This window comes from Dipteris shenzhenensis, chromosome 5 (genome assembly GCF_047967505.1).
Source record: "Dipteris shenzhenensis isolate YYH24624 ecotype China chromosome 5, Dip_SZ_1.0, whole genome shotgun sequence".
Taxonomy (NCBI): Eukaryota; Viridiplantae; Streptophyta; class Polypodiopsida; order Gleicheniales; family Dipteridaceae; genus Dipteris; species Dipteris shenzhenensis.
Genome location: NC_141600.1, coordinates 34,846,677 through 34,918,765, shown reverse-complemented (window position 1 = coordinate 34,918,765; position 72,089 = coordinate 34,846,677). Strand labels below are relative to the sequence as shown.

At 42.2% G+C, this 72,089-nt stretch overlaps 3 protein-coding genes across 4 annotated transcripts; 1 reads left to right on the top strand and 2 right to left on the bottom strand.

Annotated features, from left to right (window-relative positions):
• Positions 1 to 685: 685 nt before the first annotated feature.
• Positions 686 to 7,314, bottom strand: PEX4 (peroxin4). The gene is made up of 5 exons (XM_087374936.1): positions 7,196 to 7,314; positions 4,279 to 4,398; positions 1,458 to 1,586; positions 1,156 to 1,285; positions 686 to 1,031 (listed from the first exon to the last, which is right to left on the bottom strand). The coding sequence occupies exons 1-5, from the start codon at positions 7,196 to 7,198 to the stop codon at positions 943 to 945; spliced, it is 471 nt and encodes a 156-aa protein (XP_087231062.1). The 5' UTR covers positions 7,199 to 7,314; the 3' UTR covers positions 686 to 942.
• A 35,117-nt stretch (positions 7,315 to 42,431) lies between these two features.
• On the bottom strand, positions 42,432 to 46,501 carry LOC147901938 (protein IQ-DOMAIN 17-like). The gene is made up of 6 exons (XM_087374566.1): positions 46,237 to 46,501; positions 45,484 to 45,582; positions 44,706 to 45,011; positions 44,302 to 44,529; positions 43,929 to 44,060; positions 42,432 to 43,815 (listed from the first exon to the last, which is right to left on the bottom strand). The coding sequence occupies exons 2-6, from the start codon at positions 45,562 to 45,564 to the stop codon at positions 42,901 to 42,903; spliced, it is 1,662 nt and encodes a 553-aa protein (XP_087230692.1). The 5' UTR covers positions 45,565 to 45,582; positions 46,237 to 46,501; the 3' UTR covers positions 42,432 to 42,900.
• A 15,040-nt stretch (positions 46,502 to 61,541) lies between these two features.
• On the top strand, positions 61,542 to 64,159 carry LOC147901937 (pentatricopeptide repeat-containing protein At1g06140, mitochondrial-like). 2 transcript variants are annotated; one of them, XM_087375064.1, is made up of 3 exons: positions 61,542 to 61,650; positions 61,762 to 61,918; positions 61,998 to 64,159. In XM_087375064.1, exons 2-3 carry the CDS (start codon positions 61,766 to 61,768, stop codon positions 64,065 to 64,067), a joined length of 2,223 nt encoding a protein of 740 aa, XP_087231190.1. In that variant the 5' UTR covers positions 61,542 to 61,650; positions 61,762 to 61,765; the 3' UTR covers positions 64,068 to 64,159. The 2 variants fall into 2 exon arrangements, with proteins under 2 accessions (XP_087231190.1, XP_087231189.1); XM_087375063.1 differs by having other exon boundaries at positions 61,542 to 61,918.
• The last annotated feature ends 7,930 nt before the right edge of the window (positions 64,160 to 72,089 follow it).

Genomic DNA, 72,089 nt, shown 5'->3' with positions numbered 1-72,089 from the left:
GCAGTCTGAAATGTCTCAATGACCATTGACATGTCACATTTTAAGACAGCACCAGTCTAGCTGTAAGGTATCCAAACCCTATTTCATTGGCTAAAAGATAACACTTATTACAAAAGCATTTAAGGAAATGCTGGCATGTTTTTCCTCTACGAAGATGCATCCACACACGATGAGACTTGATCAACCAAAGCAGTGATCTGAAGAAAAATTCCTCCTGCAGGAAAAGCCCAATGGTAACAGCTTGCATCCTCACATGTCCAAATCATGTCAGCATGACTCTTATATTGATCTGAAGTTTGAAATAGAGCACTGAGGATTCTTATCAAGACAGTAAACAAATATAATTTTCCCACCGCCATGAACTTCTAAAACACAAATTTATGCCTAGCCTAGGTGTTCTAAGAATGAGACCTCAAGTCGCTAACTTCACCAATAAAACTCCATGCTCTCAAAATGTTGAATGTCTACAGCAAGAATATTTCATGCTGCTTGCAATACAATGAAAGTAGAAATTTCTGAATACTAAGGACAATTTCAGCTACACCTTAATTGTTTAATTATGTGATAATGGACAACCATCATGGAACTCACATTCAAATTGACACATAGGAAATGAAAATTTGAAACTTCCAATCAGTGCAAATCCTCATTCAATCAAGTAGATTGATTAAAGCAGCTCATTAGAGAGTATGTATTAAATTTTAGCTCAATTACGCATTAAACCATCAATCTTATATATCTTACAAACTCAATCTCACCTCAAGTTATAAGCAGGCTCATATAGGATGTAGATAGGCTTTACTCTCAGGCAGTTGGAATCCAACAATCCTGATTCCAGAAGCTTATAGTATGATCCATTCAGATGCAGAACATCAGGCACCACATTTTTCATTCCAAAGTTGGATTCTGTGACATTGCTCTAGTCTTCAAATAGCATCCAAATCAAGGAACATTCGGAATTGCAGCAAGGCGGGTATACATGCGAGCCATTGACTGGTATCCACGATAGTCACCAGACCTCAATAAATTGCCTGCAACACGACCAGTTTGGTTATGCTACGAGTGCAGATTGAGTTTGAGAAGGTAAATGACCATGATACCAAGCGCAGATCCTGCATCTTTTTCACCATAAGAAATTGAAAACCTGCTGCTTACCACAATCACAATTTAAAGGACTATCTGCTTCGGGGTGAGCCATTAGGGCAATAATTGCCCGACAGACTGACTGCAATGTCCATGCTGGAGTCCAAGCTGTCTTCAAGATGTCAAGACAGATTTCTCCTGTCTGATGAACAGAACAATTGCCTGTAAGATTGTCTACAAGATATGAAAGTGGTCATACTGAGCTCACGAACCTATGTATTTCAAATAAAATCAGATTCAAGGAACAAGCAACTCAAAACCATTCCTTCGATTGAAGCGAATGGATCCAGTACTACAAGAATAACACTCCATACCTTGAAATGAACATTTGGATGGAATATTTTTGTACCAAAACGAACTTGAGGTGGCACAAGAGGATACTGTTCAGGTACATTGATAGCCAGGTGGAAAATACCTTCCTGATAGGGAGTTTCTGCAGGGCCCTAGAAAAAAAGACAAATTTACTACAGAAGGTTGAAGCGCAACCAAAAGGTATGTAAAATTTCCTTCCCTGGTCTATCAAAAATATATTATACCTTTTCTGCTAAAGGATACATAAACAGGGAATCCACTATTTAGCTGAGAGAAATGCTTTTCCAACTGTACAATTCTCCACAATCAAACTGTAAGATGGTGTGACACCGCATCGATGTTTGAAACAAAAGAGTTGTTAGGGAAGAAGAGTCCAAGAAGAGAAAGACCAATGAATTTCAACGTTGGCTCATCGCGATAATAATAAAAGTTGCAAAAAGATGAAACGTGCCCTTGATATTACAAAACACAAACTTCCATTTAGCTGTATACGCAGAGTTGATAAGTTTGCCTTATTAACCCATATAGTGCAATTGTTGATCAATGATCCCAGCCCGCACTCTACATAAGGGAGGAGGACAGCAGTCTGCCACTCCACCTTGGCTCAACGTGTCATAGGTCCAATCCTAAAGTTTCCACATTAGTCCTCTAAATTGGCCCGTCATCCCCTGTGGAAGCACTTACAGGATGCAAGTTGCAACACACAGCAACACTTGACTCGCGCTGTGCCTACAAGAGTGAGCTTGGCAGTGCTCCAATACAAAAGCTTCAGGAAAACACTGATAGAACAAGGGACACTTGCTGTCATGCTAAAATGTTGATCCTAATGGCAACCATAAATTTCAGGCTTGACTTCTAGCGATTCATATAGAATCATCGGCCTCTTCCCACATCAAGGAGGAGAGGGCATTTGCGCATCCAAACCTTGAGCATGGCATTCTCCACCTATATGGAGGTCTAAAAGAACTCAAAATAAAGGTAAGTCATCATCGTCAAGACCTCCTACAAGTCCAATGGCAAGCTGAACTCAAATGGTGCCTACAAACTAGGTCTTGCATGTTACAAGATCTTAATTGCTCAAAGGACAAGTTCGACCAGGATGGCTAGGCTATTGCTGGGCATGCTTCCAAGGATCTACAGTAGTTTTGTGACTCCGATGATTGCAGGGTAGAGGGCGGCACCAGTGACGTTCGAGGAGCTGGTTCCATTGCTTCTACAGCAAGAAGCTCGGGAGAAGAAATATGATGGCAACGATGATAAAGCCCTTACAGCCATACTTACTAGGGAACGGGAACGTTCCGGAAATTCGGGTGTCAAAACAGGAACATCCCGGGAAGGGGGAACGGGGCAGCTTCTTCATCTGAAGAGTCTGCTCTATCTTAGGCTTGCCTCTGCTAGGCTTACCCTTACCCTTGCCTTTGCTCTTGTCCTGAGCTGTAAGCTTAGTTACCAGGGAATGGCATTCCGACATCCAGAACGTCTGGAACGCCGTTCCAGGAAGCAAGCTAGAATTGGAACAGCCCTAGAACGTCTGTTTTTTTTTTTTTGTGTGCTCTTTGAAAGTTTCAAAAATAAGAGGAAGAAAGAGAAGAAATGCTTTTGTTGTGATGAGCCAATATATTTTGCTAAGGATTGCAGAAAGAAGGAGGCTGATCAGAAGAAGGGGGCCAGCTCAAAGTCGAAGGAGTCAAAAGTCTGTGTGGTGGTCACAGAGGAACTTTTCTTGGTGACATCTCCCGATGTTGCTGAGGTAAAATATGTAGGCCCCGGTGTTACGGTGAGGATGTCTAACATTGAGAGATGGTAAGAAGGAGTCATAAACTTTTGTGAAGGTGAAGGACAGTAATGAGTGCTTGGAGCCATCTGGGTGCTTGGCTGGTATTGCTAACACAGAGGGGGATTCTTCGATAGGACCTATGGACTTAGAGTTAGATGGATGCTGTGACTTAGAGGGGGATATCGCAGGACTACATAAGGATACTGATGGTCCAAGTAATCTAAATGTATACTTGGGATTTGATTTCTCAAGTATGTTATTTGGTTGCAAACCTTGGCAGTTGGAGGACGAGTTGAAACAGACCCTGAGAGCATGGTGCAAGGAGGACTTCAAGCTATTCACCCATCATGAGGGAGAGAACTGGAGGATGCTGGTGTCTGGAGCACTCAAGTTCAAAGGCGGGTATGTGACTGAAGGAGTGATGCCATTAGGTGCTACCTACCAAGGAGGTGTACTAATGCAGAACCGGACCTTGTGGCAAGAGCCACTGGATGAAAAGCCAAGAAGCAACATCAACACCGCAATGATCCAGAGGGCTACGACATGGGAGGTACTGAAGCATCTTCATTGATGGGTTGGCATCGGGCCAAGACATGTCGGTGGGTGTTGGAATAGGGTTGGTCACCTCCCCATCTGTAAGCCCCCAAATGAGGAGAGCAAAGGGAGGTGGACCGTAGGATGATGTGGCTGCCATATGGGCAGTACCAAGGCTGCCATGCAGGCAGCATGCTCACAAGAAATGACACAGAAATAGGGCAGCACATGGGCTGCCATGTGGGCAGCAAGTCCAACGGAGTACCTAGCAGATGGAGGCTCATCTGCATAGTAGGCCCGAAACGTTACACGGGACATCACTATTTACTCATCAGTGCATAAAATCATCCCTTGTTTCAATATTTTTATGGCACGGGAGCCTGCAAGTTCAGATAGCTTAACGTTCTTTCAATTAACAATTTCACAAACCCAGCAAAACCAATCATTAGTGCAAACGATGACAGCCGTTAAGCACCAACTAGAACCATCAATTGCATGTAGAAGCAAATCACCTTGATATGCGCTGTCCATCTATATATGTTGGTGTCATCACAACTTAGCTGAATATCAGAATCCGGTGCTTTATCCCTTTGAACTTCTTTGAGCTCCTTGAAAAGCCTTGCACGTGATGCCTAACAACCATTGATTGAAACAGTTCATTAGTAAGATCACAAGTAATGCTATCCCCATATCATCCAAGTTTTAAAATCATATATGTGAAACATTAGTGAAGGAACACATGCATGCATACCATAGTGATAATACCATGTGACAATAACCCCTTTCGTTTCCTAGTCATGTGAGGTAAGGCTATTCCAGTAAAAAGCAAGGCCTTTATGGAAGGGCAAGCTATTTAGGGCACAAATATATAAATAGGGTTAGTTGCTAAAGATCGAGGCCAATGTAACATATATTCAAGTACTTGTGCTATCTTGGGATGTATGTCAACTAACTATCTAAGCAGAAGTGTGTTCGTCTCTAAGTGTGGAAGCATAAGCATTACTGAAAGACTGTGTGGAAGAGAAACATACTGAAGGACAATGCAAAAAGAGCCAATGATGCAAGATTAGGCTGAAATCCCTCCCCCCCCCCCCCCCCCCCCGGGAAAAAAGATAGTATTTATTTTACTTCTGGCCCAATGCGACCAGCGGAAGGTGGGTGGCTCCTGCTGGAAGAGCAAGAACACTTGATATGCTGGACAGGTCCTCGTGTATGCAGAAATCTGTTGCTGCATTCTTGCGCTGTGGAACGCCTCTGCTGTTGTGAGCACTGACTGCTGCCCAAGAGGGAGGTAGATCTGCTGAACTGCACATGCCACCTGCTGGTCTAACTCCTGGTCTGTGGAGGGAAGCCTACACCGTGTGAGGACTGCTGCTGAAGTCTGCTGCTAGGAGCTGATCAAGACTGAGGCCTTGCGGTCTCCTTTTATAGGCTGGGAGACCCTGGTCCGGGCCGAGCAGCCTGCTGAGCTGGCCGACCTGGTCAGATTCAGCCTACCTGTAAGGTTCAGCCGATCTCCAAAGCCCCATAAAGAGCCCAGGCTGTTCCCCAGGACCGTGCTGCTGCTTCCAACTGTTCCAGCCCTTCTGCTGCTGCCGACTGCTCCAGGCCAGGCTGATGCTGCTGCCCACCTGTCCATGCACTTTACCCTGCATGCTTTGCCTGACACGTGTCCCTACTCTACTGCCCTCCAAAGACCCACCTCTGTGTCTTTAATGAGGTCTAGCCTAGCCATGCCCTAATGGACAGAAGCTTGCCACACCATCTGTAGGAGATGATGTGACACGATTCTAGAAACTGAGAGGCCAGGTGCCTCTAGATCATCTACTGCTACTCCTCTCCTACATGCCATGCTAGCAAGTTTGGGGTGGAAATGATGAAGGACTAAGAGTCCCAATATAAGCCAAGGGGACAAGCAGTCTGCCCATAAACCCCCCCAAACACTCAGCCAGACTGGAGGCCATACCAGGTCTGTAAAGGGGCCAACCCAGATTGGCCGATCTGGAGTCTTGTCAGCCAAGCCAGGTCAAAGATGGGTCCAAACCAGGCTCCCTATCAATCGCTTTGGCCAGCTCTTCAGTGTCATTTCTACCAAACAGTCCATGCATGACCCTTGCCCTGATGTCCTCCGCATATGGGCTGTTCATAGGTAGAGCATTGGCCAATTCGAACAGTATGAAGGTGTAGTCTATGATGTATTGGCTCTTTCCAATAGTACCATAAGTCATATTCGAACTCCAGCTGACATCGTACAATCATCATCTAGATACCACACAAGGCAATGGAGACAATAGGCTGGCACAGAGAGGGGATGATGTGGATGGAATCATGGGGTATGACAGCCGCCGATATACCCACAGATGCATGTGAAATAAGGGAGAGAGCAATGCAGAAAATGCTACAGAAACTCTGGCATACCCCAGGAACAGTTCTGTAAGCAGGAAATTAACTCAATGGACAGCTATGGAATGCAAAAATATCTTGGAGAAGACAATTCAACATTCAAAAGGCATCTAATCTGCAAAATCAGAACGAGTTCACATGATCTCGAGGTAGAGAGGGGTAGATGGGCAAGACCCAGGATCCCCAGAGATGCAAGAACCTGTAGAATCTGCCCCACAAGGGAGGTAGAAAATGAACAGCATGTGCTCCTGAGATGCAGAGCCTACGCACACATCAGAGAAAGCTATGAAGACAGTAGAGATCTAAAAACTCTGCTGGAGCAGCCAGCCAAAAAGCTAGGTAGCTACTTGAAAGAAATTCTGAAACATCGCAATAAGTTACTGGGTCTAGCACACAAGCTAGCCCAACAAGTACTTAACACACGACTAGTTTGTCTCTCACTGGATGTAAGGGATCACTATTAGCTGATAGTGATCACCAGTCCCATAGATCTTGAAGGGTTTCACGTGGACTGTAATACAATCATATCATCCCTCTCTCTCTCTCTCCACAGCCCAGGGCTGAGAGCAGCTGAGGAAGTTTGAGAGAAAGTAGCTGTGGTTGGAACTTACCACAAAGGAAGGAAGGAAATGTGATAGACAAAGGATGACGCTGGAGGGAAAATTGGAACTATGAAGCGTATTAGAGTTTCTACATTTTACAGTGCATGCGGTCAGCACGCATCTGGATAACGCACACTTGCAGACGTGATTAGATTGGCTAAACATGGTCGTCTGTATCAATCTTCCAATAGAGGTGAGGAAAGTGACTTTTACGTCTTGGCATTGCGACACCAGTCGATAGCTACAATCCAGAAGAACGCTTGAAAAAACGTCGAAGCACTCCTTTTTTCTAAATTATAACAAATAGCACTAATAACATGGAAAAGGAACAATATCTGTAGCGTGCGATGATGAAGTCTGATGCATGAGAGATTTGAAATTTAGCAATCGGATGCAACAAATCAGGGTAGGAATGAGGAAATACCATGGCGAATGGATGAGTCGAGGTCTGTACCCGCTTTGATCTTGGAACTGGGTCTTTTTTTGGGTTTTAACGAGGGAATGAGTTTGGGACACTCAAAGGGTGGGATTCTTGGGTTTTGCGTCGGTTAGTGGTTACGGTTCATTCTTTGCCACGTGTTCGCTACGGGTAGTTAGGTCAGTTTTCACGGTTTCTCTTTGTTATTAGGTTTACACTTTTGTCCTCCCAGAAGGTGTTGCGTCGAGCATGTTGTGGTGGCGCTCCTTTCTGTGGTGGCGCTCGCCTTGTGCTGCGGCAACCATGCTATGGTGGCGCTCCTTTTTATGCTACGTCGCGCATGCTGTCTGTGTTGTGCTCGTCTTGTGCTGCCACATTAGATCTTCTGTGGAGAGGTATGAGTGCAATTCAGTGTACTGGCATATCTATGTTGCTTGGTTAATGACTGCATACATGCTTGAGGCTTTCTCCTTTCTGTAGGTATGGTCTATTGTGTATTTGATGTCTTGTTAGGTGTAGCAGATATACAAGTATGGGGCTTTCCCCTTTCTATGTGTTGTCTAGAGTATGGCGGCCTTCTTCGATTGCATGTGGCGATGTGGCGGATGTACAAGGCATCAGTTTTGAAGACTTCTTCATCTCCACTCTGAAAGCATGGATCACACCTTGCTTTTGCAATGTGTTGGTGAGCTGTCTTGCGGCGTGTCGTCATCATCATCTCTGTTATGCATGTACCCTTCAACCAAGCAGCATGTTTGGTCATCGCATGCTGTTACTTAGGGCTAAAACAAAATGGGGGTTTCTATTACGATTTCTGTTTCGTATGGTATATTGGTATATTGGTTGTGTGTCGGTACATGCAGCATCTGTAGAAGTTTTTGGAAGTTATGGTGGTGTTCATAGCTTCGGGAGGTCTCCAAGCATAGTATATGCTATCAAGATCACTTCTACATGGTTTGTGCTCCTCTAGTGTCCTATATAAGGATGTACGTGATAGTCTGCTGCATACAAAGTCGCTTTATCTTCCTTCATTATTTCGATCGTTCGGTTGCATCTGACGATGAGAGTTGTGGATGTTATGGGGGTTAAAGGCCACTGTATCTTAACCCCGGTTATGTACAATACTCAAACACATATATATATGGATGAAATAGAAGATTAGGGTGTTCTGCACCCACCAAAACTTGTGTCTCTCAAGCTCCCTTTCACCCTCTCAGCTTCCGTTGTGTCCTCACAACTGGTATCACAGCTTGGCAGTAGAGCCTGGCGGTAGCATGAGCAACCCGATGCAGCCTCTAGCCTGGAGAGAGAGAGTGGTGCATCCCAAAGATCCTTGTTCAACAGGAGGAGCTGTAGATTTTGGAGCTGCTATAGCAGTTGGAGAGAAAGGGGCAAAATCCTCTTGGGCGTTTGTTTTACAAGGTTGCAAAGTTGAAGGTGGAGAATATAAGCAAATCTTCTCAGACACACATATGTAGTGGTGCAAATATCCAGAGTTAGACACAGAATTTCAACTTGAAGTCTTCAAGGAAGTTGTAGATCAGATTGAGAGCTACATTTTCACTTTTAGCATCTCTGTCATCTGAATTTTCAGTGAAAAGTTATAGCTCCTATAAAAAGTGACGAAATTCATTTCCTGCGAGGATTTCGTGTGCTGGATCTCCATATCCAGGCCACCATTTGCAATCTGACACTCCCAGTGGATCCAAAGTGGTCCAAAACTTCTACTTGAGAAGCTGCTTCCGGTTCCGTGAACTTTTGAAGCTGTGGTGAATCTCTGTCTACTCCGACGTCTTCATTTTGCCATTTCCTGTGTGAGTGGGATCTCAACATCTAGGCCTCCATTTGCAGAGATGTCTATCCTATTGGATCCGGGATTGCCTGAAACATATGTCTACAAACCTGCTTACCATTCCGTGAAGAATCGAGGGAGTTGTGATTCTCTGTGTTTTTCCGTCATCTCTTTGAAGGAAATTTCTCAAAGTTTCCAAGACCTTCTCATTGATTGCCATGTGGCATTTTGGCTAAGGTTAAGTTTCCTAAGATTCATTTTTGCAAGTAAATACAAGGGTTGACTGGCTCTTACTCCATCCTTGGATGAGATTTTGGAGTTGTGGTAGAAGAGAGATATTTGCAGATTGTCTTGCTGAGTTCGATTATGCAGTGACACCCATGTTTTGAGACATCCCAGGTTCTACTTTCACTAGCAGTTATTGCCGTAAGGCCGTGATTTCTTGGATATACCTTATGCAGATCACTCTGGTTGCAGTCTGAGCCGTGTGTGCTCATTTGTGGTTTGCATTGGGTTGTACTGGATGCTTTAAAGGCCATTTGGATGCATTGTGATCCTTGTTGGATGCGCTGATAGGCCCAGATTGCCTTGTGGGATGCTTTATTGATGGATGTTTAGCACACAGATGCTATTTTATGCTGAGGGACAGCTTTGGCATATTGCAGTGGATGCATAGGTTGTGCTATGATCTTTTGGATGAGACATTATTGATGCTTATGCCCATGGACAGTGTTTACGCTTGAGGCAGTTGGCTCTTATTGGCATTATATTTGCCATTGTTTTGTCATTGTGGAATGACATTTTCTTTTAGGCCAGATTTGCTCATATGGATGCATAGTATATGCACATGAGTCAGATGCATTTTGATGCTTTGAGCCTTGAGTTTTGGTGACACTATCCTTCATTAAAGCAAAATATTCGATGCACCTAGTATTTGGTGTGATTTCTCTTTTGCAAGTACTAGCATTTTGTTTCATTTGCATCATGGCATCCTGTTCCATGTCTGACAAGGAGTTTTTCAGCATTAAAAGGTTTGATGGGACAAACTTTTCTTTGTGGAAAGAATAGATAAAGGATGTGCTTATTCAAAAGAAGCAGATTAAACCCTTGGCAAGGATTGAAGCTAAGCCTGCAAATATGTCTGAGGATGATTGGAATGAGTTGGATGCATTAGCAAAGTCTACTATTAGACTTCATCTTGCAGAGTCAATTTATTTCACAGTAGTAAATGAGCGTGAGAAGGAAATTGCCTCTAATAAAGTTGACCTCATGAAGAGGTTGTTTGAGCTACAAATGAAAGAAGGGGTCTCCATTGCTTCTCGCTTGAATGAATTCAATATTATTTTTAGCCAGCTTCAGGCTCAGAAGATGAATTTTGATGCGGAGACTAAGGCAATATTTCTCTTATGTTCATTGCCATCCCCATGGGATACGTTCTGTACAGCTATCAGTAACTCTGCAGCTGGTGGAGTACTGAAGTTTGATGATGTTGTGGGTAGCTTGTTGGCCAAGGAGATTGGACGAAGCCTTAAATGTGCAAAGGGGCATATCACAGTGCAAGGGGAAGTCCCAAGAAAGAGGGAAGTCTTGTAACAAATCTAGGGCACAAAACATTGAGTGTTACCACTGTGGCAAGAAGGGCCATATGAAAAAAGATTGCTACAAACTGAAAAGAGAGCAAAAGGATAAGAAAAAAATGCAAATTGGGGTGCAAATAAGAAGGATAGAGTCCAAGGGAGGACAAAGGAAAGATGAAGATCGAGGAGCTTAATGCAGTCACTGATGATAGTGACTGACATTCTCTTCATGTCTAGTCTACCTATAGATTGCTAACCACTTCAGATGATGCATATTCCCAGGATTGGATTTTGGGTTATGGTGCTTCATTCCATGTTACTCCCCATATGGAATGGTTCTTCACTTATGACAATGGAAAGACAGGTTGTGTGCATCTTGGAAATAACTATGCATGTGACATAGTGGGAGCAAGTGACATAAAGTTTTCTTTTGCAAATGGGTCTGCATTTATTTTGAAAAATGTGAGACATGTGCATAAGTTGACCAAGAGTCTTATTTCAGCGAGTTAGCTAGATGATGCTAGTTTTCAGACCACTTTTGGCTTTTAGAGTTGGAAAATTCAGAAGGGCTCTATGGTTTTGGCTAGGGGTGCGAAATGTGGGACTTTGTATCCCTTACATGTATCAGGGGTGTCTGATGATGTTGTTGCAAATAACCAAGCAACCAACTACTTCTTTGTGGCATTGCAGGTTGGGGTACATGAGCCAGAATGGAATGAAACTCTTATGCCATTTGGGTTTTGTACCGCATTCGAGTTTTTCTGATTTTGAATTTTGTGAGCACTATCTCTATGGGAAGCAAACTAAATCAGCCCATAAAAGAAGGGGAAAGAAAGAGCTTGAAAGGCATTCCGACGTATGTGGTCCCATCCCTACACGGTCATTAGGCGGGGCTGAATACTATGTGACATTCATTGATGATGCAACTAGGAAAGTGTGGCCTTATACTGCATGTGATCAATAGATCACGTAGCAGGAGTTTGGATGGTGGTATTCTTGAAGAGGCATGGAGTGGCAAGAGGCCCTCTTACTCTCATTTGCATATATTTGGGTGTGAGGCATATGCACATGTGCCAAAAGAGCTCTTCCCTCTTGCCCAATCTATCCTTCCCCACTCTTCCTCCCCATGTCTGCTCCTAATGTTGCCTCTCTGTACACTCCTCCCTCTCTACCCATTCAAGGATGTTGCTACTACAGCAATCCACTCTGCCTCCTATGCCCCCCTTCTTCCTTGTTGTCTTCTCTATTTTGGTGTGTTACGTTTAGGAAGAATCGGTAAAAAAAAGAAGCATTATATTTTAAATATCGTGTTGACGAACACATGACACAAGACAGTGTAATGTCTCAGTTTGAAGTATAATGAAGAGTGGAATAAAGTGTTTGTGTGCTAACCCAGTAGTTACATAACCTTGTAGGAGTTCAAAGACTTTCTGATGTGTGTGTTAGTGCTGTAATTCTTTGCCATAATACTGATTGCCTTGCCTTCATTGGGTAACTCTCTCGTATAATGTCGATGTGCATGCTGGGTACTGTATACTAGCGATGTATGAACATGGATAGATGTTATCTAGATGTGTACATTGCCTTTATAACAATGTATGGTAGTTTCAATTATTCTTGAAGATTGAAATAAGTTTAGTTCATGATGAGGTGGTTAAGTACATGATGATGTCTAACGATAACAATGACATATCTTAGAATAGGTTCATGATAACACACTGTAGAATGTGATTGTGATGGGGTAGTTATTTGAAATCATTGTGCAGATTTGCATAATGTATTTGCATATTTTCATTGCATTTGCTTTTATGAAATTGTGGGGCTCGCCTGTGGTGTAGACCTCATTTTCAATAATGTAATTTTCTTTTTAAGTTATCCAATTTGTGACAAGAATAGAATGACATACATAACAATAGGTTTATCATACCATATTGTACAACATGATGGTGATGTGGGTGTTAAGTGATTTCTACTTGCGTGAAGGCTAGCCTAAAGATGTAATTAGTTTTTACATCTCCACGTATTCTAGCATGTCTTTTTGTCTTATGTGTTTAAATTTGTTTTCTTCTTTTCTGTCGGGTTGGCTGCTAGCAACTAAGCATTGGTGCACTTTTACATATTCATACTTTGAGTGTAGTTCCGCAATGGTTGCCTTACATGGTAAATGGAAATTATTAGCTGGCCATTGCTATGATTAGGACATATAAGAAAATAGCATTAGTGTCTTGCCCCCTATTCATGTAGTCTCCATCGATAGCTTGTACATATTGCACGAGGATTTTGAAATGCTTTTTAGAGTTTCGATGCAATTTGAAGTATGAGACGTGCTTAACTACAACATGATTTCTGGAGAAGATTATGACGTACTGTAGAGCATAATGGAATGCATGACAAATTTGAAATGACTTTTAGAGTTTCGATGTAGTTTGAAGTGAATTTCATTAGAGTTTACATTTTCTTAGTATTTTTGCAAATTCTTTATACAATGTAAGGCCATGCGTTCAATTTAATTTAACTACACCAATTACAGATACTATGTAAGAAGTGAATGTCATGATTTTTTACATTACGTATGCATGACATGGAAAATGTAGTACAAGTAAATGAATTATGTGAATAAGATTTATTGGATTTGTGTTATCTCTTAGCATTGACTGATTAAATGGTTATCAAGATAGTGAGAGCATGTATAAAATAATAGTTGCATATTGTCATGCAGTTATATGTGCTCAGATTTTTGAGAGTGTTGTGACAACGCCTTTACTAGTGTTTGTGCATGACATTAGTCGCTTAAGGGGTTTATATAGAACCTTGCAAGTACATTATAGGATTTTTACATTCTTCATGAGAATGCCTATAAAAATGGCCCTTTTTTAAGAATCTTCAAACTCAAATTATGCTAAAGTGAGAGAAAAGAATATGATGAAGTGCAAGAAGAGGAGAAGCAATCCTTGGTACCATGAGGCTGCTAGGGAATTAGGATTTTTTGAGTGCATATCTATTTCAGAAGGCTTATAATATGAACATAGGTTCTTTGAGTTGTATGAGCAAATAGTTTATGATTTTAAAACACTTTGTATCACCTTCATACTTTTACGATATAGTGAGACTTTCTACTATCTTCATGGACATAAGCTCATATTTGTATATAGATGGATTGTCTTATAGCATGTATCATTAGACATAATGTAATTGAAGTTAATCTTCACATTATGTAACATTGTTGTTTCATAGTATATGCATCTTTTCACTATGTTTTGGATGTGATTTTTAACCAATTAAGAACATGATAGTGTGAAATACATTAATTGAATTTTCAAACTGAGTAAATGTAATTTGGAATAATTGCAGAAGAGTATGATATTTGTAATTTCATAAGCAATGTGGTATACTGAAATTGTAGTGACGACGATGAATATGGTTGTTCTAGATTCAAAGACTTACTAAACAAGGATAGGAACGATGGATGCTTTAGATTCAAGCACTACAACAAGGACAAAGCAATCGTTCCTGATGATAATGATGCACTATCATCAAATTGTGTTCTAGTAACTATAGATAAGTTGTCCGTAAAGAGATACTTTCATGATGTTGATAATAGAGATAAGAAAAGAATGAAAGTAGAACCATCGAAGGAAGAGAATTCTCCCAATGCTTTGACTATAGAGTCCTCTGACCAATTAAGCAAAGAGACTAAGTCCTGGAGGCCAAGGTATGGTGTAGGAATGTATTAAAGTAGCCACCCAAGGATGTGGACTACATGATGTGAAGATGTGGAGCAAGGACATCCACTAGGAGAGATGTGGATCAGAGGACCCCACAATTGTTGACTATTCTAAAGGCTCTCTCTATATAAGAAGCCTATCTTGTATTGATGAATATAAGTATACATTTGCTATCTCCCTCTCATGTCTTATGTAGTGTGCTTTGAGCCTCCTTAGTTCTTCTACTGATCTTGTGTGCACTAGGCTTAATGGCGATCACATATTGTATCTTTCACATGTTATCATTGCGTAGGTTGCCCACAAAGCCCAGGTAGATTAGTATTGTATAATTAAGGGGAGATTTCTTTGTGATTGTGAGAGATTCTTCTACTCTACTTTCTATGAGAGTCATGAGAGAGATCTTTATCTTTTGAAAGATTTCTTGAGAGAGTTATACTCTTTGATTTCTTTAGTGAAATAGAGAGAGATTAGGGAGAGCTGTGTGTTGACTGAGCTGAATACTCTAGCTAGCTAAATGTTCACCTTTGGTCATTTGATGCGCTGAAGGGCAGCGAGAAGGCAACAATTGCAACAGTGACCCTCAGCCACATAAGCGACACAAGAAAAGGTAGCTAAACAACAAGCATCGACTTGGATGCAACCGGCTCCAACATGAGCACCTTGAATAGCTCATGCCTCTACTTTATAACAGACAAATGAGATGCAAGTGGTGACCTTGCAGCAAGCTAAGTGTGACAAACTCTGCAAAACGAGTGGTTCAACAGCTTGCAAGCTACTCTTCTACAATGGCTCTCAACCGCCACCGCCAAGCTCTCGGCCATGGATGATTTTTTCAAGTTAGTTTTGTTATGAACCTAAATTTTATATTGGAGTCAAAAGTTTGTATGCTTTATAAAAATAAATGTTTGAAACATTCGCCAGGGTTTGAAACTTTTATGCAAAAAAATTTAAAGTTTCGCCAGGATTTACATTTTTTCCTTCAAAATTCAAAAGAAAATATATTAAAAAGTACTACATTCTACCAATATTGTGAAACTAAAAAAATGATCTTGAAAAATTTTGCCAAGATTTTATATTAAGATATAAGCACAGCTTTAATAAAAGCATCCCCGCTCTCGGCCGACATCCATCAACATTCTAGCGAGGCTCCAACATCACAGGCAACGTAGCCAAGGCCTTCCCAAAATCAATGGATAAGCATGTGCCTCTAGCTTGGTAGGGATCACCTAAAAAGTAGTCGGCACAGCAATTCCACATACATCCACTTCTAGATTCTTCAATTCCACATACATCCACTTCTAGATTCTTCACAACTCCCAAGGTCTTTACCCTAGTGTTGTCAGCCAATTTGATGGGATAAGGAGAGAAAGTACTAGAGTATTTTAAATCAGCATCTATCATGGTCTTCTCACTCATGATATTAATCGATGCACCTCCATCAATGTATAGATTAGAAATCACTTGACCATCAATGATCACATCAACCACAGGTACATCATCACCAACATCTATATCTACCTTTTGAACAACAGGAATGGCACTTTTCTTCTTTTTCTTCTTTGACACTCTTGTGCTTGCTAGCTTTTCCCATTCCTTCCGTAGTTTTGGAGACAAAGCAAGTAATTGACCAAAGGTGATATGAGCTTCCTTTTCTTTAAGGTCAGACAACAAGTCATAGCTTCCAATGCCTTGTCCTAAATTAAAGTATGATTGGCCAATTCTCCTTCTAGATGCCTTCTTTTTCTTTCTACAGTGTTCCTCTTCCTGATGTTCCTCATCTACTTCTTCCTTAATTTCTTCTTCTTCTTTTTCTTTACCAAGCCCTCGTTTATCCATCATTACCTCTCTTTTCTCATCCCCTGAAGAAGCTTCTATCAAGGATACTTGTTTTTCTTCTTTCTTCTCAATCTAGGACACTTAGGGCAATAGTGACCTTTTTCATTACATTCATAGCAAGTGACCCCACTCTTATCTTGAGGCCTATCCTCACTCTTGGGTGTCTAGGTTGTTGTGCATTATTCAAATCAGCAAACTTTGCCATCAATTGGGAGATATTATGATCTAACTCAAAGGACTTTGGTACTTGAGGTGTTCCCATTACTTCCACCCTAGAAGTTGAAGGTGGTGAAGACACAAAGGAGGATTTGATTTGTAGAGAAGCTTCTTTCTTGATCACAATGCGGAGTGCCTCCATGTATGTTGTTGCATCTTTACTCATCACTTTTGAGCAAAGATGAGGCTCCAAAGCCATCACAAATTTTCTCATCTTTAAGTGCTCCATCCCTAAGAGACTTTGAGGGGCCGATGATGCAGATGCCATAGCTTGCAAAGTTACCTTCTCATATTTTGTCCATAAAGCTTCATATCAGATTGCCAATGTAGAGACCATCTCACCCTCACTTTGATTGAACCCGTCCAACTACAACATCAAAGCATTTGGCAATTCCACTACCCCAAATCTCTGCTTCATTGCAGCCACAACTTGGTCCCATTCCTCCCTCATTCCTCCTTGGTAGAGTCCGGCAAGGCCTCATGCCAACTTAAGGCTACCCCTTCAAGAAAATCTTCCTTCATGGACCATCTAGAAAGCTGGCATCCTCAAACAAAATCCCAAAGATAAGACTCCAGGTCTTCCCCTTGGGTCCCTCGAAACACTAGAATCTTCACCATGATAAAACACAAAAAGGAAACACCAAGATCCAAACAATATCCCAAGCAAGATCCAAACAAGCTCCCACAGAGCCTTAGTATACCAAGACTTATTATGCATAACCACTTGTTGTAAACCCTCCACAATGTGATCCTCAAACAAATCTTCAAAAATAAGTGGCCAACTAGCACTGTGAAAACATTGTGTATACATGCATTCAAGAATCACCCTTCTCACAATTGGAAGTGCACATAATAGTTTCAATATATTATACTCTTCATCATTTTCATAGCAAAAGAAGTTGAAAGCATTGAGAATCACCACTCCACTGTTATAGTCAAAAACCACCCAAAGACTCAACTCTTCTTCACACTAGGCTGCCAATGCATGATTCAAACCCCAATCTATCATTGTGCGTGATGGTGCTGTCGATTCACCAACATATTCAAGAGTGCAAACATAAAGGATATGATCATGTTGACCGTGCAAATAACTTGAGCATCACCTTAAAAATCATCTAGTTCTCTTAAACGAGTTGCAATCTCTTTTAACGGAGTTCTTCCAGGCATCCTCTTTATCACATCAAAAACACATGCCTATACTAGAGGCATAACATGCAATCCACTACACCTAAGACCATTTAGTAAGGTGGAATGAATCCACCAATACCAAACATACCTAGCATCTCCACCAAAAGACATGACATAAAGTTGGGGGTAATAAACTTCACGTACCTCTTTGCTTCCTACTGCTTTCAAACTGACTAACAGAGATCTTTATCACTGGAAAAGGAGAAATAAAGCAAATCTTTCATGCCAAGAGACCACACCATACTTTTCTCCCTTATATGAGAATGAAGATGGTACCTCCCAATCGATGTTGTACTCCAAGATAGGGAGAAGGAAAGGATCAACGAAGGGGTCTGCACCAAAGAGAAGAATGATACGTTGTTGAAAGAAAATCTTGTAGCTTAACATGACATGAGCAGATATATATCGGGGAGTTTAAAGGGGCTGATTGGGTCGGATGGGTAGGTTCCAGGGAAACATTGCACCTCCTTCATAGATATCTCTATAAGCAGCTCAAAACACTCAACAAACTATTATAAAACACAAATGGCTATAACTTTTAGTAGAAACATGATATAAAATATTCAAACACATGTGGATATGAATTGTAAAATGGGCTTTGCACTGATATAAATTTCATAAGAAACAAAGAAGCGGTCAGAAAGATATGGGCAGTTTACAGGATGGGGGTAAACATTGCCATAAACACAGATTGTCCACCAACATAGGGACTCATAACTTTTTGGTTCTATATCAGATATTACATCTAATTACACAATGAGATGTTCTTAAAGAAATATTTGTGTTGATATAAGTTTCATCAAAATCGGACCAATGAGCAAAATGTTATGAGCAAAACACTGACAAGGGGTCAAACAATCTCATGAAAAACACACACTCCTTCTACTGGTGCTGACTTGGGAGAATACTCCCTCCATGCTTAGATTTTATCAACAATACAAAACCCATAGAGTTCTCCTAGTAGAGATAAAAGGATGCCCTTTGTGGCTCGTGAAATGGGAGGACCATGTGTGCACAATGAGTGGCCGAGTAAGAAGCACTTTGAAGACTTTAAAAGTAAGAAGAGAACAATGGAAGGAGAGACGACTCAAGGGAGGTAATCTGAAGTGACCTTCATTTCCAATAGAGTGAGACTCCATTCAAATGCAACTCAAAATACTACAAAGGCAAGGGAGAAGAAGAGGTTTCTTACATACAAGAGGGGACGGGAGCTCCAAGACTACTCATAGAAAGAGAATGAACTAGAGAGATATGGACTCAAGAGTCTACATAAGAGGATATCTACAAGAGGGAGAGAGAAGGCTCCTAGAAGAGGCTTGAGAGGACTAGAGCTACAGCATAATGAGGCTCAATGGGGGAAGAGATGTTGAATAAGGGAGAGGAGGGCTCCTTTTATAGAGATTGTGTCACCCTCCTTCATCCATGTATGATTGTTGCCTGTAGATTCCTTTCCGCATCAATCACATAAGCCCATATGTCACCATGCAAGTCCGTTTTGGCTACTCTTGACATGTGTCCCATCAGAAGATTCTCAAGACATATAAAGTATTCAAAAAGTCAAGAGTCTCCTTATATGGAGCCCATAGGGACCCTTTCTTTTCCAAATGTCCACATCCTCCTTATTCCACATAGGAATTCATGAAGGATTTCTCTTGAATCCACACTCTTACACACTCCTTCACATGCCTTCCACACGCTTGGCATGTGATCTCTCTTACATTATTGGAACACATGGACATGAGACCCACATCTTTATATGACTCTCTTCCTATTTTCTAAAAACCCCACAATATCCCATACACAAATAACTCTCACCCCATACCAAGATATTTATCATTCATACACATGGTATTTACAATCATCCATTCCACTCATCCTCTCAATCCTATAGAATATCTTAGAAAATAGAAATAAGTGAGAGCTGCTAGGCTATCACTTGATACTCACACTCTTATCAAACATGGAGAAAAACAAAACTAATGCCGAATAAAAGATATGAATTTTTGGTGTCATAGTGCCAACTAGAATTGCAATATTAGTGAAATCATGTTGGGTGTTTCACAAACATATCCAACAAATTGGATATGGAAACTAGGTAATATTTAGTGTTAACATGATGCTTTACTTAATTTGTATACACAACATACTTTATCAATAGTTGATACTCACTTCATTTTGCTTAGAGATAAGTGGTGTCCTGACTGTGACGGAAATTAACTCGACACTATATGAGCTTGTACGTTATTTTTACAAGGAGGCTAAGATATCAAGGGAAAATACTGTAGCTCATTACTTCACTATCTTAGAAAATATTCCTAAACTTAAAGGCCTTCTCACAACTTTTGATGTCACAAGCATAGAAATCATACTAAAGTAGACAAAGCCTTAAATTTACCTCGCCCATTGAAAGGCTTGAAGATGACACGCACTTCCTGAGATCAGAACTTTTGAAGATGATATGCAATTCCTGAAATCTGAATTTTTCGACCAGAATATCAAAGGGAGATTTATGACGAACATGCATGGAGTGAGATCTAGGGTCCATTCCTTTGAGTAATGACACTACTTAAGCAGTTGATTGATGAGATGTCAATAGTATAATGAGGTAATTGGTAGTGGTTCATCACTTTTCCCTTGGTTTTTTCAATGCATAGCACAAAGTCAGTATGCACATTGTTAATAACCACACAGGGTTAATAGTTCAGGCAAATGCTAGGTGTTTGAAAGATTAGGTGGAGAAGTAGAAGAGGGTGTGAGATAGGCAATATGTTATCCTCCTTGGACTTTTATGGACCCAAGTGCTTGTAAAAAGAGTGTGTCACGAGCCACCTCTTTGGAAAACCTCTCTTTTGGCACTTTCAAGTTGTTGTTTTTTTAAAAAAAAAATTTTGAGTAGGTAGATTAGGTAGGAGATCACCCCCTAGTGCTTGCAAACCTTGCACAAAAACTAATAATGAAAACCTTCAATGGCTGTGCTCCAAAATAGTATTTGACCAACACCTAGCCCCAATTTTCCCAAGTAATATGCCTATAGTTCCATGTTTTGATGTCTCTAATCTTTATTATTGGCTTAAAAACTGATCTTCCAATGGGAAGTGCCTTTGGAAGCAACAAAGTCATCTCATCCGTATCAATGTCAACTTTGATGGTCCATTTTGAATCAATGTTATTTGTACTTCCACTATGTTCCATAATTTTTGAATTTGCAATGAACCTTCATCAAAAGGAGCAGGAACATTATGAATTTGTTGAAGCTGTTGCACCTTAAGACTTGGATCCTTTGCATTTTTCTTTGGTTCCTTGGTGCCTTTCTTTTCCACCCTTATCTTTTGGATCCTAGTGGAAGCATCCTCCAATGTGGGCTTTCCAAAGACATGGATTTCTCCAAAAGTTTGTTTGTTCGACATGATACCTACAAAAGACATAAACAATGTCAAAATATTATGATATCATGGAGAGAATATCTCAAGTTGAAAAAAACAAAAACTAGTACAACAAGCTTGATGGTTTCTAAAAAGACTTTGAGCTTCTAACATAGACATTCTTCGTGGAAGAGGATCTCGACATGCTTATTATTGAAACATGATTTTGGACTAGAGAATAAAAAACAAAAAAGCATGAAAAGTAACAACACTACAATTCAAAAACAACAAAATTATGGCCAAAATGCCTCTCTCTCTCTCTCTCTCTCTCTCTCTCAAATTTAATTTAAAAACACTAAAAAACTTCTTCATAATTTGAAGATAAAACTCTGCTTTTTAATAAAAATCGTTCAAAAAATAACAAAAAATCACCAAAAAACCCTCTCCCTAACACCCTCTCCTCTATCCAAATTGCCATTATGTTCTTATCTTGGTAGGAGATGCAGAGTACTTTGGTGTCATCACTCTTGAAGTACTGGACCAGCTAGTTAATTGGTACGTTATGGAGGTTTTGATCCTTGATGGGGGATTTCATTACCTTGGGGTTCACATTTCCTTGGGTCACCACTTGCCCGTTCACCTAGTTGGAGAGATCTCTCCAAATGGTTGGGTTTCCTAGTAAAAGTGTTGCAATGGGCATTTTGACCTCAATGGATAGGAATGCAGCTATTACAGCCACATCCCCAGGTTGTGTGATTGGTTCCCCACCAATACACCGTGGCTCTTCAAACCCTTAGAGTTATGGAGGAGAAGTTCTCTTTGAAAGGTGTTACTCTGCCCGCTGTAGTGGAACAATTAAAACAAATCAAAGAGGAAGGGAAGGTTAGTTACTATCCATAAATAATTTCTAATTTTCTTTTGAATACTATGAGAGATTAAATTTTTTTTTGTGTGTCTAGGATCTTATTTATCAATTGACAAATCAAATTGTGGAGGTTGATGAAATAATTGAGGAGATGGAGGTATCAACTTCCAATAGTGATTCTGAGGAGCATACAGAGGAGGGTTATGAAGAAGATACCGCAACATCACCAATCAAACCAATAGGTTTTTCAAAGTCAAAAGGAAAGGGATCTTCCCGTGTTGAGCATGAAAATTACACAAGGATTAAGAACTCCCATGGGTTCACTTGGATTGAGAGCACCTTCTCTTTTAGGCCATCATGGATTGAGTGCACCCCCAAGTGGGCATGGTTTGAGTGCACCGCTCCCTAGAAAATGACCTCTATTGGTTGCAAGTGCGTTTCCTCTAGAGTCTTATGAGGATGTTGTTGAGGAGACTCCATCTATTGCATAAGGGAAAAAATGGAGTAAACCGAGATCAAAGGCTCCAAGGAGAGTATAGCCATTGGATATCATTAAAATCCCAACCAGTGGTGAGCTACAAGTACCAAAAGCTGACATTGGATATGGCACCTCAGATACACATCAAAATAGAGTCCGTGCAAAGGTGCAATGAGGTAACCTTGTGGATTGACATACTTTCTTCTTGCACATTGATCATGTTATCAGACCTCCTACTGATCCTGGCACTGGCCTTCGAGCGTGCAATACATCCTTTCCATATTGAGAATTTGAAGACATGAATGAAGGACAATCCGCATGCACAAGTTGTGAAGTACATTGTGCTCATGGATCCAAAAGATTGTCCTGACAAGGCATCTTTTGATCGCCGGAAAGCAAATGATTATAACTACTTTGTTCTTGGAGGCTCCCATTCAACAGAGGCAAAAAGGCAGTTGAATATTGAGTTTCCACACAACTCGCATTACAATACATTTAATTGTACAGTTTATGCTGGTTTGACTGATGTGGAGGCAAACTTACTGGCTTTTGATCACAATAACGACAATGACTATAGGAAGTCCATGTCTTGGATAGAACGGGTTTGCTTACAAAACTCAAAGAGGATCGTTCTTTGATCACTCCAGAGTTACGCTTGTCTTTGTTGAATGAGATTGGGATTTCCGCAACAATTAAAGATTTTTCAAGGCCAAATGATAGTTTCAGATCATGGGACAGGATGTTTCAAATTGCATTTTGTAGTGGAGAAGTTTGGGATAAATGCAAATTTTTCAATGTGGGAGAATTTTGAAATCAAAGGGCAGAAAAAACTCATACCTAAAGGAGTCAAGAAAGGAACCCAGACCTTGAAGGCATTACCTGAAGAGATTCAAGCCACAGCATGGAAGAGCATGCACGGAATTAAAGATGAGATTCTAATTAAGTCTGTGCTTGGCAGAGTGGTGTCTGGGGATCTCTCTTTGGATGAAATGGGCAATGAATTTGATGAGTAGGTAAACTTCTCTCCTTTGCATCAACATTAATCTCTTTACAAATAATGTTTCAATAGACTTTGTTTCAATTGTAAAAGTGAGATGAATTATACATGCGTTTTCAATGCAGGCATAAAATATACATGAGAATGTAGGAAGCAATGATCTAGCAATTGAACATGCTAGATTGGGATGCTATTTGGGAAGAGTATCCAAAGAGCAGCAAGATGGAGAGCTTGGCTCCATAATTCAATGTATTCAAAACCATGGTATGCCAAATTTGGTATACATATGTTAATGGAATTTTTCTTTTGAATTCTAGATTTGCAATGTTCAAAATATTGAACTGTTATTTTGATGACAACCTTCAAAAACAAAGCAAGAAGGGATCTAAGAGTAGTATGATGCTTGCAAGCTTTAAGCAATTGATTGACCAGATTGCAAAAGAAAAAGAGCGTCGAACTTGACAACAATCTATCACTGTTAGTGATTGTTGAGTTCACGCTCAACATCATGTGATCATGTGTGCATAGCACCATCACATGATCATATGTGCATAGCACTAACCTTATAGAGTGCTATAAAGGAAAGGGTTAGATCCCCTAGCCCTAACCCTAAAAGGGTTTGTATATATTCTATTTTTTCAACTAAATCTAGTGTACAGTTAGTCATTTGTGGTGTGCTCTCTAGCTGTGCCCTCTCTCCTCATCTCCACTCTTCTCCTCTCCCCTCTTCATATTTTGTCATGGTATCAGAGCTCCCTTGCCTTCCGCTGAGGCATTGCGATTCTTGAGAGTGATTGAGAGATTGTGAGATCGAGAGTTCCTCTTGAGTGTTCTTCGAGCAAGTTCACTTCCATTGAGAGAGACATTTATGTTCATTGAGTTTTCTATTCCATTCATTCTTCCATGAGAGTGAGTGGTTCTTCATTCCTGTCTGAGAGAGTTAGTCTTCACAGAGATAGCTTCAAAGTCCTATGGTAAAAGAGTGTGTGAGAAGGCCTAAAGCTCTTGTCTTCCAAGACCTCAACTCAGAGATCAAGGCGGCTGCTATGCAGACTCGGTGCATAAGCTACCTCCCAAGGTGACCAGCAAGCAAAGCTCCCAGATTAGCACAGCTACAAACAAAAGAGGTCCAGCTCCATCAACTAGCCATCCATGGGAAAGACAGTTTTTGCAAGCCTCTTCATCTTCAAATGTACGTGACTCATAGTGTGCTTGCTCCAATGCTCACGGGCTTCTCCATACACAAAGCACAGACAGCTAAGATGCAATCTACGAACAAGGCTACCTTACAATGTAAGGAGACCTCCAACAATGCCCTTATACTAAGTCTTCTGAGCGCCTACGATGTCCACACCTACTGCCTCCAAATTGACGCCAGCCCATAGCGCCTCCAACACGAGACTTCTGCTCACTACCAGCCTCTCCATGTCGATTTGGCCAGCTCCTTGCAATCATTTCCAAAGTTTCAGCCAGCAACGAGCCTTCGGGCAACTATTCTTCAACGGTTAGAAGCGCCCCTAGCTTCAACAAAGTGCTCCACGAAAAGTCTCCAACGACCATCACGGCCGCCTCTCCACAGGCGGCTCCTTTAGCTGCTCTCACCTATGCCCATAGCCTCTTCAATGAGCAGACACTCTAGCACACATAACCATACAGACGGTTGAGCATACATCAACGCCCATGAAGGCTCTTGATGACATCAAGGCGCTCCTAGCCGGTAGATGGCCACTGGCGACCCAGAGCATAGGGAAGAGCGTTGCAAGCAAAGCTGTGATCAGCATCTCGCCATCTACCTCCAACGACTACAATGGCTGAGATAATGCTCTCCGACAGTGCCACGCATGAGTAGCCAAGCTGCGTCTGCCTGCAGCAATGCCAGTTCGCAGCCCCTGCGACGCAACATCTCCGAACACCGACGAAATCCCAAGAGGACAGAATCGGCATTGGAATCTTAAAGATTTTGGCTCTCCATTGAGCAACACGTGGCACCTTCTTAGGCTCTTATCCTCCACATGGCATCTTATCACGCCACGTCAACACCTGGCAGCCCACGTGCCACATCTCCTCTGTCGTTGTGCCATGTCATCCAACTGACACGTGGCAATCGACTACCACATCATTAGTGCCACGTAGGTAGGCCATGTTTTCAAGCCACATCATTTGGCCACATCATCACTACCACGTCACCTCTGCCACCTCAGTAGTGCCACCTCAGTAGTGCCACATCAGCAGTGCCACCTCAACTATCCAATCAGCATTAACTCTTGCTAGGCACACATAGTGCTCCACAGGTAGTTCATGTGACCATTCCTGCCACCTCGGCATAGGCTTCACTACTACACCTCTTGCTAGGCACAGTGCCACATCATCACTGCATGTGACTCACAGTGACACATCATCATTGAGCACATTTGCACTCCTTTTTCCCCTCCACCTAGATCAAGTCATATCTCTTGATCCAGGAAGAATTTGAGGGCGCTCCAAAAAGGAAAGTCGCTCATTTTTTTGTGCTCTACGTGCTCGTCACATCACATGCACATTTTGGTGCAAGCTACACTCACATTTGAGCCTCGTCGACAAAACCACTTCTTTCATGCACATTTGCCTCTACATCGACGCATCTGACCCATCACTTAAAAAGAACAAAAGAAAAGGAATTATTTGCTGTTCTTTCATCGATCGATAGTTGGTTTAGATCTAGATCAGAGTAGACTAGATCACCATAGAGGGGACGCTTTGAATTTCCCCAAGTTGCCAATCTAAGCCATGCTCGAAATTCCCGACTAGTACCTACTCTGAGTCAGTCCATACGCTCACATACGGTTTCACATCATTACATTACCTGAAACCTTACGTTCATCAGTTCAGTGAGCAGACCTCAGAGTACAGAGGCATTGCAGATTGATTCAGTGGGTAGATAACATTTGATTTCACACACACATGCCACCATTGTAAAGCCTATTCAGCTATCTCACGGCATCGTGTACATCATTTTCAGCCTTATAAAGCCTCTTGGCTATTCTCAGCATCATTGCCACAAGCCTTGTAATACAGATTAGATTTTATATATTGCAGTTCTATCTTCACAGATGGTACAAAGATTTCACTTGGCATATTCAGTGTATTTGCAGTTGATTCATACAGAGATCTTCACGACACTTTTGAGTACATTTCTTACACCATGTCGACTAGCAACCTCAATTTGGGGTCTGCTAAGTTAGACAACTCTAATTATGGTACATGGAAATACTGAATGGAGACCATTCTTGTGCTTCAGGACAAATGGGAGTATGTCGATGGGCCTACTGTTGAGAGTTGTGGTGCCATGAGCACATGTAGAGCAAAGGTATGAGCAAAGGGTAAGCTGCCACATGGCATGGAGGAGATATCCCACATGTGAGCAAGCAAATGGATGTAAGTACCCTCACCTATAAAAGGGAGGTTCATTTGAAGGAATATCAATCAAGCACTTTGCACTATCTCAAGATTCTCTTTATGAGTCCAAGCTAATCTATCTTGGAACCTAATTGACTTGAGATACATGTCATGAGCACTCTCTTCATCATGTTTCCACACAGGTTCCATCCACCTTAGAGCGCTTCATAGATCCTGAGACACACATGTTTTGTCATGGTATCAGAGCATAGGTTTAGCTCTCCTAGTTTAGCTCATTAGTAGTTCACTAGGATTGCTTCCATTCCTAGATTAGTTGTAGGCATGTCTTAGGAGCTCATGTTTTTCTCCTAGGTTAGTTTTAGTTTTTAGATTGAAAGAATTCCGTCCATGAGAGTTGAAAATTTCCGTTCGTATTTCTTGAAAGGTTCATGAGTGTTTTCATTAAGAAAAAGAGAGTGAGAAGTTCCCTTCAGTCTTCAAGCTTCCTTCTACTGAAAACTCTAGGAGCTTAGACGTAGTGGCTCTCCTAATCAGGCTGCTCCCCACACTTGGGGACTCCAAAGCTGGAACAAAGGCACACTGTGCCTATCTACAAGCTCCTATGTGCAGCCACCAGTCTTCATAGATGGTCTGCTCTAGCAAAGTCGTAGCTCCCAGCCTTCTCTCGGCCAACCTCCAACGTCCACTCTTCAACACAAGCGCACAGCCGACAGACTCCTCTCCCTTGCACGACAGCACTTTGGTTGGACTCCGCATCATAGACTGCTCAGCATCGGCTCTATCAGTCTGCTCATAGTTACTCTGAGCCCGTTGCTATTGAGGAGAGCAGCAGAGATTACTACCACTACCAGACAGTTGCCCATCTCTATAACGTCCACAATGGCCTGTGCGGCTCTCTACACCTGCAGCTGCTTCCATATGATCGCTGCTCCACCAATGACAATGCTACAAAGCTCTCTCGCCAGCTCAAGCGAGGCCCAAGCTCTAGTCCGACTCCCGCTTCAGAAGGCTCATCACGGCTCTTCAGAAGACTCCCGCCAAGCCTTGCAACAACACCACAGAGCTCGCAAAAATCCATAGGCAGGTGCAGTCGGCGAAGGCTCGGCTTATCACACAGACGGTCGACTCCTATCCTGCTACGTCTCTTTAGCAGCCGAAGCTCCTCACGGCCGATTCTATAGACCAACGCCTTGCCTCTAGAGCAGCTCCCTCCATTGACTGCTGCAGGCAAGCATCCAACGCCAACAACGGACTGGTAGCCTCCACAGCGCTCAGCCTCCGAAAAGCCCTTCAACAATCAACAATCAGCCTTCATCGACGAGAAGCCTTCATCAACATTCGGAGAAGAGATGCGGCGGAAATTCGAAGAAGAGACCTTACCTCAGAAATTCTAAGGTTCTCACTGTGTGACACGTGGCAGATTGGAGGTAACCAAGGTTTTGTTCTGGTAATAACTAAGGGTTAGTCATTGAGGTTTGCAAAGTGACACGTGGCACATAGGACCCCAGTTGGTAAGACCTTTGCAACCATTGGAAAAAGCAAAGCATGAATGCAAACATCGATGTAAAAAGCATGCCAAAAGCAAAAGTGTATGAGATGACCATAGCCCGAAGCATGGCATCCACACACAAAGCATCAAGGCACATGGAAGAACAAAGCATCATGCATGAAGCTACACCAAACAAAGAAGCAAAAGAGTCGTCATCAAGCCATGAGCCAAAAGGTGACATCAATCTTATGTATTGAAAAGCAAAAACCTTGCCAACCTTGCCTATGTTTTTTGTAATCAAACCTGACCACCTGAGAGTAGCTATGAAAGCACCCAGGGGAGGTATTGACATGTAAAAGCCACACTTGACCACCTTAAGTAGCAATGCATGCACTAAGGGGAGGTGATGGATTTGTAACTCACATCTGACCACCTTGCAGTAGCCAAAGGATTATGGCACCAAGGGGAGGTGTTGAGAGTTGTGGTGCCATGAGCACATGTAGAGCAAAGGTATGAGCAAAGGGTAAGCTGCCACATGGCATGGAGGAGATATCCCACATGTGAGCAAGCAAATGGATGTAAGTACCCTCACCTATAAAAGGGAGGTTCATTTGAAGGAATATCAATCAAGCACTTTGCACTATCTCAAGATTCTCTTTATGAGTCCAAGCTAATCTATCTTGGAACCTAATTGACTTGAGATACATGTCATGAGCACTCTCTTCATCATGTTTCCACACAGGTTCCATCCACCTTAGAGCGCTTCATAGATTCTGAGACACACATGTTTTGTCACCTACACCTAGACCATTGGCTGATCCAACCACCAGTAGCTCTACTCCATCTGTTGTCATAGCACCAGCAATGGAATCTACATCGGGATATACATCTACACAAACAGTTTCCGCACCAGTAGCAGATCCTGCCATTGCCCGAGCTCAAGATAAATGGGATAAGAAAGACAAGTATGCCTATCACCTGATCAAGCAGAATGTGCAAGATGTCATGCTAGGACAGCTCAACATAGTTAAGACATCAAAAGAAGCATGGGATATGTTTGCAGCTCTCTACGAGTCCAAGAACACATCCAAGATTCTCACCTTGAGAAACCAGATCAACCAGAGTTTCTGCAACATCAGTGAAACCGGTCATGCTTACGTACTTCACGTTAAAGACTACAACAATCAACTTGCAGCAGCAGGAGAGGCTATGAACCCCACAAAAATGGTTCAAGTCATTCTGAATGGACTAGGAGAAGGATACGAGATTCTAGTCTAGAGTATTGCCATCTAACGGCAAATTCCAACACTGGAAGAACTTCAGTCAGTTCTACTTGCTGAAGAACTCAGGACTCAGGCCATTCAAGCATGTAAAGGTCATTCTAATGATCAGGCATTCACAGCTTTAGACAAAAGCAGAGGCAAAGGCAAAGGAAGAGGTAGATCATATCAGAAAAGTGGTCATCATCAACAAAATCAAAGTTAGAATCAGCATCAGCATCAGCATCATCCTCAGCAACATCAGAATGAGCAAAGAGGAAATCATTCCAATCGAGGAAGATTCCAAGGACGTGGGAATGCATCCACCAATGTGTCAAACATTCAGTGCAACTACTGTCACAAGTTTAGACACTATGAAAGAGATTGCCACAAGAAGCAGTACGACCAAGGCGGTCAATCCAGCAGTAATCGAGGGAATTCTCGAGGAATAGGAAATCATCATGGTGGACATTCTAGTCACAATCATTTTGCAAATGAACATGGAAAAATGTTTCTTGCAAGCGAGAAATTGCATCAGACTGACACAGTGTACTCAGACACTGATTTCAATCCCAAAGGGGATTACAGTTATCAAGCTGACCAAGTGGAACAAGATCCTTGGTACATTGACAGCGACGCATCATCTCATATGACAAATCATCAGGAATGGTTCATAGAGATGAAACCATTAGAAGGTCATAAGAATGTCATCTACACAGCAGACAATACACCGAATCCAGTTCAAGGGACAGGTGTTATCCCTATGAACAATTTCACTGGTACAAAAGGATTAGTCAAAGATGTGCTCTATGTTCTGAAGCTCAGTAAGAACCTTTTGTCGGTAGGTCAAATGACGGAACACAATTACAAAGTCATCTTCGATGGTGATGAATACATTATCAAAGACAAATCTAAAAGATGTCAGCTAGTAGCAAAAGGTGTCAAGGAAGGATGCTTATACAGAATGCTAGCTACAATACTAGATAAGCATGCCATGTCAGCTCAAATGCAACAGATGCCACTATGTGCAAAATGGCACAAGAGATATGGTCATGTCAACTTCAAATATTTGTTAGATCTCAGGAATCAGAATATGGCAATTGGGATTCCGAAGCTATAGTTTCTTGGAAAGGGTTGTGAAGCATGCTGCTTCGGCAAACAAAAGTGAACCAACTTTGTTAGAAGTACCTCTCGTGCATGAGGTATTCTTGATTTGATTCATACAGATGTATGGGGTTATGCCCAGACCTGCAGCATCAATGGTTCACTTTACTACTTGACCTTCATCGACGACTACAGTAGACATTGTTGGGTCTATTTTTTGAAAGAGAAATCTGAAGTGTTTTCCAGATTTCAAGAATTCAAAGCCATGGTAGAAAACCAAATAGGCAGAAAGATCAAGGTCATGAGATCAGACAGAGGAGGTGAATACATATCTTCAGCATTCATGAACTTTTGCATAAATCACGGCATTCGAAGACAATTCACATGTGCAGATACTCCTCAGCAGAATGCAATAGCTGAAAGGAAGAATGGGACGTTAGCAGACAGTGCTAGAGCAATGCTTAGTGAAAAGCATCTTCCGAATCAGTATTGGGCAGAAGCAATAGCTACAGCTAAATATTTGCTTAATCGGCTTCCTACTGAACCGATACAAGGTATGACTCCTTATGAAGCATCACTGGACACAAGCCACACATTGGGCATCTCCGCATATTTGGCTACATAGCATATGCCCACATACATGATGATCATCGCAGAAAATTGGATGCGAAGTCATGCAAATGCATCATGGTTGGCTATAGTGAAGAAAGCAAAGCATACAAATTGTATGATCCCATCAACCGCAAAGTCATTATCTCCAGAGATGTAATCTTTGATGAGAAATCAGAATGGAAAACCTCACCTATACAGGTGATAGAAGCATCAACTTCACAGTCATCTATAGAACAGGTTAATGAAGAAGAGCAAGAATTGCCAGCAACACCCCAAGCAGAGCCACAGCAGCTTAGGCGGTCTACTAGGGAAAGTAGACCTCCAACCGGATTGACATATTCTCAAAAAGGCAAAGCAATTTAGGTGGAAACCACCAACTATGCTCTTATGACTACCATCATGGCTACAGAAGAGCCAGTGTACTTCGAAGATGCAGTAGACAAGCCAGAATGGCAAACTGCTATGAATGAAGAAATGGATGCTTTGTATAAGAATAATACTTGGGAATTATGTGACCTTCCACCAGGAAAGAAGGCCATAGCCAACAAATGGGTATACAAAGTGAACTACAATCCAGATGGTAGTATTCAAAGATATAAAGCCAGATTAGTTGCAAAAGGATTTCACAACAATATGGTCAAGACTATGATGAAACTTATGCTCCAGTAGCGAAGATGGATTCCATACAGTTCTTGATATCACTAGCAACACTCAGCAAATGGAATGTGTATCAGCTCGATGTCAAGAATGCATTTCTTAATGGTTATCTAGACGAGGAAGTCTACATGCAACAACCAGCAGGTTATGTTGAACCAAGAAAGGAGAATAAGGTTTGCCATCTCAAGAAAAGTCTCTACGGCTTAAAGCAAGCACCTAGAAGTTGGTATAGCAGAATCGACAAGTATTTTTCTGATTTGAGATACATGAAATCCAATGTAGATCATACTCTCTACTACAAAGTTCAAGGGGAAGACATTACTATTGCACTTTTGTACGTAGATGATCTGATTATGATAGGAAGCAAGGATAGCTTCATCAAAAAATTGAAACAAGACTTATCTGTAGAGTTTGACATGAAAGATCTTGGACTTATGCACTATTGTCTTGGAATTGAGTTTTGGAGAGATTCAGATAGCACATTCATGAGTCAGCTCAAGTATGTTGATAGTCTCTTGAAGAAGTTTCATATGGTAGATTACAAGATTGCAACCACTCCCATGGAACAGAGTTTGAAACTTACTAAAGATTCAAAAAAGCCTATAGTCAATGACAGATACTCTAGGCAGCTCATCGGATCTCTTATATATCTGACAATCACATGGCCAGATATTTGTTATGCAGTAAGCTCACTAGCACAGTTTATGGCAAATCCAAAATAGTCTCATTGGAATGTAGCCAAAAGAGTCTTGAGATACATTAGAGGTACAAGACAATTTGGGATAGAATACAGAGGAAGTCATCCACGGTTGCATGGATACTGTGACAGTGACTATGCCGGAGATCATGAGACCAGGAGATCGACATAGGGATATGCATTTTTCCTTGGTCAAGGTGCTATATCATGGTTGTCAAACAAACAAGCAATTGTTTCTTTGTCTTCGACTGAAGCAGAATATAGATCACTCACTACAGGTGCATGTGAGGTTATATGGCTCAGAAGACTATTGTCAGAAATAGATTACTTTGATGAGTCAAAGCCAACAACAATATACTGTGATAATCAATCGGCTCAAGCATTGGCCAAAAATCTAGTATATCACTCCAAGACAGCACATTGATGTCAGAGAGGACTTCATCAGAGAAAGAGTATTACTTGGTGACATCACACTGCAGCATTGTGATAGCAAAGAAAATGTTGCAGACATCTTTACCAAACCACTCGGTAAAGAGCTATTCGAGAAACACCGACTAGCTCTTGGTTTGACGCAGAGGGAGGACATTCCCATTAAAGGGGTGTGATGAAATGTAATGCTCAGTCCTTCTTCGATTCCCCAGAATCATCATCTTGAGTGAAAACCTACTTCATGATGTTGATCTTGAGGGACGGTGTTGAGAGTTCACGCTCAACATCATGTGATCATATGTGCATAGCACCATCACATGATCATATGTGCATAGCACTAACCTTATAGAGTGCTATAAAGGAAAGGGTTAGATCCCCTAACCCTAACCCTAAAAGGGTTTGTATATATTCTATTTTTTCAACTAAATCTAGTGTACAGTTAGTCATTTGTGGTGTGCTCTCTAGCTGTGCCCTCTCTCCTCATCTCCACTCTTCTCCTCTCCCCTCTTCATATTTTGTCAGTGATGACATGTTAGAGTTTGACAGGGGGAAAACCATCCACCAAACTTTTATCGTGTGCTCAACGGAGATTGCAATGAATTATCAAAGATAGTTCCAAAGAATGAGACGTTGGTCATTGCAGACATACCATACAGATTTAATGTTCTCAAATCCACCTTTGATGAGGTCCCTTACAAAGAGAAAGAACTAATGAGTCTTCTTGACCAGTTCATGTCAATTACATGGCAACGCCTTGGCGTGTTGTAATTTTTTATTTAGACTTGCAGTCGGGAGCAGTGATGAGTGTCATCAATGATAAATGTGTTGGACGTGACCACCTCTATTGGTGAGTGCAGCAATGAAATGCAAAGATTTTTTTGGGTCAATTATTATTGTTATAATTGTGTTTTCTTTTGATAAATTTAAAACTCATTTTTGTTGTATGTCGTAGGATGAAACCCAATGTGAGACAAATGAAAGGACATCGATTCACGTCTGCTATAGAAAACATTTCAGTTGGGTATTTTTTTGTCGATGGAAAAAAAGTATTGGTCATGTCAATTTTCCTTCATTACCTCCATTTACTCCTGATCATTTCATTATTCCAGCTGTGACGAAGAAGCTCAGGCATATGACCATGGATAAGAATGGGGAGATAGTAAATCCTTATCCAAAACCACAACTCGTAATTAATCAGCTCATAAATCTGTTTTCAAACGAACATGAGTGGATACTTGATTTATTTACTGGTTTAGGCGGCACAGTCATAGAATGTGCCTTAAAAAAGGGTTGAAATGTAATTGTAGTTGAAAAAGATCATATTCAATGTGATTACATAAAGAACAGAGTGACTGCTATTCATCACTTGCCTGATGAGCATCAGGAGCTTGGTTTGAAAGGTGGGAAGTTCGATGCAGATTCGGTGGTAGCCTCTTCACGGGAACCCCAACCTCCTGAGATATTGAAACCCGGTTTTACGAAGGTAGGCAAGCTAGCTGATACATGGGAGAAGGAGGTTGTGAAAGAGAAAATGATTGAGAAACCCATACAGGAAACCCAGACTCGGGAGGGTGATGAAGATGAGGTAGATGACACATATGGGAGAATTGAGTAGACTCTAGTTATGGAATTATATTGACAGTTTTTTGAATTTGAATGGTTTCAATAGACAAGTGTTCTTAAGACATTTTAGAATCCATATGCTTTGAATGTTTTGAACATGTAGTTTTTCCCATTAATTTGTTGTTGGGGATAGTTATTCAGATGATGTAGATGACACATATGGGAGTATTGAGTAGACTCCAATTATAGAATTATATTAACCAATTTGTGATTTTGAATTGTTTCAATAGACACGTGTTCTCAAGACATTTGAGAATCCATATGCGTTGAATGTTTTGAAGAAGGAGGCATGCACTTTTTCCCATTAATTTGATGATATTTTTTTATTCTTTCAGTACTTTATGTGATATTCTTTCAGTACTTTATGTGATACTACAAAGTTTAACTTAAGAATTTTGATAAGGTTATGTTACTACATGCAGGAATGAAAGTTGTATCATGTAGTTTTTCTATTGAAAATAAAAGGTTAAAGGGAAAAAATCACAGACTTCTTGATTTTTCTAAATACATTGATATTGTGTTCTGTAGTCAAGGTCCTTATTAATTTCCGGACATTATGTACCAAAATTGATAGGATTTTAAAAGTTTTGAAAATTTCACTATGCAAAATATGACCTTTTTTAAAAAAAGTTATAATTTTAATGAATTTCTGAGGGAATTTTAAAACGGGTACCAATGTTACACACCTGGATTAGATGTTACACTATTACTTAATAAATAAAAGGCGAGAGAGGAGAAGTACAACTAATAAATAAAAGGTTAAAACTAATTAAATGTTAGTGGAATATAAGAGGGGGGAGGGAGGAAGGGTATATAAGTTTTTGAACTAATAAAAAGGTTAGAGAAAACTAAAAAGTTAGTGGGATATGAAAAGGGGGGTTGGGGGGGAGGGAGGGGGGAGAGAGAAAGGGGGGTATATAGTAGATGTATGGTCAAAAAAGAAATGAACAGATAAAGCGGGGGTTTTTTAGTAAGATCAAGAGCTCAAAAAGAACTTAAGAATAAAAGGTCAGAAGTATTAAATAAAACGTTAGTGAAAGATGAGAGGGGGGTTAGTGGAAGAAGAGAGGGGGGTTAACAGTTATATTTGAAGAAATAAATAAATGGGCTAGATAAATAAGTGAAAAAAAGGGGGGTGGGGGGGGATGATTAAATGTAAGGGAAATTCATAAAATCAAAGAAGGGGGGCAAGTGACAAGTAGAGTGTAGCTATACATGTGAGAAACAAACTATACATGTGTTTAAATGATGAAAGCAAGGAATGACTACTGCCTCGGAGTCCATTGCATGCACATGGCATGTGGAGGTAAATGAGCGGCATGGGATGGGTTGAGGTGACCATGAGATAGAGGACAGAGAGGACAATCAGGTCGGCAAGGTCACGGCTAGAGACATACTGTGGTAGCAACGGTGGAGGCGACAGTGGAAACTGAGCAAGTTTGAGGTGAAGTGGTGATGCTAGTCATTAGCAGCACGCAGGTAGAGAGATGGAGCAAATGAGTGTTGGAGCAATCATGGATGGGACGGAAGGCTTGAGTATGCATAAGGGAGGCAGGAGGGGATGGAAGATGAAAGAGCAGCAGACTAGACCTGCAAGGGAAGAAAGTGAGACGATAGAGACGCAGAGGCTGCGTAGGAGAGGTGGAAGTTTAAGTAGTAAGGATAAGAAGGGGGAAGCTTCGACGAGACTATAAGGGCAGGGGGTAGTCGAGGCTTAGTGCAGAGGAAGTAGTGCAGGAAGGGGGGGGGGTTAGACAAACTAATTGGGTTCATTTAGGGAGGTATAGTTAGGAAGGGGGGTAAGTCGAGGTGCAATTGAGGAAGAGGAGGTGTAATTGAGGTGTAATTCGGAAGAGGAGTGATAATTTTGTGTGTTTGTGTGTGTGTGTGTGTGTGTGTGCGCGTGCGCGTGCGTGCTAGTGTGTGCGTGTGCATATGCATGTGTGTTCATGTGTGCGTGCGTGTGTGTGCGTGTGCGTGTGCGTGTGTGTGTCAGAGGGGAGAGAGAGAGAGAGAGAGAGAGAGAGAGAGAGAGAGAGATGCGAGATGGTTGTATTAAAGTCTGCTTAGATCTACCGTAATGGTCAACTCAATTAAGTAATAGTGGTCCTTTTACCTCCAAAATTTTAAAAGGGAATGTTTACTACAAAAGTTGTATTTGCTTAGCTAACCAAGGACTTTGTTGCATGCGAAAGAATGTGCAGAAGCCTGGGATAAATGATATATTGTTCATTCCTGTGGAATGAGACATACACAACAAAGTGGGGAAAAGAGACATCATTGTAGGAAAGTATTCAATCTGAGTATGAAATGTTGTGATTGTACAATGACACATTTGCCCAATGAGAAAGGCCAGTACAATCAATCGGATCAACAAAGAGAAGAAAAGATTACGAGGGGCGAAGGGATTGGGTGTCGGCCCTGTGATTGGGGAGACAAGCGGTGGGGTTGGAGACTTGAGAAGGAAGGATATATATCACTGGGAAGCATAGTAGAAGTCACCGTTCATGGAAGAAAGGAGGAGGAGGAGGAGGAGGGAGGAGAGGACAAAAATGTCACTTGAAAGCATGGCAGAAGTCGCCGTTGATGGAGGAGGTATTGTTGTTGCGCAAGGAGAGGGAGGACGGTTTAGGTGGATGGGGCCGATGGCCAACCCGTCAAGGACGAAGCAGAATTGAGAGGAGAAGCACTGCATGCTGAAGGACAAATTGATGTAATGGGGTGTACCAAGAGGTACAAGGTTTGTGTGTCACCACATGGTGGTTAGTGTGACCAGGTTAGGTGGTAGAAGGTTCTATTAGGTTTGATTGAGAGATTCATGGGCTTGATTGAGAGATCAATGGAGTAATTTGTGGATCTGGAGATGCTCTCCTTTGGGGCACATGCATTGTATCAATTGCCCTTATAAGGGCCTCTCCTCTCTTGAATAAACTACTCTCTGTGCTTCATTTATTGATCCCTTGCTATTGTTCCATCATGTGGTATCAGAGCTTAGTTCACCCTCCTTGAGTGCCATGTGGTATCAGAGCTTGGTTCACTCTCCTTGAGCCCTCCTTGAGTGCCATGTCATCATCTTCCCCAAATGAAGCTTTTCTTCATTCTCTTGTCACAGATTTTGCTTAGGCTTGTTCTCCTCCATCTTTGAGCTATTTCCCGCACCCTCTGAGCCCAAGCTTCCTTGTGTTGGGGCAAATCCCTCCCTAGGAGAAATTTGCAAATGCTTGCGTTGTTTGCCCGTGCCGACACACTTTCTAGTCGTCAAAATTTTGCACAATTCTCCATGTAGGAGCTACCATTCACAAAATGGCTCTAGCTGCAGTTGGGCATCACTACAAGAAGCTTGCTGATGAAGTCTGAGCAACAATGGTCCAGTAGATGAGGAGAAAAGGTAGAAAAACCAGTCGGAATTGGCAACACTCCCACAGACAATGTCGTGTGAAAATACGCCTCTGCTTCATACTGGACACTCTCCATAGTAAGGGCTTCCATTCCACTAGAAAGCCCTTTGTTTGCTACTCTTGAAGTCTTCAATTGAGGCCTCCAACTTCAAAGGGGTAACAGTGATCTTTGCTTCTACTGTGAACCATTGAACATGGTTAAGTGCTAGAAAGTTTCATTCTTATGTCAGTAATCTTTGGGCTTTTGTATGCTTGTCATTTGAAGTGATCTAAAGCATTTTTCAGCTTCACCTTTGGAGCATTGTCTTGATTTTGACAGTTTTTGGAAAGCTCATGATGCATTTATGGTATATTTTGAATTGAATGCTATCTTTGTAAGGGACTAGACACTGCCACATCAGTGGTAAGACCTTCCCTATGGCCTCCAAAACCAAGATAAATAAGTTTGAGGGAGAGGGTTTTCATACTTGGCAGACCAAACTGAAATTTATTCTCATGAAAAAGGGGATCTGGAATGTGGCTAATGGAAAAGAAAAGAAACCAACCACTAGGGAAGGAGAAGCTTTATGGCTCTCTAAGGATGAAAAGACACTAGCCATAATTGCTCTTGGATTGAGTTATTCTTTTATCCACCACATTGATGGCTGTGAGACTGCTCATGCTGCATGGAGTCATCTTGAGCTTGTCTTTGGAGCACAAGGGAAGTGTTCCAAGTTTAGCTTGCTCATCAAATTCTTTGATCTGAAATTGGATAGAGGAGAATCCATGTCTTCACATTTAAAGTCCATGAAGAGCATACTGACTCAGTTAGCTAGCATCAAGTTTAATCTTAATGATGAAATTGTAATTGCTATCTTACTCAAAAGCCTAAGTGAGGAATATGGCAATATTGTCACTACTCTCACCAATATACCAGAGATTAGTTTGGTAGAAATTGAGGCATCCCTCTTGGAAGAGGAAAGGAAAATCAAATAGAGAAATGACCACAAAACATGGAGCATATTTGGCCAAAAGCAACTTCAAGGGATCCACGAGCAAGAGCAAGATGAAGTGCAACTTTTGTGGAAAACCTTGACATTTTGAGAAAGAGTGCTATGCAAAGAAGAAATGTTCAGCAAACCTTGTGGAAGAAGCAGAGACAGAAGAAGAAGAAGAACCAGAGGCTCTCACTGCTTTCACCACTCAAGTCAATCTTGACAAGGTTGATGACCCATATGTTTTCTAAGAATTAGGTGTGATTGAGAGATTCATGGGCTTGATTGAGAGATCAGTGGAGTAATTTGTGGATCTAGAGATGCTCTCCTTTGGGGCACATGCATTGGGAAAAGGGAAGCACGGCCACCTTTGTGGAGCGAGAGCCTCTCCTTGGACCTGCCACCGACAGGGCCAACAGCAATGATGCTGAAAGGCCCTCCTTTCTCAGTCGGGTCGGGGCACGGACCTTGGCAACGTGGTGGCCATGTTGTTTGGAAACCCACTGACATTCTCTTAGAAGTTGTCGTGAAAGTGGTCAGTGATGTAGGGGTGCCCAAGGTGCTACGCTTGTTGGGGCGTAACGGAGCAATCGAAACCACGCTCTCCTCATTGGCATGTCGAAGGACGATGTCATACTCTATCGCCTGTTGCACAGTGGCCATCGTTGCCCCATCCAACGTCAGACTCAGAATCGTCATCCCTCTCGCAGGGCGAGCTCAGCCCTCTAATCTTCGAGCTTAGGGTTTCAAGTTTCAAGTTCTAGCTCTATACGCTCCCTAATGTAAAGATACCACGTGGGCATGGATTTTATGGGACCGTGTGAATGAGAATCAGTGTCAAGTTTCAATGGTGATATTCTTTTCCAACCTTTTGTTTTAGTGCATTTCTTGGCAAGTTCTTTATGTGTAAACAAGATGGGCATTTTACCTGAAATTCCCCTCACAAGACTCAAAAAGGTTTAAAAGAGCATGATGTTGAGTATCGTCATAGAGGAGCAAAGCATGGAGTTGGTGGGGGTGGATGAGGTGGAACTAAACCTCATGGGAATCCCTCTTTGAGGCTGGTAAGAAGGTGTTGGTCAATCAAGACAATGATGGAGAAGGGTAGAGAGTGTTGGGGAAGAAAGGGCAATCAACTACTCTCTCATCTAAATCATATGAGAAGATTGCTACAAAGGAGCCCAAGGAGACAAGAAATAGAGGGGGGTATAAAAGTCTGAGAAGGCAAGGGGATGGATGTCAACTCAAAAAACGACATGAGCAATCCTACGCTACACAATGTTGAGGTGCATATCAAGAATGAGGTGAAGGAGAGATGGGCAAGGGTGATAAGAAAGGAGTCAATTATGTCTTTAAAAACGAAAAAGTTGTAAGGAATGGTCAGACTTTGGAAGAAGAGGAGAATTGGATGCCTTATTGCCCATGAATTTAGTGATAGAAGAGGTGGAGGAGTGTACTGATGAAGAACTTTGAGAGACAAGTCATTTATTAAAAAAATTATAAGGTCTTGGGACAAGGAGGATAGGGTGACAAATAAGTGTGCGTGAATTGTTGGGACTCATGGCTTCCAACTTTGGGGTGAATACACAATGCTCCTTGGGTTCTTTAAGCATTTGCATGAAGAAACCTCAATTAAGTGTCAATATGAAAGAGGAGCTACTAAGTTGTTTATCTTGAAAGCCAAGGAGGTGGCTAGAGGTGGTGTGCCAAGGAAGGAGAATAGGTTCAATCTCTTCATGGTGCCAACTAATCCTGATGGAGTTAGATGGTATAGAACATAGTATTGTGCAATACAAGCAATTGGTGCAACAATGATAAGCAAGCAAGTGAAGTCACATGCATGCATTCTAGCAAATATCAAAAAAATGGGGTTTGCTAAATCAATGAGAGGGTCTAGACGGGAGCTACTATAGTGAAGGACCATCTACAACTTTATGAGCTATGGAGATGTAGTAGCATGAATAGGCATTGGGTATGAGCATGAGGAGGCATCTATAACTTCATGAGCTATGGAGATGTCGTAGCATGAGGAGGCATCTACAACTTCATGAGCTGTGGAGATGTAGTAGCATGAGTAGGCATTGGGTGTAGAAGTGACATTTAAAAAAGTTGTGTATAAGGTTGTGTTAGTATGGCTCAATTCTCTTTGCGAAAGGGATTAAAATGCTTTAGAGATGGATGCTTGGGCTAAGGTGGAGGAGAGGTTTGAGTTAGTGGAGCATGTGGAAATCAATCATACTTGTTCACTTGGAATAATAATCAAAAGGGAGAGCACTTCAGAGCAACTCGCACTGATAGGTTTTATATGCTTATGGGAAGGGAGAATGAAGCTTTTGTGAAGGCGGAAGTGATATGTGGCATCTCAATTTCAGATCATGTACCCATGATATGTTCCTTTGCACTGGCCATTTCCACAGAGAGGCCCAAAGGCATTCTGATAGTCTACATTTGAAGATCCACGCCATTAGATAGAGGTTATATGGAAGAAGGTGATGGAGAATGACCATGAACCTCTAAAGAGGTTGGATAGTGCTATTCAAGAAGTGGTAATATTTGATTCTACTTAGGTTCATTACTAGGAGATTAGGAAAGGGATCCAATTTGAGAAAGTTGACTCCGATAGAGGCATAGAGCACCTCCCCATGCAAATGCTAGTGGGGATGGCTATGCAATGGCATCACTAGCCCAACCACGACGGTTTTGCATCCCTATGCTAGAATGTGAGGGCCTAGGCAACAAACGAAGAGCTTGAAGTAAATGTAAAGCATTTATTAACACCCTTAGCTCCATTTTGATTGGTCAAAACTCCGACAGAGCGTTCCAGTAGCTCAATGTTGAGCTAGAAATTTTGGAAAGCCGGCCTATTGCAAATTGATGTTGAACTAGCAGGGCCAAGGTAATCTCTAATAGCTCCCACTATTGGGGATGTGTAGGACATTGGGCGAATCTTTCCCCTATATAGTTATGGAATTGTAAGTCATTGGGCGAACCTTTCCCAAGATACAAATATTAGCCCATGCTATTTTCCTTTGGAAGATGATCCACCGACAAATGGTCCAATGTTACCCAAGATGTGTGTTATATAAAGCTACTTGTGACGACAAAAGTCAACTATTCTAGTGTGTCTAAGGTAAAGAATTGAATTCCTTGTTGGGATTGATGCATAAAATAGAAAGTGAAAGAGGGAAATGCTTTGATGAGAGCCTATGGTATGTTGCATTATGGAGGGAAGCACTTTCATCATGATATGATGCAATTAAGAGTTTTGACAAACCTATAAGGGAGGCTATTGATTGTGTGATATTGCAACGGAAGATACTATGGATATTCTCTCTTAGGATGAAGAAATGTTTCCATTAGAGGGAGAGGGATATGCCAATGGTTGTCTACTATAATGGTATGTTGCATTATGAAGGGAAGCACTTTCATGATATGACACAATCAAGAGTTTTGACAAATCTACAAGGGGGCTATTGATTGTGAGATATTGCAACGGAAGATACTATGAGGACATTAGTGCTTGCAAATACTAGAGGGAGAGGGATATGCCAATGATATAATGGTCACCTCAATTACGCAATAGTGGTTCTTTTACATCCAAAATTTGAAAAGAGATCTTTACAAAAGTTGTATTTGCTTAGCTAACCGGTCAGGACTGATGCTATGCAAAAGAATGCGTGGGATAAACTATATAACCGTTCATTCGGTCCGGAACGAGACGCACGGAACAAAGTGGGAAAACAGACATCGTTGTAGGGAAAGTATTCAATGTGTGTGTGAGAAATGTTGTGATGGTACAAAGACACATGGGACCAGCGACGAAGGTCGGTTGTTTTTTGTACGATCAATCGGGAAAAGGAAAAGAGTAAGGGAGGCAGAGGGGATTCAGGGTCGGTCCTGCGATGGGGAGATGAGAGGTGGTCGGAGACCAGAGACGGAAAGATATACATCAATCACTGGGAGAGCGCAGCAGCACCGGAAGTCGCCGTTGGCGGAAGAAAGTAACACCGCAGGAGCCGGGAGGAGGAGGAGAACGTTTACTTGAAAGCGCGGCGGAAGTCGCCGGTGACGGACGAGGTATCGCTGTCACGCAAGGAGAGGGAGGAGCGGTCGAGGCGGATGGGGCCCGGGGCGAAGGCTTTGGCGACGGAGCGGACCTGGGAGGAGGAGCGCTGCATGCGGGCGGCGGCGAGGGCGGCGCGGCCACCTTCGTGGAGGGAGAGGCGTTTCTTGGAGGCGGAGGCGGCGGCGGCGAAAGGACCCCCTTTTTCGGCGGCGGCGGCGGCGTCGGGGCGCTGCTTGGGGGCGCTCTGGGAGCGGGCCTTGGCCTTGGAGGACTGCGTGGTGGCCATGTAGCTGGGGAAACCGCCGAAATCCTCCGAGAAATTGTCGTGAAAATGGTGGTCGGCGGCGCGCGGGGTGCCGAAGGCGCTGCGTTTGCCGGAGGCGTAACGGGGGCTGCTCTGCGCCGTCGAAACCAGGCTCTCCTCGTCGGCCTGCCGGAGGCCGTGGACGTACTCCGTCGCCGCGGCGCCGAACTCCTGCACGGTGCCCGCCGCCCCCTCCGACGCCGGACTCGGAATCGATAGCCTCCCACTCGGCGAGCTCGGCCCGAACATCGCCGCCCCCCCTCCCCTCGTAAACGGACTCGCCGCTTGCACCGCCCCCGACGGCGTCGACGCCATGCTTGGCTCCGCTTCCGACATCGACCCGTTCCGTCGCTTCGCCGTCGTCCCTCCCGGCCTCGGCCTCCCCGTGTCCATCTCCACTATCTTCGCTTGTGACTCCTCCAGATTTCCGTTCATTAGCTCGTCGAAGAACGGACTCTCCCACGGCCTCGCTGCCATCCACCGATCCAGCCATGTCCACCCCCAGTGCGCCTTGTCCGGCTCGCAGTCGATCACCATTGAGTTGTTGCTGTTGCTCTGCTTGCTCGCCGCCCTCACCCGTGGCTGCCTCAACATCACCACAACCAAAATCAGTTCACCGATTAGTCCCACCGACCTCCCTCCTTCCTCAATCTCTCTCTCTTTCTCTGCTTTTTCCAACCATCTTGCTCACTCACTTGATCACGAGCTTGATCAGAAATTCCGTTAGCCGTTCCCCTCTCACGCTTCGCGCCGTTCGCTACCGCTTGCTTGCTGCCCCCTTTCGCCTCCATCTCCTGTCCCGTTCCAGAGCTTCCGTTCCAGCGATCCTGCAGAGATCGTCCCATAGCACCAAAAAAGAAAAAATAGGCGTCGGTGAGCGTTACGAAAAGAAGTCTAGTCTGGATTTGTTCAATTTCGTTGGACGTTTTAGATCGCACACGAATCTCTATACAGCCAAACATAAGGACTGCTTGGACAATCTGCACATCCCCCACACAGATATGGCAGACCTATCAATCCTGTCGCTACACGGTCCCTTGTCAAATGATTCCTTCCGTTTCTACCCACCATTGATCTTCTCGGTCGACTATCTTGTTGCCGCCTCTGAAACAGTTGCCGTTGCACTGCCTGCCCCTCGTCGGACATCCTCACACGCCTAGCCCGCACCCTGGCCTGGACTCGCACCAAGGCTTGCATGCAACGCAACGTTACTGCTGCCTGCTTCCGGACTATGTGCCCACGTACCAAGGCTTGCAGTTTCACAAGACCTTTCAGAGCTCGAAGAGCTCGCCGAGCCTGGAAAACAAGCGGATTGTTAATAACAAGATCTACATTTCATGCACAAGATTTCCGAGGAAAAACTGACTGAAAATTAACGGCAAATGCCTTCAGACCTGTTGAGCTGTTCGGGAATGACAAGCTTAACTTATCAGCGCAAATGAAAATATCGAACCAGTTTCACTTCCACTTACCAAGTAGCCCCTGAAGGCAGTTTGGATTCTGACAGCGGCCCACTCTTCTCTACTTACGCCTCCTATAAACAACGAGCGTCCATTGCTTGTTAGACGAACAACGGCCGCAGCTGCCTGTGCTGCTGCAACAGCAGCCTCGGCTGCAGCTGCGGTAGCTGCTGCGACAGCCATTGCATGCTTGTTCTGCTCTTCTTCACGCTCTCCACCATCTCGACGTGAATGCGGTGCATTTTCTGTGGATACTTCGCTTTGTCGCGGCTTGGATCTTCCAAAACTCCACCTCCGTCTGTCCTTCGAAGGTTTCTTCTGTAGTAACGGGCCAAAGTCGTCGTTATGGAATTATTAATGTAGGTATGTAGAGAAAACTCGTCCAAAGAGCATGTTAAACACACCCTTCGAAATCGACAGCGGTACAGTTGTACCAGCTTTATGAGGACTGCAATACGTAACCATCTATCTTCGCACAACTGCTTCAGTAAGTTGTGACTCATAAGCTTGGCTTGAATGCCGTCATGGACATTCTCGATTGAACTACTCTACTGCACACCTCAACGTAATTTGACTACAAAGGGAGGGAGCGGAGTGGTTCCACACACACGGCGCAGAGGATTGGTTTCAGTGTTTCCAGGAACCACATGTCTCCACAAGGATGCGCGAATGTAGCTGTCCGCATATAATTACAGCTAGCTAAATCGCATTTGGAAGGATCTACAGCGTATAACGATGAACTGTGCAACAGAGTATTCGGCTTCCGAAAAATTTGTGACGTGCTACTTACTTGCTCAGTTGATTTATCTTTGGTTGTATTATCCTTTCTCCCACCAAGTAAATTCCGCAACCATCTGCCTGCCTTTACCATGTTTCGAACGGTCGTTCACTGTAACTCCAGGAAATGCAGACCGATTAGTTTCCTACATCGACAAAAGCAACTGTAGACGAGCTTAACAACGTACACTCAAAGCTAGATCTACAAAATTCGCAGAATTCACTTTCTAGATTTCAGAGGTTACAACAAGATCATGTCTATGAATCTTACTACGGGAACGAAATCTCAATTTTCCCGACAGAGAAGCGTTACGAAAGAAAACCGTATGCAGCAGCTCGATTACGGTTGAGAAAGTATGCAATTCTCCGAACCTTCAGCAGCTATGAAGGTGTTATAAGACACTCTAAAGCGGCGTAAATGTTCTCACATCTTCCAGCCTATTGGAAGTTAAATTGGGAACCTAGCGCTGCAGACTGGCTAACTAACGGCTCAAATGCAAACACATGCAGCGCAAGTTCGGAAGCTGCAGACCAGAGCACAAACAGTAAGAGTCTCTCATGTTCCCCCACTGATGTAGGAATATACACTGATCGCATGACACGCAAAGCTTTGGCGAAGCCTCCTGAATTTTCAGGTCGCGCAGTGGAATAAGCCCTCAAGGTATCACAGCAAGGCAGCATGCAACGAAGCTATTCTGCAGATCTCGTGTGCGAGAGGCAGAGGTGAGAGCAAAGGCGGAAAAAGAAGAGGCAAGAAACGCGTTACCTGAAGCTTGGGGAGGTATAATGCTGAAAACGGAGATGGTGCCGAGAGGAACGAAGCGCGAGGGTAGGAGGGAAGGAGGGAGGAAGATGATGGGAGGAGAAGGAGGAGGCGAAGGGGTTATGGGAAGATGGAAGGGGAGGTAGAGAGGAGGAGGAAGAAGAGGAAGGGAGGAAGAAGATGGGAAGCCATGGCGGGTGAAGGATTTTGCTGCAAATGCAGAAGAAAAGAAGAACAGAGAGAAAACAGAGCTCAGAGAAAACTGAACAGCAAGGTAGGGTGCAGGGACGACGAGACAGGATGGGGTTCCTTTAACTCGCTTTGTTACACCACCCTCCATACAAACATGTTAACCCCGGTTAACTTCCCCCTCCACGTCATCTCCCCGTTGTCCACTTGTCATCCCCCATTTCTCTGTCACGGGGTCGGTGTAACCCACGTGCCACCGGCCCCCCCCACCCCCCCTTTTAAACCCCTTGCCCGTTTTTTGAACGCCTTCAATTCACGTCCACCTCATCCCGCCGCCCTTCCCGGTCCTCTCCACGTGGCTCCCTTCCGCCCTCGTGCTATCCCGCTGGCAATCCACATGCTCCAGCGTGGCCCCCACCGCCCTCCTCACATTGGCCTTTTTACAGCCTTGCACACTTAAACAATTCATTGCCCCCAAAGTACGTATAATAATTAAGCAACAAAAAGAGAGTGTATTTGTTCCTGATTTTTGCTTTGCTGCCTATCTCGTCCACCTTCGTGGCGCCTTTTTGCATGCCCCTTTGTGCCCTTCTCCTTTCTCTAACTCCCATAACTCATCCCAGAGATAGCCCATGTCACTCGCCGAAAACCATCGTGTCTCTTAAACCTCTCAAGGATCTAGCTTTTCAAACTGCCCAATTGCATATTCAGCCCCCAAAAACCCATTGCTTGCAAAGGTCACACAGGTATATTTTTTCTCAAGCTGGCAAAAAGGTTTGCACCTACAAGGGAAAGCAAAGCATCATGCTCCCATGTGCTCCTCCACCCTCCCCAAGAATTCCTTGAAACACTACAACTTGCCTCTCACCTACTTCCCAGCCTCCATCCCACAGTCATTCTCCACCTCCTCCAACCGTTTTCCTAAATTTGTCCATATATAAGTTCTTAATGAATGTCTGTGATTGCTCTTCAGAACTCATCATTGTAAACCCTGCCATCTCTATCACGTGTATGTCCTCTCTCGTGAATTTCTTCCCATGAATGTGCCTTTGTAGTTCTCGTTGCTTTTTCTTTAGGGTCCCAATTCCCATACACCCATTGTATATTACAAGAAATTATCCTTCCTATGTCACTTCTCAAGGTGTTAACCACCCTTTTAGTTTACCCGCGTTGGCTCAAACTAATGAACCAATCGAACATTTGGAAAAGAGATAAGCTTTATATAGACGATAAAATGTTCAAAAATTTGATCTTCATAGGGTCTCTTATTAAATTTTATACCATAAGATAACACACCCCTTTTTTATATAAATAAAATTGAAGCCCACACAAGAGCCTTAAGAATTCATAAGAGTCATCTCAATGTACTATAGCACTTTACATTTGTGTCTACACCCACATGCTTCAACAAACCTTTACAAAAATAATTTGTCATTTTTAAAGGCAAGCTATATACTACACCCATAACCACAAAGCTTACTGGGATAGAAAGCATATTTTGTAGATCCTATTCTAAAGATTCCAAGCATGTCTTAGAATCTTAAAAGAACCAATTTTAAAGTATATTATAAACAATCCAATATATTTGCTTTATTGTTGCTGAGCTCCTTTACAAAACCCCCCGAGAGAGAGAGAGAGAGAGAGAGCTCCTAGGAAATTTGTGTTTCCTATTGACTGTTATGGTTTTTGATTGCTAAGTTATTTGACTTCTTCACCACTACTATGAAGTCTTTCAACAAAGCAAGTGCCATTTTTCTAGCCAAGCTAGCTCCCCCCTCCCTCTCTCTCTGAGAGCTCCTAGGAAATTTGTGTTTCCTATTGACTGTTATGGTTTTTGATTGCTAAGTTATTTGACTTCTTCACCACTACTATGAAGTCTTTCAACAAAGCAAGTGCCATTTTTCTAGCCAAGCTAGCTCCCCCCTCCCTCTCTCTCTCTCTCTCTCTCTCTCTCTCTCTCTCTCAATGGTTTTTGATTGCTAAGTTATTTGACTGTTTCATCACTATTATGAAGTCTTTCAACAAAGCAAGTGCCATTTTTCTAGCCAAGCTCTCTCTCTCTCTCTCTCTCTCTCACACACACACACACACACACACACACACACACACACACACACATGCGCGCGCACACACACACATGTGTGCATAGTTAGATGCCATCTACATACATGCGGGGATTTTTCCAAGCATGCGTGAGCTAAATGCCATGTACATACATGCATGGATTTTAAAAATAATTACTCAATAGAATTAACTTTTTGAATTCAATCCTAATTGGGCCATTGGGTGAAAACCCATACAACATATGCAAGGAAGGATGTATTTAAAAATACATCTATTATTAAAATACTTTCACTTTTTAATAATTTTTGTTTTACCCCCTTCCATTTATAAACACATGTTTGGATGTTGAATTTAAGCATCCCCTTATTACAAAATTAATCACATTTAATAAGTATTTTTGAAATATGAAAAGCTATGTTACATGTGAATATTTTGAAATATAAACCTCACCCATCTTGGTATTCACCACACTAATTACTTGAAAATGATTTTCCCATTCATACAACCATATCGTAGAGCAATACAGCAAAGTTTTCACTATATAATTTGAAAGCCATTCATTACTTTTGAAAGCATAATAATAGAAACATCCTCTCTCTCTCTCTCTCTACACACACACACACACACACACACACACACACATAAACACAAGAGTGTGCATAAACACGTGTGCAAATCCTTTACAATGTGTTGTACAAGGAATGCATGCATGCTGACATCTGTTTAAGTGTTGCCTATAATGAAACTAGACTATCCGCTCATCTTGATAGTAGTAAATCTAAAGCATTGCATTCCATTCAAACTATCATACATAGGCAATCCTTAAGCTAGTTCATCCTAGTAAGTCAAAAAAGAATGAATCTCCTCCATTTACTACAATATTAGTTGTAAAGTGCATAATTTATTACCAATACGTGATCCAAAGTAACATAATCTTGTCCCCACCAACCCTTAGTAAATACAATGAAAATCCAGTTCTCATATCAGATTTTACAAAGATTACCATTGTAATACAATGGTTGACCCTTTGGGCTGAAATGAGTGAGCTTCAAACTTTGGACTCAAGAACCATGACACATGAAGCTAGGATATGTGGACCAAGGATGTAGAACTCAGAACATGTAATCTTCAAACATAGGATGCAATGCCCCAAACACATGGACCCCAAAGAAGTGGACTAATTCAAACCCAAAAACATGGACCTGTTTCAGGATCCATGAAGATTTCTAGAAAAGTGAATCCTTGCTCCAAACTTGAAATGAAACAATATAGAGTCAAGGGTAAGGGCACCAGCAACATCTCATAAATTCATCCTTATCCATCATTGTCCGGATGTTGAAGGTAGACCAACTCACCTTCCACATCCCACCATGTAAAAAGTTAGAACGTATAATGATATTCTATGGAAGATAGCATTAAATGCTAGTCTAAATTTTCTATCCTTTTCACCCACATTGAGAGATTTCATAAGTGTAACGATGATCTACTAGAAAAAAGAACTATGCTTGATTCATAAAGGTTTAAAATCTAACATAGTCAAGAGAGATGTATACAAAGAAAGCTTTAAAATATGGAGTCAGTTTGAGCAATCCCTTACTATCAAACACTTTTTTATTCTCCTCTAGATTGACCAGTTATAGCATCAATTGACTACACCTTCTTAGGCTTTCTAGTATAAGGAATATTGTATAAAATTCAATTGATCAAAGTACTTCAAAGGATCCTACTGTATGTACTTCTAACAATCACAAAAGATTTCATCTTCAACCAAGTCCATCATGCCAAATGAGTTTATCTCTAGCTCTATCCCAAAACACCTATTTCTTTGGGACCTATACTAGCTCAATGTTGATCTTGTGATGGTGATGATGATCTAGAAGACATGGTTTCCTTGAAAGACATTGAATGGAGATCTCCATCTTCTTCTCTGGCATGTTAGAGATCAACTTGAAACTCTGGCATCTCTATATCCACATCTCTATCTTCAAAAATTGCTCTACTTTGCATAGTAGTGTGGACCAGATACCACTTTGGAGCAAAATGATATGGTCCCTAGATGCAAAACCGTCTATAATTAGCAAAAGATGACAAATTTGTCAGATATGATACATCCTGGGGCTACACAAAGTTGGGGACAAAGGTGCAAGTATGATACTCTGCTCTGTTAAAGAAGAGGCCCAAAACACTGACAAGGTACAACAACTTGTCAAACCTGTATGGTCGACTGTCATGAGCTAAAGGTCGTCTGATGTGTGCATGGCTAAACATCCGTCAACGTAGGATGTAGCATATGTCATAGGCTCAAGGTGGAGCTGACAGTATCAAGGTCTACATGCCTAAAATATCACTGAAAATGCATAAGATGTCCCTGAGGTGAATGATGTGCCGAATGTTGATGTAGGGATTGCTCGGAAGTCTTGGATCCAACATTGCGTATGAGTAAACCTATCGAGAGTGAGCAAACTAGAGCGTCAACATTTGGCCATCCTGCTAGGGAAGGGTCATTTGAATTGCGAGTTGACATATTGTTAGTAGGGGAATTTAGAGGACTGGGTTAGCAAGCCTAGAATCGAGTGGTCATTGAGAGGTCCATGTTGACCAGTGATGACGAGGTGAAACAATTGTTGGGTATCGTGAACTCCACTAATCGGCTAATTTCTGACTGGCTGTTACACGTAAAGAAGACAAAGATGCGTGGCCAAGCGTGAAGAGATCTTGAGCCAAAGGAATTGGCTACATCCTACCATGAGAACTGGAACCAAAGTTCAATGCCCAAAGGAGACTGGCAAAAGCATTGACTGTCCAACAAGAGCATCGAGCGCGAGGAGAGAGACTTGGCCATGCTACCCAAGGGGTGGAAGTTGATTACTATGCAGAGTCAGCACTAGTATTGGGCTCAGGTATCCCAAAAGGCTAATAGATGAAGGCCCGCGGAGTTCGAGCATTCTTCTATAGAAAGCTTGGATTTCAAACAGTTGTCCATTTTCTCTTTGGATCATCAAAATGAGCATGAGGACCACGCCAATCAACGAATATTCGTCCAGTATTCCAAAAGAATCTCATCAAGAAAGGTATGAACAAAGAAGACCAGCCATTGCAAATGGTCAAAGAATCAATAGACAAGAAGAACGGCGTGCTTTTGATGGGAGAAAGATGTCATCAGGTATCTGAAGGAGTGAATGTGGAATAGCTAAGGCAATTTGCTCAAGTTCCTATCACCGTGGAGGCCTATTGGCGTAAGTAGACCTACACCTCTAAGGAGTGAAAATGTTCCTATGGACCAATTGTGTGTTGGTCCACTAGTTGACGGCGACCTCATACACATGAAGGTGCATCTGACAAATGGAGATTTGGTGATCCTGTTCTTCTGAGTGGACGACCTGTTCACTCAGGGTATGGAATAAACTAAGAGGAAGCACCTGTGGAACGAACAAAAAGGTCCAAGGCCAGCTCCAATATCAAGGTAAAATTTCAAAATTTGAAAGGCACTGATGACTAAGACCTATATAGTCATCGTTAAAGTTTCTTACGGGTTTGCCATTTTAAAAGTGCTACAATAGATGAAGAATATATGGATTATTTCCCATATGCCTTAATAAAAAATACATAGAGGTGGTTCAACCAATTCCCAATTGGGTATTTCCTGATTGGTATGCTATTTTTAGAAGCATTCCTATGGAGGTTCAGATAGGAAATCAATGACAAAGATGTTTGCACAAAGCTAAACAAGCTAAAACTAAACAAAGGAGAGTCCATCCAAGACTTCATACCTAGGATGCGAGCTCTTATTAGTTAGTTGACTACTATGCTAGATGACAAGTCTATGCAAGCCTAGTTGATTACAGGATGCACCCAGGTGCCGAATATAGTCAACCCAACTTAAGACCTATGAAGAGTTCTTGGCCGAGTTGCTATTCGTGAGAAAAGTGAAGGCTTGAAAGGCAAGACAAAGAAGAAATATGCTGACAGTGATACCCCAGTAATGGAAAATGGTGTAATAAGTGTTCTAGGAATGGATGCTTAGAGGAAGAATGTAAAACAAAGTACTGTAGCACTTGCACGAAGTTTGGGCGCCATGACTTAGAACGTTGGTTCAATGGTAAAAGTTGCCAAGTATCAACGAGCCAGGTGTACTTGGTCCACCAGTGGCAAACCACCATGCCCGAAGCAAAAAGATAAGAGTAAGAATGGCAAGGAGAAGACAAATCCATCCAAGATCAAATGTTTTTCTCATGGCAAAAACCATCTCCATTCCAAATTTCCAATTTGGGCTGAACTTTTGAAGTTTCTCACAACTTATATGGAACGAAAATAAGTGGATCCAGAATGCCAAATAGTTGTAGCCAAGCTACCAGATGTAGTTGATGCCCATGTGGCTACTAGCACAAAGGGTCCAATTGCAACCTCTGCAACTAGGGATTTGAAGGGCAAAGCACCAGCAGTGGAGATGCTTGTCAAGCCATCTCAACTATCCATCATGGAGCTAGCAGAATCTTCAAAGTCTAAGGAAAGTGCAGAGGAACTGAATACTTCATCAAGTTCTAGCACAGAGCTAGCCCGAGCATGGGAAATATTTAAGATTATGAAAATTAGACTTTTGAAATTTGCTGAATTGGTACGAATAGCTCCGTATTGCTATGATTTCTTCACTCAACAGATTAAAGAATCTGAAGAACAACCGAAGGAGGTTGACTCTTTAGTCACTATACTAGTCATTGACACCCCAATGGTCAATGAAGAAGTTCTAGTGATTACCATCAAATTCAAAAAGCAAACCATACTAGGTGTGATAGTAGATGGTGGTTCAGGACTAAACAGTATTTTCGACAAAATTACTAAGAGGTTGAAGTTCAAGGCATTCAAGCCATCTCCTTTCTGAGTGCGGCGGGTGGCAGAGCAACAACAAGTTGACCCAAAAGTAATGCGGCATTATGTTATCATTTCTATAGGTGGAATTTATTACATATTTAGTTTTATTGTAATCGCCATGGAGCAACAGGCCTACCCTATTTTTTTGGGATGAACTGGGCTTAAAATCGCAAAGATACTATATGATTGTGGTACAAAAGAAATGATCAACACTGATAATCAAGATGTTTGCATTCTTACAAATCCTTCAAAGATTCTAAGTAGTTATCAGCCTAAGGATTTAGAAGTTATAGACCCATTTCCTCAAGATGTGGAGTCACGATTGATGGAACTGCAAATACTTCTTGTTGATGAGATAGATATTTTCCAAGTGGATTCTGAGGTAAAAGATGAGTTAGATCAACTTCTCTGTGCTAGATTCATTTATGCTATTGACTACAATGATAAGTTATTCCCATTGTGGTGGTACCAAAGAAAAATGATAAACTCCGAGTATGTAGGGATAACCGAAAGTTGAATGCTCAAACTATTCTTGACCCATTTCCAATACCTTTCACTGATGGGATCTTGGATCACGTTGTAGGCCATGAGATGTACTGATTATGAATGGTTACAGTGGCTACAACTAGATTACTATTGCGCTAGAGGATCCATCTAAAACATTGAGAAATGCACCATCAACTTTCCAGACATTTATGGTACAAACTTTCCGAGGCTACCTAACTGAATTCATTGCCATTTATTTGGATGATTTCTGCATCTATTCTTCTGATAAAGATCATCTCCAGTACTTGGAAAAGGTATTTTAGAGGCATAGAAAAGGTGGTATAACACTCAATCTGGCTATGAGTGTGTTTTGTGTCTGAGTTGATATTTTTCTCAGGCATGTCATTTCACAAGATGGTATGTGCACTAAGCTAAGAAAAATTGAGGCTATTCAACAAATGCCAAAGCCTGAGAATCTAACTCATTCAATTCTTTTATGGGCTTCATCAGTTTTAACAAGCATTTTATTAAAGATTTGGCTAAGATTGTAGCTCAATTGTATGAATTAACTAAAGAGGATGCCAAATTTGAATGGACAAATTAACCATCACCTTCATGCACGGATCTGACTCCATCTTTTGCCATAGATGATATAGATAAACAGTAGGAGTTCAGTGATCATGTAGTTATGCAGCATGTAAGTCCTTAGTACGAGGCACTCACATCTCCAACAGCATATGGAGATATATGCCATAGTGCATTTAGCTTCTTAGGTGATTCCATTCCAGCATCGATCACCGATGCTTTCACCTCTTACATAGAGCATACCTTGGACATGGTTTTGATGAGTAGTTCAGATCAGCAGATTAGTCTTTAGGACATTCTAGCATTGACTCAGTCATGCTGTTATGCATCATGCTTGGGTCCGATGATTACCACCTCTTTCAATCAGTAGATCATTCCTCAATATGACATCAGTGCAGCCCTACCCCAACATAGTGGACATCATTAGGTTCAACCATAGTGCAACCTAGGGAGCCTCAGTGTTTCAGCATGCACTTATGGCTATCATATATAGTCCATACTTGATGTAGATTAGTGGATGCTCATAAATAGCCCAACCTTGTGTAGTGCGTGGGTGAAGATACTTGCTAATCGCAATCTGTTAAGTGTAGAATTTGCACGCTCAGGGTGACGGAACAGTGTCAACAAGAAAACTCGAAGGTTGGGGTTGATGTTGAAGGGGAAACCGTATAATGATGGGAGAACTGAGTTACTACAGTTAGGATCTTAACACCACACAGAGTATACACATCATAGACAAATAGTAGAGAAAACCACACTTGTATATTAAAAGTTGATACAACCAAGCCGCCTCAACTTGCAAGGCACACTCAATAACAAGCTTCCTAGCTTGGAAAGACAGGTGAGAGGGAGAGCATGAATACACAATATCACTCTCTCTTCCCTTCTCCTTAGTTGGCACGCTCGGCCCCTCCTCATCATTGGTCGATTGCCTTTAGTTATCTGCTTTGACAAAATCATCGCTTTTTGCTATCGATACTCTCCATTCAAATGTTAACTAATGTCACACTACTCGCGACCTCATTGTTACAAGAGTTAGCCAATGAGATGCTTTTGACACCATCTACATGTACTGGCCTCACTCCTATATTGGTAAGTTCCGTTGTTGGCCTTAACCCGAGGGCCAACATGTGCATCTATATAAGCACATGGTAGCATCTTTTAAAATATGGATGAAAACTAATCGACTAATAGTTATGCCTTGGCTTGAGCTTCATCTTCATCTTATCTCTTGATTTGTGTGGTGTTAAGAATAGATAGGGTTGGGTAGCTTTCAGATATGGATTCTATCCTTACTTCGGCTTTATCTCCTTTCGCTCGAGTGTCCGTCCAAGGTATTGCCTCTGTCAAGTCCATAGCTCCCTCTCACACACACATAGCTTCCTCAAGCTTCCATTGCAGCACTCCAATTTTTCCAATACGTTTAATGTTGTATTCGTGAATATTTGTAAACTACTAAGGAAAAAAATGGCTATAGTATCTAGGATAGTATTTCGATAGGAAACACACACACACACATGCACACACGCACGCACAGGTGCACACACACACACACACACACACACAGAGGCCTCCGAGGAGGGAAGGGACTGGATCCCAACCAAGATCCCATGAATGGAACAACTCGCTTCCATGTGAAGGATCAACTACTACCCATAGTTAAAAGGGACATTCAATCGAAAAAGGAGGGCATCTACAGACCCCCATGATGAACCCCCTTAAGAAGCCGGAATAGCACCAACAAAACCTCGGAGTCCAACTAGCTCTTTAAGCCTAGAAAAATAATGCACACTAAGTGCCCTATGGTTATGGTTTCGAAAAAATAATGCACACTAGGTGCCCTATGCTTATGGTTAGAAAAAAATAATGCACACTAGGTGCCCTATGCTTATGGTTAGGAAAAATACTTGATTAAGGTAAGGGGGTGAGACCAAAGGTGGGGAAGAGCCCTTGACACCAACCCTCCACCACCTCCATACACCTCGTGGGCAATTAAGCCAAAACCCCCCCAAGATCGGTAGCATAAAGTAGAGTTCATGGCGCATGCATATAGTACTTGGGCGCAGTGGCACATGCATGTCTCCCTTCTTGCCTTCAAACCTTTCATAAGGTCTCCAACGACCACATGAGGATACTACCCTAGACAGAATCTGAGGCGCATCAAGCCCAACACCCATAAAAGCTCCCCTGAAATCCTCAGCTATCACTCCCCTGAAATCTTTGACAATTTGGATTCCAAGAAACTCCAAGCTCCAAAGAAGAAACGGAGGCCTCGGCTCTGACATTACGGACTTTGAGGCTTTACCAGCTCCAAGAAGGAATAGAGTCGCAGAGAGGCCTAACAACTGGCATGATGGCGCACGACAAACAGAGCACTTGACAAGCAAGGGACCCTCTATTGACACCCCCCCAGTGCGGGCTTGAAGGATGGGAAGCACTCAGGTAAGTGGAGAAGGCATAGATAGCTTCCTGCCTCCCACCCTGTAGCAAAGTGGCGATGCCACTTCTCCTTCTTCCTACATTCCCCTCCCGCTTCTTCACTAAGGTAGTGCCTGGTAGTCAGGGACAAGCCTGGAACTCTCGAGCTCCACCAAGAATGCTCACAAGAGCTAGGTGGCAAGGTGCCAAGACGAGACAACTAGCAAACTACCCTCCCCTCATGGGCAACCCATGCCTCCCTTCCCTCACCCTTCACCATGCTTACCCCCTTGTAGAGACTACTGATGCGGAGGCCACGAACTCACATGAGCTCGAGAAGATGGGAATGTTGGCATGGCCAACCAATAATACTCGCACGAAGTTCTCCTCAGTCTAATGAGAGAACAGGGAAGCCCAGCCGATGGGTTACGCCAACAATGGCTTCGTTTTAAAATCTTCTGCCTTCATTTCAACACGGCTAGACAGTCCCTTCATGCAACTTTATGGGCCATGCTTACAAGCTTAGATAAGTTCAGACGATCCTCGAAACTTTACGATGTCTCATGGAATTGGTTAACTAGGTGGCTTACCCTAAAGACCTTCTAATGTTTACCGCTCCGAGCTTGCTTGCACGTAGAATGCATGGCCATCGTTACAGCTTTCATGCTTATAACGCGGGAATGCTTTGCGATTTGCTAGGCTCTACAGCTTTACTTTGCAGAGTGCTAACAAGCAAGAGTAAACACAGGTTCATAGATAAGGCGTTTAACCGTCAACATACATTTAGAGGATCCGCACTGATTATCTATGTATAATACTTGCCACCTGAGATACACTTTGGCATCTAGTTCCAAAGGCTCAGGAACTCCTCGGTAGATTACGAGTTCCTTCACGTATTATTTGCATCTGCTTGCGAGCTAGAGCCTATGCGAAACTTTACACCGATATGCACAGTCTATATGAACTAAGGTTGTAGGAAGTACCCAATGTTTAAGTATGATCGTTCCTAATATCTCACATTTGGCCACCGAGAACTGCTCCATGAAGCTGAGGCTCTAAGTGCCATAAGCAACGTGTAATGCTTTGATGCTCCACACGATACCCGTGAACAATGGCGAGAGAAAACTTGGGAAGAAAGAAGTTCAAGGAGCGTGAGAGAACTCGAGCGACCATGGGCAAGCTCCCACAAGATGAACTCAGTTCAAGTGCTTGTGTCTTACGTTAAAACCTTCAATGGGATATTATCCACGATATTCTGTATCCCGAGATCCCTTAGATGATGAGTTTCTTAAGTAACCAGAAGCTGTAATATACCCGGTAACCATTCTAAAGTTGAGATATACATTGCCTTTCTTTATATATCATGAGTAATGCTCGATTATTGTCCCTCAGCCACTCATAGTAGAGGACTCCACCCTATGATTGATGACTGAAACACTTAAGCTCCCTAGTTTAACCTTAGCTTTGTGATTATATATGGTGCTTTGGCTCGTTCAAACTATGTCCAGGTTGCCTCTTAACCATGGATCTTCATATTTGCATCATATTCCCTTGGATTGAGCCCATATAGTAAATAATGGGAATCCCTATAATCCTACGGAGAGCTGTGTGGTTTGAGGTTTTGCTAAAACCTGGTTGATAGCAGGATGATATACTTATACCCTATTTTTCCCTTTGAAGCTGTCTAAAAATATTGATGAAGTGGGCCTTATAATCACGATTGATGCATTCAGATCCGGCTTTTGTCTCCCTCTTGGGCTACATAGGAAGAGTATAGATGAGCAAATTCCATTTATCATAAAAGGATGCTAGAACATTATAGGCATGAGAGTGCGATAGTTCCCAGTATCCAATTTTTGTGGTGAGCTCCTGTCGCGCCCCCCTGGCTACCCCACTGCCTCTCCCCGCCTGCCTCCTCTGCTTCCCCTCTGCACTCCCTCGACCTCTGCGCCTCCCCCTCTGCACTCGCCCTGCTGCTTCTGCCTCCCCCGCTGCTTTCGCCACCCGCCCTGCTACTGCCCGCCTCCTTGCCCCCTGCCCACTCCTCTTGCTTACGCCTTTGCTACCCTCCCCCACCTATTGTGCCCCCTGCCAGCCCCGCCACCTCCTTCTCCTCTGCCTCCTTCTCGGCCCCTTCTCCTCTGCTAGCCTTGCCCGCTCCCATCCATCTCTTGCCACCTCCATCTTCGCTAGCCCCACCCGCTCCCACCACCTCCATCTCCGCCCCTTCTCCTCCACTTTCGCCCCCGCCCTTTCTGCCCCTTCCACCCTTGCATCCCCCTCCTCTCCCTCGTCGGCTCCCCCCCCCCCTCTCTCTTGCCTCCTCTCCATTCTCTTGCCCTCTTACCCCCTCACTTTCTCCCTCTTCGCCTTCTTGCCCTCCTTCCCCCTCCACCTTCCACCCTCCTTGCCCCCCTTCTTCCATCTCTATCTTGTCCCCTCCTATACCCCTCTTCGCCTCCGCCTCCCCCTTTGCCACTTTTCTTCCTCACCCTCCTTTTCCTTTTCTTCTTCTTCCCTGCAGCGAGAGCACTTCTGCTTGTTAAGGCTAAAGAAGAACCTTGGTGGTGACCCTTGGTTTAGCCAGAAGGGCTCTATGGTAGCGCCCTTGAATCCCACATCCGTTAAGGTTCTTCTTTCCCAAGCTGACAAGCAACAGGTACACCAGGCAGTTCAATCCCTCCAAGACAAAGGCGCTTGTGGGCAGAATTGTGGGCCTCATGCTTACACAGAGATAGGTGCGAGAGTGGATCCAAGCAATCTTGGCATTAGAGGGAGACCACATCCAGGAGGTCACCATCTATGGACGAGGCATTTTCCTCATCCAATTTTGTTCCCCCGACTCTGCCTCGTCACTTGTGGAGCAGAGCCCCATCCTCCTTGGCCCGCATCTTGTCTACCTCTTTCCATGGTATCATGGGTTCACAATGGAGGACATGGATATGACACATCATGTTCCACACTTTTCGGTCACACTCTACTTCCCAGGGCTCCCCAAGGAGTATCAAGCCATCCTCCCTTCCATTGGTCGGGCATTTGGCACAATGCTCGAGTCCCCGCCAGAGTCGGTCACCTTAGTTCTAGCAGATGATGGAGTCCCCAGGATCAGGTTGGTGGTTGAGAGCCCAGTGTCCCTCCTAGAGTTGATCCTTCTCGAGACCCTAGAAGGGGGCACACTTCGCCAAAGGGTGGAGATCTCCAGGTTACCAACAGGCCAGTTCCTTCGGTGCAGACAAATGGGCCACCTCACTAGAGATTGCCCCCGTGGCCTCCCTCGTGCGCCTCCCCCCTCCTCAAAAACTTTCAAGCATTAATAGAAGGTTCCTTTCTTTGGAAAAAAAGAAAGAAAGCAAAAAGAACATTATAGGCAATTATTTGACTCTAGAACATTCTTGTGCTTTATTAAACTATCAGGGTTATTATTACTAATGCCCGCTGCAATTTTTGGTATAGGTGTTTTTTATATTACCACTTTTTTGCTACAGTTACGAGAAAAAACATTGCTGTGAGCTTATGACCATGTTTTTGTTTAGGAATCATTTAATGAAAAAATGAAAATGTGGTGACAATAAATAGTCACATACACTATGACCTTTTAAGGATTTCAAGTGTAAAAAGGTTTTTAATGCCCCTTAAAAAAACAATAAAATCTCAAAGGAAAGATCAGTAATGCTCATTGAAAATCATCACCAAGAGTGTCTCTTTCTTCATGTTCTAACATGCTGTGCTTGTGGATGGATGTAGGTGAGTCCGGCCACTTACCTCTTGACTTTTTGATAAAAGGAATGTACACTGAGATGATATACACGGGCAGACCAGACCAACTTACAATGGTGGTGGTCCTCAGTTCAGGAGTACTTACCACTGAAGAACCTTGGGGATACCCTCAATAGCAATATGACTCATTTTGATGCCTATCGGGAAGCTCCATGAATTCAAATACCAGGCGGTCCACTGTGACCTGGTTATTATACAGACAAGGCTAAATTAACAGACGATTTTGATCAGTCTTTATCTTGGATAGACTAAAAGAACTATGAAAAAGACAATGTTTGAAATCTGTTTTATATATGGATGATAGATATACATACATAAATATTTTGACTTTGCAAGCTGAGTATTGATGATTTCTATCCCATGAAAACTTTGTATGGGTAGCACCTCTAAATGTGGGATGCATTACCTTAATATATGTAGTGCAGTATACGGTGCAAAGACAGCATAGGAGTGAAATTGCATGCACTTAAAGGGCTTTTTTAAGGAATGGGAACCAGGGATGTGTAGTAGGGAGGAAATAGATTTTACTTTTCTAATTTCACGCACACACACACACAAATAGTGTTGTTAATAATATTTAATGCATGCAATATCATCTCTTCTTTATATCTCCTTATTCGTGAGGGTGCCACATTGTACCTACATGGAACCTCTCCATGCCTTTCTTGTCATGTCCTTCATCTCTTAATCTCTTACTTTTAGCACTATGATTTCAACAATCTACCTCCATTCAGAAATGCATGTGGCAAGACCTCCAAGCCTCCATACATCCATTTTCAAGCTGTGCGGCCATGTGTGTGGCAATGCTCTTAGCATTTACTCTTCCATGCCTTCCATCAATTGCTATTCCAACCCGTTTTCATTTTATTTAAAGGGAAAAAGAGCTCGAACTCTTTCAATCATCGCTACCATGACTTCTCTTTCCTCTTCACCTTAGGGCATGTACACATTGAGGCTCTGTTTGCCATACACACTTTTCATAGCCAATGGTGTGATGCTGCACATCTAATACACTACGCCCATTGAAAAGTGAGTTCTTGATTTCTCGGGTCTTTATTCCACAATTGAAACGTGAGTTCCAGTTCAGTTCAATTCGCAGTTTGTCTGTCTGTCGTCTCACTTTGCCAATTGCCTTCACAGAGCCATGTGCCAATGCTTTAGTTTTTTGTCGACACCCAGCCTCCCCCACTGCTCCGCCTTTCACACTTCTGCAAAAGCAGATAGATCACGTACTGAGCGCTTATGGAAGGAGTACTTTACCAATCCCTCCCACTGGTTTGACAATCGAAACAACAAAGTATGTTTACGACGAGCTGAATTCAATCCTTTTTTAACTGTAGATTCAATCTTGACGCGTCTGCTGTCACATGTAGCAGCCACACCCAAGAGCCCCAGATTTCAAGCAGAAACTCTCCAAGGAGTCGCTATGGCTAGACGGCGGGCACAACCCAAGTTGGGTTAAAGGCACGCTCCGGAAAATGGAGACTGCAGAAAACGGCATGCACAGCCCCGTAGCACAACTGCCAGAGCTTAGCTTAGAGGAGGCACTCGCTTCTTTGGAACGCATGCCCCATTCGCCTTCGGTTGAAAATTTGACATGCATCTTGCTTAAGTGCAGAAAACACAAAAATCCAACGTATGCGCTACGCTTGCATGCGTACCTGCGCAAAAGTGGGCTGGAAGCTCATAAGTCACTCGGGAATTACCTCGTCCCAATGTTGGTGGAAGTTGGAAGCATGTGTGATGCCCAGCAGGTTTTTAATAGGTTGATTTATCGGAATGAGTATTCCTGGACTTCCCTCATCACAGGTTATATGGAATGTGGGGAGTTACAGCATGCCTTCGTACTGCACCAAAAAATGCAGGAGGATTGTGTACATCCTAGTGGGTATACATTCGTGGCCTTACTAAAGGCTTGTGCCAGGCTGAAAGATAAAGAAAGAGGGCAAGAAATACATGCTGAGATTACGAGAATGGGGTTGATGGAAAGAGATCCTTTTGTTGGTAGCACCTTGGTTGATATGTATGCCAAGTGTGGCTTGCTTGCAAAAGCAGAGGAAGTGTTCGACAAACTTCCAGTTCGAGATGCAGTCTCATGGACTGCACTTATCGCAGGGTATGCTGAACATGACCTTGGTCAGGATGCACTGAACTGTTTCGAACAGATGCAAGTGGAGGGTGTCTCTCCTGATGCGTTCACATTTGCTTGTAGCTTGAAAGCTTGTGGCAGCATAGGAGCCATAGACAAGGGTCGAGAAATACATGCTGAGATTGCAGGAAAGGGGTTCTTGGAAAGAGATCCTTTTGTTGGCAGCACCTTGGTTGATATGTATGCCAAGTGTGGCTTGCTTGCAAAAGCACAGGAAGTGTTCGACAAACTTCCAGTTCGAGATGCAGTCTTGTGGACTGCACTTATTGCAGGGTATGCTGAACATGACCTTGGTCAGGACGCATTGGACTGTTTCGAACAGATGCAATTGGAGGGTGTCTCTCCTGATGCGGTTACATTTGTTTGCAGCTTGAAAGCTTGTGGCAGCATAGGAGCCATAGACAAGGGCCGAGAAATACATGCTGAGATTGCAAGAAAGGGGTTCTTGGAAAGAAATCCCTTTGTTGGTAGCGCCTTGGTTGAGATGTATGCCAAGTGTGGCTTGCTTGCAAAAGCACAGGAAGTGGTTGACAAACTTGCACTTCGAGATGTATTCTCGTGGAATGCACTTATTGCTGGGTATACCCAGCTAGGAGAGAGTGAAAAGGTTTTTCTTATACTTGACAGAATGAGAGCAAACGACATAAAACCAGATGGGGTCACATTCCTTAGCATTCTTACTGTATGCAGTCACACTGGTCTAGTGGAGAAGGGCCAGACATACTTTGAGGCCATGAGCAAAGACTATGGCATCACTCCAACTGTTGAGCACCACAATTGCATGGTTGATCTTCTTGGCCGTGCAGGACAATTAGACAAGGCAGTAGTGATGATAAAGAAGATGCCACTCAATCCTAATCTCGCCTTGTGGCGTACTGTGTTGGGTGCTTGTCGGAAGTGGGGGAATGTGGAGCTTGGAAGGTGGGCCTTTGAACATGCAATGGAATTGGACAAAAAGGACGCTTCAGCTTATGTCTTGATGTCTAACATTTATGCAGATGCTCACATGCAGGAGGACGCAAAGCAGATTGAGTTGATGAGATTAAAAGAACAAGCACGGAAGAAGCCAGGAGAGAGTTGGACTGATGTTGGTGGAATTGTGCACTCATTTTTTGTAGGGGATACAGGACATTCCCAAAGCAATTATTTATATGCAAAGCTAGAAGACCTTTCTTTCAAAATAAGGGAAGAAGGATATGTACCAGATTTGCATTGGCTGTCCCAGGACGTATCTGATAGTATAAAGGAATTTGAGTGTCAGCACAGTGAGAAGTCGTCTTTATCGATTGTGCCCTGATTAATACACCCAAGGGGGTACCCATACATGTAAGAAATCTTAAGGTTTGCAGACTGCCATTCAGCTACAGCACTTATATCCAAAGCAGAGCAGTGACCATTGTCATCAGAAATGCTAATTGCTTTCATGTTTGCAAGAACGCAAAGTGTTCTTGTGGGACTACTGGTAATCCCATTGTAACTTGGTAGTATATATTCCTCTTATTTGAAATGTTGATGCCAGCATGAAAGAAACATAGGTGAGGTGGACTCAGACCAGGAGAATGAAAGGATGAAAGTGAGTTGGTATCATGTGTGCTCTAGTGAACAAGGTTGTGAATATGTTCTTTTTCGAAATGCAGTCTCCTTTTTCTCCATATCAGTAGACCTCAAAAGATGTTCGATTTCTGCAAACTACAGTTTGTGACTTTTTCATGATTTTGTTAAATGTGGTATTTGCATTTTGCCTTGGTACAGATTCATCTCCACTATATTGAATTCCCTTGTCAAAGTGGACAAATTCTTCTATGAGCTAGTTCTAGTATTTAAAGTGGACAAGGTCTTCTATAAGCTAGTTCTCGTATTTCAGTTTTGAAGGTCTCTACTAGGTGTTGTATCTACTGAGGCATGTATCTTTGAGGTTGCTATATTCCTATGGATCAATTTGTGGAACCAGGTACTTCAGGTACCCTAAGTACTACTAAGACATTTCTAGAGTACTTAGAGCCATACCATTGAGCAAAGATTTGTAGGAATATAACAATGTTATGGTTATGTAAGCTAAGTCTAGTTAGGCCACTCTAGTTATTTCCATTTGGGGTTTCATACATAACCCAGGTTTTCGTATTTTCAATTGTTGTTGAATGAAGTTTTGCTCTTCCAATTTGTATGAGCAAACTCTGGTCTCCCCTTTGGTCAACTTCCAGTATGCCTTAAGCTCAATAAATATCACACAACTGAATAAATTGATGGTACGCTTTATAGATAGTAAGTGGGCAACCTCATTTATTTGTGCTCTACAAGGCTTTAGATTGCCTATGCTATAGGGTTGCTCTCTCAGTTTAAGCATTCTTAAATTTGTACATGGTACTCTCACTTTCGTTCGCATTATGCTCGAGATTGGGACATTGACCTTTGTGGGTACACAAACTGTGATTGGTCTTGGGCTATTGTTTCTCATTGAGTTCAGCTTGCATTTCATGGCTCACCAAGCTAGGGTTGCTCTTTCATCTAGTGAAGTGAAATATAAAACATATGCGACCACTATGTAATGCATCTAGTTTAGGAAGTTAATACACGATCTACATAGTTGACAGTGTGGCCACTCCACTTACTGTGATAGTAAGAGTTGCATCACCATAATAAACAATATTGTCTTTCATGCTCACATGAAGTATATACAAAATCATTAATATTATATTAAGGGTTGTATTGAGGATAGATCCATTGACCTCACTATTGTCCATCCAAGGGCAACATGGTAAACATCTTCAGTAAAACCCTTTCCAACGATTTTTTTTCAAGCTATATATAGCAATATGTTGGATGTCATCGTCTATTTAAGTAAGCAAGATGAGAGACTTATAATCCTAGCACTTCTGTTGCTATTGTTCTTGTCTGTCCATGCCCTGTGTCTCTCACAATCTATCTGTCTTTGTATCCTACACCAATTGCTTAATGTTGTGGTGCAAAAATGACTTCTCCACCATCATCAAAGTTATTAGATTAGAACAAGAGTAAGAAATTGAAACACAACATTGATTAATCTAGCTGGAAGACCTCATAATTTCTTACATATCTGTTATAGAAAGACTTTTTTGCTAGGTAAGCCTCTCAGGTTGTCTTACAATGCAACGTATACTAAGGAAGCCTGGTTATTTTTTTTTTAAATGTCTTTGTTTCAAGATGAAAAAAAGGATCAATAGCGTAACACTTTTTTTTGAAGTTTAAAAAAAATTGACTAATGGTCGAAAAAAGTGGTTTTGTGCTAGAAGGTTTATTTTTTCTTTGTGAATTGTGATTTGTAGATGTGTATTCTATTACATAATGGAACAATGTGAACATTTCAAAGAACACACACACACACACACACACACACACACACACACACACACACACACAAATAAAATAAAAATAAATTTGATTAGTAAATGTATCTCACACACATAGACACTTATTTCCTTACACACACGCGCGCGCGCACACACACACACACACACACACACACACATCAATACTTCCCTAGCTATGAATTATTCTTTTATGTACCCTCTTGAAATCTTTCCTTTACATTTTCTTTTTAACCACCCCACATACCAAGCCCACTAATCGTCCCATACCTCCTCTAATCCCTATGCACTCATTCGCTCCTTACTCCACTTGTGACTTAAACTTCACTTGTGGCTAAATTGTTTTTTTAATTATCTAAGAATCCATATGGTTGTCTATATTTCTAGGTAAAGCAATAACAAGCCGGGGAAAACAAGCATTACTTGTCTACCCAAACATAATTATGATGTTCTAACATCTAGTTTGTTTGGATGGTGGTAGGTAAGTGGACCCCGACCTTGGAACCGAGGATTCTACATCTTTTTTCAATATTATGTGGTGAAAACACACACACACACACACACACACATATACATACATACATACATATATATATGGGTGAAAGCAAGGTAATGTGGAATGCTTTTTCCACTATATAGCAAAATACATAGTACTTAGATGAAGAAAAAACAAAAGTCATCGTTATATTTTTCAATAAAATATAGAGTTCATTGCATGATTACATGCACCACTACCAAGTAACTGAAACACTGACGAGATGTTTTGGGTAGTTCTTAGATTCCAACAACAAAATTTGTTTCCTCTTAATTGTGTTGTCAACCATTCCCACAAGCTAAAGAGCTTCATATTCGCCGTCTATGCTATTGTGCTATCGTCCAACTCGTGACTTCAGTTTTCCCACAGTGAGGACTCAAACACGCCTGAACTAGAGGGTGAAGTCTTAATGGAAACAGTTTCTACTTATCACTTTCTATTGTTTATGAAGTGACTTGCAGATGTTGGCATAGACTAAATGAGGCCTGATTTCGTTCAAGTTTAACACATCATTTCTTGAATTGATAGCATTGATATAGCAGTTCATCGTGCTTGGAAGGAGGAGGAAGTATGCCATTCGAGACCTTTCAATAGATGGAGTGCTTGTATTGAAATGGTTACAAAGATTGCTAAAGATTTTGGGAGAGAGAGAGCAGGAAGAATGAGGAGACAGGGGAAGGCGACGGTTTGCGTGAGTTTGTAATTGTCGTTGACTATTACTAAGAATCCATTGGATCCTATTTTTCCTTCATTGCTTTCCTCAATTGAGCTTTTCTTGAGAGGTATAGAGCATGCTAGGCTGGGTGCAACTAAGGTTCAAAGTGGTTTCAAGAACGTGGGACACTATTGGCATTCTTCTTTAGAGTGGTTAGAGAGAAAAGTATGTTGAGGGAGTCTAGTGTATGAGGAGTCAAAAATAGCTGAGATTTCCATGTAGCATTTATCTAGCATTACGGGTACTAGGCCAATTGAAAGCACAAATTACAAGGTAACGCTGGATGCATTCCCAAGCAATTTGCACGATAGGTGGTGATGCCTTATGAGGTTCTACTGTTGCAAAGGCCCTTCTTTGGTTAAGATCAAATATGTTCTTTGGCTAAGATCAAATATGTTGTGTTCTCTATGGCTATAGGTAAGTCACTTGGGCCTGACAGTACACCTATTGAGTTCTATCAACATAACTTGTGGAGGATATGATGGAAGTAATTAACTGGTGCTTTCAAAGAGGTATGATGCCTCAGAGTCTATGATAAAGCTCATTCCTAAGGAGTAGAATAGATGGTTACCATGTCGTTGGAGACCTTTATCGATGCTCAATTGTGTGTGTAAACTTATGGTCAAGGATTTGGCCAATAGAATCAATCATATTATGAGTAGGGTGGTGCATGCCAGACAATATGGTTTTGCATATGGAAGGAACATAGAAGATGTCGTTCTAAACACATTATTGGCTATTGATCATGCAGTGAATCATAATGAATCATATTTACTTTTAGTCTTTCTGTCTTTGCAGAGATCATGGTAGCTATTGCAGCTCACAAGGCATCTAAGAAGATATCACAAGTGCAGGTCCCAGTACAAAAGAAATTTTGCCGGTATGCACGGGGTAATGAGAAGTATGGGCTCAATATGGTTGGAATAGATCCAAGGGAGATACGAACAAGTTTGAAAGACATCAGCCTCGTAGACTGAGAGTCTGTATTTGCATGTCCCAAACCAGTTTCTGGGTAGAAGAAAATAAAGCCATATCATGTACGTGACGAGTTTGCTGAGAAGCTTGTGCGGCATCACTATGAAGTCTATCAAGAGGGGATACTCAATTACGAAATCAGCCTATTTTTTGCAAAGTCCTTTGTCTTGGAGAACTACAAGTTAGCGCAAAGAGCTAAGGACATGCAACCTTTCACTATTACATGGGGTCCATTTGCAGAGAGTGCAATGGAACATGCTGAGGTCCGAGGGCATCTAGGTGCAAAGTGCAAGAGGTGGGAAGAGAATATGAGATCTTTACATGGTGTGTTCCATTCACCCAATGTAAAACCTATCGTTTCCACAACACCAGTGAAAAACCTGTTTTATATGAGCCCAGAATTAAAAAAAAAAAACAGGATGATGGCATTGTTGGAATGACAAGTGCAGCTGAGATTAGGTTGGGACATCTGAAGTCGGCACTTGATGAGGAACACTCAGCCTGTGGCTTCCATTTTGGTACTCAGTCATTTGAGGTGTTTGGATTACAATGCGGTCACATGTACCACTTTATATGCTTTGCTCATGTAGGAATAGAGAATGGTACGTGTGTACATAGTGCATGTAGGGAGCCCATTTTATGAGAGATCCAAATCAATTATTAGCATTCCAACTCCCTGTAGATCTGGCATGTTTTAAATTATATGTGGTTTTTTCATTATAAGCAAGTTGGTTGTTAAATTATTGAAGTTTTGTTATGTTCATGTGTAGATGGCCAACTTGAACCTGAGTTTACTTCTCTCGATGGCAAGCACATGATGCCTATTACAATTGTGTATTGCGATAATATCCTCAACTGTTCTTAGTGTCCATTTTTCTATGATAATATTTCTACTATTAATTTTGTAATGTAGGTGAAGGAGGATCTGTGGGTGGAGATGTAAGAACACTTAAGAGAGGGAGGACCAGTGATCTGGACTCCACTTTTGTATGTATAGTCGTGACCACTCTAGGTTTGTGGAGCCACAGTCTAAGAGACATCACATCATGTATGGTTGAAGGTGTGAATCTTTAACATTCATAATAATTTCATACATGTTCATCCTACTAGAGGATCTGGTATCAGTTGAATATGATCTCCAAATGAACTTTTAGGCTTAGAGAAATTAAAAAGAAGAAAGCATGCATTGAAATACCTTGAAGCCAGAGTGACTAGAAGAATGAAGGAGAAGGAATCATTACAGGTTGATGGAGGTGGTGAGTTGGATGGCTCAAGAGGGCAGGCGCAAGATGTGGAGGAGCTTGGGGAGACTCCTGTTGGATCAGTGGAGTTAGTTGATGAATGACATTCCCTCATGTGTGGTTGAAGGTATGAATCCTTAACATTCGTAATTTCATACAGTGTTCATCCTACTTTGAAGATCATGGTATCAATTGCTTATGACCTTCAAATGGACTTGTAGGCTTGAACAAATAAAAAAGAAGAAAGCAAGCATTGCAATACCCTAAAGTCGGAGGGGAGGCTGGAAGGGTAGTGACTAGAAGAATGAAGGAGAAGGTATTGTTACAAGAGGATGGAGGTGATGAGGAGTTGGAAGGCTCAAGAGGGTGGGCATTGGATGTTGAGGAGCCTGAGGAGGCTCCTGTTGGACCACTGGATGTCAGTGATGATGACATTACATTATCTCACTTCACACAAAAAAGACCCTTGAAGCATAGAGCTCAAGGCAATGGTATGTCATTGAAGTGTAATGAACTTCCATGACATTGAATACGTTGTATGCGAGTAGTTATTTGCAAGTTAGTTAGATGAGCATCCCAACAATGTAGCTTGCAAGAGTTTTTTGTAGTATAATAAAGATGTGCCATGCTTGGTGAATCATGATCCACCATGTATTCCATCCTCTCCATGTTTATCTTGTTTGACATGTTTTAATAATATTTAAGGCAAATAATGTGTTGCCTAAAAATGCAATGTGCATGCAATTACTATGCGCAATGCAAATGATTTGAATGATGATTCACATGCAAGAAAAGATCATGCGACAGAAAGAGAAAAGCAAGGAAGGAAGCATACTACCTGGGGCATCAACTCCCTTTAGTAAGAAAACCTATCAAAATATTGAGTATGAGATGAATTTAAAAATATGCCATGAGTAGAAATTATTCAAATTAATATGGTTGTGTTCTACACTAAAAGAGCTTCAAATATGTCTTTACTCCTTGAAATTTGGGTAACACATGAAAAAGATGGAATAATTTGAAAGGAGATGCATTTTCATATTTTAGGGTATTTTTTATTTTATTCCCCCTCATTCAAAAGACCCCGCCCTTGGGCCTCACATATTATGAAAAATATGTACAAATCTTAAAATCTTGCATATTTTTCAAGATACATAGTACCTTATATTTTGTGGGATGGGGGCCATGAAATTTTCATACTTTTCCCTTGCATAATTGAAAATTTTAAAGGAAATTTAAGCACATTATATATGGACCTTGTCCTCCCCATACCCTAGATTTTGGACGAGGGTAGTAACATATTACATATTGCGTTGCGCCCCAGGGCATACTATTAAATAGGCTAGGGACACAAACAATGATGAAGGGTATCTTGATGAGAAAAGGTCCTTTCAAGTTGACAAGGCACAAGAAGGGTCTGCTGATTATGAGGAAACTTTAGGGCACGATAATGAGGTTGAAGAAACATAAGATGAGAAGGCAGACTCAGTGTTTGGTTTAGATTTGGATGCATTAGCAAAGATATTATGTGATATAAAAGCATTCACTGTTGATGTTCAGAAGGATGCACAAGCTGATGCAAAAGCATATAGTTGTGTTGTTGATATGGATGCACAGGCTGATGCATCACCACACAATTGAAGAGGATGTAGAGGTTGATGCAGAAGCTAAGGATGATGTTCAAAAGGATGCGCATGTTGACACAGAAGCATCTAATGCTGATGTTCAGAAGGATGCACAGGCTGATGCAGAGGCACACAAAGCTGAAGTTGAGAAAGATGCACAAGATGATGCAAAAGCATACCCTACTGATGCACAAAAGGATTCATTGGCTCATATTGAGAAAGATGCACAGGCTAATGCAGAAGTAGACCTTGCAGAAGTAGACCTTGCTGATGTTGAGAATGAACATGATGCACAGGGCAAGGCAAGGCATAATAGGTTGTTACTGTGGAGGCTTGAATGGCATGTACTCCATCATGAAGGACCAATAAGGGTTATGCCACAAAAAATACATGTCCCTGAGGGTATAAAAGCAAAACTATTGGTTTTGGACATGAATGGAGTATTGCTAAAAAGATATAGGATTTATAGGAGGATAGGCTACCCTAATATTGGGCATCCTCAAAATTTCAAATTGCTATGGGATAATCCAAATGAGGTTGTCGTCATGTGAAAGGATGCTAAATGCTTCCTTAAGGCATGTTCAAATATGTTTAGCTTAATTCTTTGGAGTAGTCGCACCTATGTCAATATGGAAAATACAATGCGATAGGCGTTTCATAACCTGTGCAAGAGATTGGCAGAGCTGGGTCAAGATGAATGCATAGAGGCACCATTTCAGTTTGGGGATGTGCCTGGGGTTCCTATAAGCTACTAGCAAACACCCGTTTTCTTCAAGAATCTTGAATACATTTGGAGGTTCTATATTGAGTTCAACCCTGGAAACACATTGTTGTTGACGACATGCTGTACAAGTCCATCCTGAATGACCCTGATGTATGCATTT

Bases quoted from the DNA above. Each gene is read 5' to 3' on its own strand.
- PEX4 (XM_087374936.1), bottom strand. The intron at 1,587-4,278 runs GTGATTTGCTTC...CTTTTTTTCTAG, and splicing joins GATGGACAGCGCATATCAAG to GGCCCTGCAGAAACTCCCTA. The intron at 1,032-1,155 runs GTAAGCAGCAGG...GTCGTGTTGCAG, and splicing joins TCCTTTAAATTGTGATTGTG to GCAATTTATTGAGGTCTGGT.
- LOC147901938 (XM_087374566.1), bottom strand. From the start codon at position 45,564: ATGGTAAAGGCAGGCAGATGGTTGCGGAATTTACTTGGTGGGAGAAAG. The intron at 45,012-45,483 runs GTAAGTAGCACG...CCGTTACTACAG, and splicing joins AAGATAAATCAACTGAGCAA to AAGAAACCTTCGAAGGACAG. The intron at 43,816-43,928 runs GTGAGTGAGCAA...ATGTTGAGGCAG, and splicing joins CTGATCAAGCTCGTGATCAA to CCACGGGTGAGGGCGGCGAG.
- LOC147901937 (XM_087375064.1), top strand. From the start codon at position 61,766: ATGTGCCAATGCTTTAGTTTTTTGTCGACACCCAGCCTCCCCCACTGC. The intron at 61,919-61,997 runs GTATGTTTACGA...CACATGTAGCAG, and splicing joins TTGACAATCGAAACAACAAA to CCACACCCAAGAGCCCCAGA.